At 45.1% G+C, this 71,673-nt stretch overlaps 4 protein-coding genes across 9 annotated transcripts; 3 read left to right on the plus strand and 1 right to left on the minus strand.

Annotated features, from left to right (window-relative positions):
* Positions 1-24,714: 24,714 nt before the first annotated feature.
* LOC109771086 (bisdemethoxycurcumin synthase) lies at positions 24,715-28,485 on the plus strand. The gene is made up of 3 exons (XM_020329798.2): positions 24,715-24,917; positions 25,661-25,884; positions 26,956-28,485. Exons 2-3 carry the CDS (start codon positions 25,692-25,694, stop codon positions 27,954-27,956), a joined length of 1,194 nt encoding a protein of 397 aa, XP_020185387.1. The 5' UTR covers positions 24,715-24,917; positions 25,661-25,691; the 3' UTR covers positions 27,957-28,485.
* A 6,417-nt stretch (positions 28,486-34,902) lies between these two features.
* LOC109771085 (very-long-chain 3-oxoacyl-CoA reductase 1) lies at positions 34,903-40,564 on the minus strand. The gene is made up of 4 exons (XM_020329797.4): positions 40,158-40,564; positions 39,788-40,076; positions 39,608-39,677; positions 34,903-35,329 (listed from the first exon to the last, which is right to left on the minus strand). Exons 1-4 carry the CDS (start codon positions 40,513-40,515, stop codon positions 35,069-35,071), a joined length of 978 nt encoding a protein of 325 aa, XP_020185386.1. The 5' UTR covers positions 40,516-40,564; the 3' UTR covers positions 34,903-35,068.
* An 8,028-nt stretch (positions 40,565-48,592) lies between these two features.
* LOC109771084 (RNA-binding protein involved in heterochromatin assembly dri1) lies at positions 48,593-54,662 on the plus strand. Of its 6 annotated transcripts, XM_073505682.1 has the most exons (7): positions 48,703-48,987; positions 51,288-51,346; positions 51,689-51,786; positions 52,518-52,707; positions 53,426-53,769; positions 53,988-54,058; positions 54,343-54,662. In XM_073505682.1, the coding sequence occupies exons 5-7, from the start codon at positions 53,438-53,440 to the stop codon at positions 54,354-54,356; spliced, it is 417 nt and encodes a 138-aa protein (XP_073361783.1). In that variant the 5' UTR covers positions 48,703-48,987; positions 51,288-51,346; positions 51,689-51,786; positions 52,518-52,707; positions 53,426-53,437; the 3' UTR covers positions 54,357-54,662. The 6 variants fall into 6 exon arrangements, with proteins under 6 accessions (XP_073361780.1, XP_073361781.1, XP_073361779.1 ...); XM_073505680.1 differs by having other exon boundaries at positions 48,600-48,987; positions 51,288-51,374; positions 51,689-52,707; XM_040395701.3 differs by lacking the exon at positions 51,288-51,346 and having other exon boundaries at positions 48,621-48,987.
* A 2,388-nt stretch (positions 54,663-57,050) lies between these two features.
* On the plus strand, positions 57,051-60,322 carry LOC109771083 (nudix hydrolase 19, chloroplastic). The gene is made up of 6 exons (XM_020329795.3): positions 57,051-57,686; positions 57,822-57,962; positions 58,073-58,177; positions 59,027-59,126; positions 59,369-59,461; positions 59,745-60,322. Exons 1-6 carry the CDS (start codon positions 57,066-57,068, stop codon positions 60,008-60,010), a joined length of 1,326 nt encoding a protein of 441 aa, XP_020185384.1. The 5' UTR covers positions 57,051-57,065; the 3' UTR covers positions 60,011-60,322.
* The last annotated feature ends 11,351 nt before the right edge of the window (positions 60,323-71,673 follow it).

The raw sequence follows: 71,673 nt of genomic DNA on the forward strand, positions 1-71,673 counted from the left end.
GCAATATAGGCAAGAACCCCTTCTTGGACTGATCCATACTGAACTTCTTCAATATCTTGTCAAGGTATGTACTCTGTGAAAGACCAATGAGGCGTCTTGATCTATCTCTATAGATCTTGATGCCTAATATATAAGCAGCTTCTCCAAGGTCCTTCATTGAAAAACACTTATTCAAATAGGCCTTTATACTTTCCAAGAATTCTATATCATTTCCCATCAATAGTATGTCATCCACATATAATATGAGAAATGCTACAGAGCTCCCACTCACTTTCTTGTAAACACAGGCTTCTCCATAAGTCTGTGTAAACCCAAACGCTTTGATCATCTCATCAAAGCGAATGTTCCAACTCCGAGATGCTTGCACCAGCCCATAGATTGAGCGCTGGAGCTTGCATACTTTGTTAGCATTCTTAGGATCGACAAAACCTTCCGGCTGCATCATATACAACTCTTCCTTAAGGTAGCCGTTAAGGAATGCCGTTTTGACGTCCATCTGCCAAATCTCATAATCATAGTATGCGGCAATTGCTAACATGATTCGGACGGACTTCAGCTTCGCTACGGGTGAGAAAGTCTCATCGTAGTCAACCCCTTGAACTTGTCGATAACCCTTAGGGACAAGTCGAGCTTTGTAGATGGTCACATTACCATCCGCGTCCGTCTTCTTCTTAAAGATCCATTTATTTTCTATGGCTCGCCGATCATCGGGCAAGTCAGTCAAAGTCCATACTTCGTTTTCATACATGGATCCTATCTCGGATTTCATGGCTTCTAGCCATTTGTCGGAATCCGGGCCCGCCATCGCTTCTTCATAGTTCGAAGGTTCACCGTTGTCTAACAACATGATTTCCAGGACAGGGTTGCAGTACCACTCTGGTGCGGAACGTGTCCTTGTGGACCTACGAAGTTCAGTAACTTGATCCGAAGCTTCATGATCATCATCATTAACTTCCTCCCCAGTCGGTGCAGGCACCACAGGAACATTTTCCCGCGCTGCGCTACTTTCCGGTTCGGAAGGGGTGACTATCACCTCATCAAGTTCCACTTTCCTCCCACTCAATTCTTTCGAGAGAAACTCCTTCTCCAGAAAGGACCCGTTCTTGGCAACGAAGATCTTGCCTTCGGATCTGAGGTAGAAGGTATACCCAATAGTTTCCTTAGGGTATCCTATGAAGACGCATTTCTCCGACTTGGGTTTGAGCTTTTCAGGTTGAAGTTTCTTGACATTAGAAACGACAGCTTAGGTTTCATCCCAAACCATAATTCATACGGTGTCGTCTCAACGGATTTCGACGGAGCCCTATTTAAAGTGAATGCGGCAGTCTCTAAAGCATAGCCCCAAAATGAGAGCGGTAAATCGGTAAGAGACATCATAGATCGCACCATATCCAATAGAGTGCGATTACGACATTCGGACACACCGTTTCTCTGAGGTGTTCCAGGCGGCGTGAGTTGTGAAACTATTCCACATTTCCTTAAGTGTGTACCAAATTCGTGACTTAAATATTCTCCACCACGATCTGATCGTAAGAATTTTATTTTCCTGTCACGTTGATTCTCGACTTCACTCTGAAATTCCTTGAATTTTCAAAGGTTTCAGACTTGTGTTTCATTAGGTAGACATACCCATATCTACTTAAATCATCAGTGAGAGTGAGAACATAACGATATCCTCCGCGAGCCTCAACACTCATTGGACCGCACACATCGGTATGTATGATTTCCAATAAGTTGGTTGCTCGCTCCATTGTTCCGGAGAACGGAGTCTTGGTCATCTTACCCATGAGGCATGGTTCGCACGTGTCAAATGATTCGTAATCAAGAGACTCCAAAAGTCCATCTGCATGGAGCTTCTTCATGCGCTTGACACCAATGTGACCAAGGCGGCAGTGCCACAAGTATGTGGGACTATCGTTATCAACTTTACATCTTTTGGTATTCACACTATGAACATGTGTAACATCACGTTCGAGATTCATCAAAAATAAACCATTGACCAGCGGGGCATGACCATAAAACATATCTCTCAAATAAACAGAACAACCATTATTCTCGGATTTAAATGAGTAGCCATCTCGAATTAAACGAGATCCAGATACAATGTTCATGCTCAAAGCTGGCACTAAATAACAATTATTGAGGTTTAAAACTAATCCCGTGGGTAGATGCAGAGGTAGCGTGCCGACGGCGATCACATCGACCTTGGAACCATTCTCGACGCGCATCGTCACCTCGTCCTTTGCCAGTCTCCGTTTATTCCGTAGTTCCTGTTTTGAGTTACAAATATGAGCAACCGCACCGGTATCAAATACCCAGGAGCTACTACGAGTACTGGTAAGGTACACATCAATTACATGTATATCACATATACCTTTGGTGTTGCCGGCCTTCTTCTTGTCCGCTAAGTATTTGGGGCAGTTCCGCTTCCAGTGACCACTTCCCTTGCAATAAAAGCACTCAGTCACGGGCTTGGGTCCATTCTTTGACTTCTTCCCAGTAACTGGTTTACCGGGCGCGGCAACTCCCTTGCCGTCCTTCTTGAAGTTCTTCTTACCCTTGCCCTTCTTGAACTGAGTGGTTTTATTCACCATCAACACTTGATGTTCTTTTCTGATCTCTACCTCAGCTGATTTCAGCATTGAATATACCTCAGGAATGGTCTTTTCCATCCCCTGCATATTGAAGTTCATCACAAAGCTCTTGTAGCTTGGTGGAAGCGACTGGAGGATTCTGTCAATGACCGCGTCATCCGGGAGATTGACTCCCAGCTGAGACAAGCGGTTATGCAACCTAGACATTCTGAGTATATGCTCACTAACAGAACTGTTCTCCTCCATTTTACAGCTGAAGAACTTGTCGGAGACATCATATCTCTCGACCCGGGCATGAGCTTGGAAAACCAACTTCAGCTCCTCGAACATCTCATATGCTCCATGTTTCTCAAAACGCTTTTGGAGACCCGGTTCTAAGCTGTAAAGCATGCCGCACTGAACGAGGGAGTAATCATCAGCACGCTGCTGCCAAGCGTTCATAACGTCTTGGTTCTGTGGGATTGGTGCATCACCTAGCGGTGCTTCTAAGACATAATCTTTCTTGGCTACTATGAAGAAGATCCTCAGGTTCCGGACCCAGTCTGTATAGTTGCTGCCATCATCTTTCAGCTTGGTTTTCTCTAGGAACGCGTTGAAATTGAGGACAACGTTGGCCATTTGATCTACAAGACATAGTGTAAAGATTTTAGACTAAGTTCATGATAATTAAGTTCATATAATCGAATTATTTAATGAACTCCCACTCAGATAGACATCCCTCTAGTCATCTAAGTGAAACATGATCCGAGTTTAACTAGGCCGTGTCCGATCATCACGTGAGACGGACTAGTCAAGATCGGTGAACATCTCCATGTTGATCGTATCTTCTATACGACTCATGTTCGACCTTTCGGTCCTCCGTGTTCCGAGGCCATGTCTGTACATGCTAGGCTCGTCAAGTCAACCTAAGTGTATTGCGTGTGTTTCGAGGCCATGTCTGTACATGCTAGGCTCGTCAACACCCGTTGTATTCGAACATTAGAATCTATCACACCCGATCATCACGTGGTGCTTTGAAACAACGAACCTTCGCAACGGTGCACAGTTAGGGTGAACACTTTCTTGAAATTATTATAAGGGATCATCTTACTTACTACCGTCGTTCTAAGCAAATAAGATGCAAAAACATGATAAACATCAGATGCAATCAAATAGTGACATGATATGGCCAATATCATCATGCTCCTTTGATCTCCATCTTCGGGGCACCATGATCATCTTCGTCACCGGCATGACACCATGATCTCCATCATTGTGTCTTCATGAAGTCGTCACGCCAACGATTACTTCTACTTCTATGGCTAACGCGTTTAGCAACAAAGTAAAGTAAATTACATGGCGTTATTCAATGACACGCAGGTCATACAAAATAATAAAGATAACTCCTATGGCTCCTGCCGGTTGTCATACTCATCGACATGCAAGTCGTGATTCCTATTACAAGAATATGATCAATCTCATACATCACATATATTATTCATCACATCTTCTGGCCATATCACATCACATAGCACTTGCTGCAAAAACAAGTTAGACGTCCTCTAATTGTTGTTGCAAGTTTTTACGTGGTTTGTAGGTTTCTAGCAAGAATGTTTTCTTACCTACGTATGACCACAACGTGATTTGCCAATTTCTATTTACCCTTCATAAGGACCCTTTTCATCGAATCCGTTCCGACTAAAGTAGGAGAGACAGACACCCGCTAGCCACCTTATGCAACTAGTGCATGTCAGTCGGTGGAACCTGTCTCACGTAAGCGTACGTGTAAGGTCGGTCCGGGCCGCTTCATCCTACAATGCCGCCGAAACAAGAAATGACTAGTAGCGGCAAGAAGAATTGGCAAACTCAACGCCCACAACTGCTTTGTGTTCTACTCGTGCATAGTAACTACGCATAGGCCTGGCTCATGATGCCACTGTTGGGAATCGTAGCATAATTTTAAAATTTTCCTACGCTCACCAAGATGCATCTATGGAGTCTACTAGCAACGAGGGGAAAGGAGTGCATCTACATACCCTTGTAGATCACGAGCGGAAGCGTTCCAATGAACGTGGATGACGGAGTCGTACTCGCCGTGATCCAAATCACCGATGACCGAGTGCCGAACGGACGGCACCTCCGCGTTCAACACACGTACGGTGCAGCGACGTCTCCTCCTTCTTGATCCAGCAAGGGGAAAGGAGAGGTTGATGGAGATCCAGCAGCACGACGGCGTGGTGGTGGATGTAGCGGGTCTCCGGCAGGGCTTCGCCGAGCTTCTGCGAGAGAGAGAGAGGTGTTGCAGGGGAGGAGGGAGGCGCCCAAGGCTGTGTGTTGCTGCCCTCCCTCCCCCCCCCTTTTATATAGGCCCCCTGGGGGGGCGCCGGCCCAGGGAGATGGGATCTCCAAGGGGGGGCGGCGGCCAAAGAGGGGGAAGGGTTGCCTTGCCCCCCAAGGCAAGGGGAAGCTCCCCCCCCCTAGGGTTCCCAACCCTAGGCGCATGGGGGGAGGCCCAAGGGGGGCGCCCCAGCCCACTAAGGGCTGGTTCCCTTCCACTTTCAGCCCACGGGGCCCTCCGGGATAGGTGGCCCCACCCGGTGGACCCCCGGGACCCTTCCGGTGGTCCCGGTACAATACCGGTAATCCCCGAAACTTTCCCGGTGGCCGAAACTTGACTTCCTATATATAATTCTTCACCTCCGGACCATTCTGAAACCTCTCGTGACATCCGGGATCTCATCCGGGACTCTGAACAACTTTCGGGTTTCCGCATACATATATCTCTACAACCCTAGCGTCACCGAACCTTAAGTGTGTAGACCCTACGGGTTCGGGAGACATGCAGACATGACCGAGACGCCTCTCCGGTCAATAACCAACAGCGGGATCTGGATACCCATGTTGGCTTCCACATGTTCCACGATGATCTCATCGGATGAACCACGATGTCGAGGATTCAATCAATCCGTATGCAATTCCCTTTGTCAATCGGTATGTTACTTGCCCGAGATTCGATCGTCGGTATCCCAATACCTTGTTCAATCTCGTTACCGGCAAGTCTCTTTACTCGTACCGCAATGCATGATCCCGTGACTAACGCCTTAGTCACATTGAGCTCATTATGATGATGCATTACCGAGTGGGCCCAGAGATACCTCTCCGTCACACGGAGTGACAAATCCCAGTCTCGATCCGTGCCAACCCAACAGACACTTTCGGAGATACCCGTAGTGCACCTTTATAGTCACCCAGTTACGTTGTGACGTTTGGCACACCCAAAGCACTCTTACGGTATCCGGGAGTTGCACGATCTCATGGTCTAAGGAAAAGATACTTGACATTGGAAAAGCTCTAGCAAACGAAACTACACGATCTTTTATGCTATGCTTAGGATTGGGTCTTGTCCATCACATCATTCTCCTAATGATGTGATCCCGTTATCAATGACATCCAATGTCCATAGTCAGGAAACCATGACTATCTGTTGATCAACGAGCTAGTCAACTAGAGGCTTACTAGGGACACGTTGTGGTCTATGTATTCACACACATGTATTACGATTTCCGGACAATACAATTATAGCATGAACAATAGACTATTATCATGAACAAAGAAATATAATAATAACCATTTATTATTGCCTCTAGGGTATATTTCCAACAATGGCACCCCGGCAAAGCCTCCAGGCCTCATCAGCCAGGGAGGCCGCCCGATTGGAGTGGTGCTGCTCTAGGGCCCCGAAGACACCCTCGAAGAATAGGGTCAGCTTGGCATTGGGACTCACGTTGCGCTCCGGGGTGTACCTAACATTTGGCATCCCCTTGGGAGCCAGCTTTGCGGTGATCCTGCCGGCAACGTCTTCAAGGTGGCTGATCCAGCGTTTCTCGCCCTCCACAAAATCCTTGTGGTTGGCGGCTTTGTTCTTCCGCAGCTGCTTCTCGGCCTCCAGATCCTTGGCCAGTGTCTCCTCCCGGGCCTTGGCCTCCGAGAGCGTCTCCTCAAGACCCTCCAGCTTCAGCTTCAGGTCTTTGATGGAGTCGTTAGCCTTGGAGAGCAGCTCAGCCTTGCCGAGGACTGCGCCCTGTGCCTCCACTAGGGCACCGTTGAGCGTGTCCTTCTCCTTGGCCACCTTCTGGGTGTTGGGGAACGTAGCAGAAATTCAAAATTTTCTACGCATCACCAAGATCAATCTATGGAGTAATCTAGCAATGAGGGGAAGCGGAGTGCATCTACATACCCTTGTAGATCGCGAGCGAAAGCGTTCAACAGAACGGGGTTGATGGAGTCGTACTCGTCGTGATCCAAATCACCGATGATCCTAGCGCCGAACGGACGGCACCTCCGCGTTCAACACACGTACGGAGCAGCGACGTCTCCTCCTTCTTGATCCAGCAAGGGGGAGGAGAGGTTGATGGAGATCCAGCAGCATGACGTTGTGGTGGTGGAAGTAGCGGGATTCCAACAGGGCTTCGCCAAGCGCAAGCGGGGAGGAAGAGGTGTCACGGGAGGGAGAGGGAGGCGCCAGGGCTTTCGTATTGCTGCCCTCCCTTCCCCCCACTATATATAGGGCCAAGGGAGAGGGGGGCGCAGCCTTGGCCCTTCCTCCAAGGAAGGGTGCGGCCAGGGAGGAGTCCTTCCTCCCCAAGGCACCTCGGAGGTGCCTTTCCCCTTTAGGACTCTCCGTTTATCTTATCTCTTGGCGCATGGGCCTCTTGGGGCTGGTTCCCTTGGCCCATATAGGCCAAGGCGCACCCCCCACAGCCCATGTGGCCCCCCCGGGGCTGGTGGACCCCTTGGTGGACCCCCGGATCCCTTTCGGCACTCCCGGTACAATACCGATAAAGTGCGAAACTTTTCCGGCGACCAAAATAAGACTTCCCATATATAAATCTTTACCTCCGGACCATTCCGGAACTCCTCGTGACGTCCGGGATCTCATCCGAGACTCCGAACAACTTTCGGGTTACCGCATACTAATATCTCTATAACCCTAGCGTCACCGAACCTTAAGTGTGTAGACCCTACGGGTTCGGGAGACAGGTAGACATGACCGAGACGACTCTCCGGTCAATAACCAACAGCGGGATCTGGATACCCATGTTGGCTCCCACATGCTCCTCGATGATCTCATCGGATGAACCACGATGTCGAGGATTCAATCAATCCCGTACGCAATTCCCTTTGTCTATCGATATGTTACTTGCCCGAGATTCGATCGTCGGTATCCCTATACCTTGTTCAATCTCGTTACCGGCAAGTCTCTTTACTCGTTCCGTAACTCACATCATCCCGTGATCAACTCCTTGGTCACACTGTGCACATTATGATGATGTCCTACCGAGTGGGCCCAGAGATACCTCTCCGTTTACACGGAGTGACAAATCCCAGTCTCGATTCGTGCCAACCCAACAGACACTTTCGGAGATACCTGTAGTGTACCTTTATAGCCACCCAGTTACGTTGTGACGTTTGGTACACCCAAAGCATTCCTACGGTATCTGGGAGTTGCACAATCTCATGGTCTAAGGAAATGATACTTTACATTAGAAAAAGCTCTGGGCAAACGAACTACACGATCTTGTGCTAGGCTTAGGATTGGGTCTTGTCCATCACATCATTCTCCTAATGATGTGATCCCGTTATCAACGACATCCAATGTCCATGGTCAGGAAACCGTAACCATCTATTGATCAACGAGCTAGTCTCCTAGAGGCTTACTAGGGACATGGTGTTGTCTATGTATCCACACATGTATCTGAGTTTCCTATCAATACAATTCTAGCATGGATAATAATCGATTATCATGAACAAGGAAATATAATAATAACCTATTTATTATTGCCTCTAGGGCATATTTCCAACAGTCTCCCACTTGCACTTGAGTCAATAATCTAGTTCACATCACCATGTGATTAACACTGACAGGTCACATCACCATGTGACCAACATCCAAAGAGTTTACTAGAGTCAACAATCTAGTTCACATCACTATGTAATTAACACTCAATGAGTTCTGGTTTGATCATGTTATGCTTGTGAGATAGGTTATTAGTCAACGGGTCTGAACCTTTCAGATCCGTGTGTGCTTTACGAATATCTATGTCATCTTGTGGATGCTACCACGCGCTATTTGGAGCCATTTCAAATAATTGCTCTACTATACGAATCCGGTTTACTACTCAGAGTCATCCGGATTAGTGTCAAAGTTCGCATCAACGTAACCCTTTACGACGCACCCCTTTTCACCTCCATAATCGAGAAAATTCCTTAGTCCATTAGATACTAAGGATAAGTTCGACCGCTGTCATGTGATCCATTCCCGGATCACTATTGTACCCCTTGACCAACTCATGGCAAGGCACACTTCATGTGCGGTACACAGCATAGCATACTATAGAGCCTACGTCTAAAGCATAAGGGACGACCTTCATCCTTTCTCTCTATTCTGCTGTGGTCAGGTCTTGAGTCTTACTCAATACTCACACCTTGTTACACAGCCAAGAACTCCTTCTTTGCTGATCTATTTTGAACTCTTTCAAAATCGTGTCAAGGTGTGCGTTCTTTGAAAGTATCATCAGGCGTCTTGATCTATCTCTATAGATCTTGATGCCCCATATGCAAGCAGCTTTTATCCAGGTCTTCCTTTGAAAAACTCCTTTCAAACAACCCTTTATGCTTTCCAGAAATTTTACATCATTTCGGATCAACAATATGTCATTCACATATACTTATCAGAAATGTTGTAGCGCTCCCACTCACTTTATTGTAAATACAAGTTTCTAACAAACTTTGTATAAACCCAAAATCTTTGATCACTCCATCAAAGCGTATATTCTGACTCCGAGATGCTTGCTCTAGTCCATGGAAGGATCGCTGGAGCTAGCATACCTTTTAGCATCCTTAGGATGGACAAAACCTTTCTGATTGTATCACATACAACCTTTCCTTACGAAAACTGGTAAGGAAACTTGTTTTGACATCCATCTGCCAGATTTCATAAATGCAGCTAATGCTAACACGATTCCGACGGACTTAAGCATCGCTACGGATGAGAAAATCTCATCGTAGTCAACTCCTTGAACTTGTGAAAATACTCTTTGCCACAAGTCGAGCTTCATAGATGGTAACATTACCGTCCATGTCCGTCTTCTTCTTAAAGATCCATTCATACATGAATCCTATCTCGGATTTCATGGCTTCTAACCATTTGTCGGAATATGGGCCCACCATCGCTTCTCCATAGCTCGTAGGTTCATTGTTGTCTAGCAACATAACTTCCAAGACAGGATCACGTACTACTCTGAAGTAGCACGCATCCTCGTCGTCCTACGAGGTTTGGTAGTGACTTGATCTGAAGTTTCATGATCACTATCATAAGCTTCCACTTCAATTGGTGTAGGTGCCACAGGAACAACTTCCTGTGCCCTGCTACACACTAGTTGAAGTGACGGTTCAATAACCTTATCAAGTCTCCACCATCCTCCCACTCAATTCTTTCGAGAAAGGACTCGTTTCTAGAAGCAATTACTTTTACTTCCAGATCTTATCAGCCTGAAACTTTTTCACATAAGCATCGCAGCCCCAAACTTTTAAGAAACGACAACTTAGGTTTCTCTAAACGGTGTCGTCTCAACGGAATTGCGTGGTGCCCCTTTTAAAGTGAATGCGGTTGTCTCTAATGCCTAACCCATAAACGATAGTGGTAATTTGATAAGAGACATCATGGTATGCACCATATCCAATAGGGTGCAGCTATGATGTCCGGACACACCATCACACTATGGTGTTCCAGGCGGTATTAATTGTGAAACACTTTCCACAATGTCTCAATTGTGTGCCAAACTCGTAACTCAGATATCTCTATGATTATATCATAGACATTTCATCCTCTTGTCACGACGATCTTCAGCTTCACTCTGAAATTACTTGAACCTTTCAATAATTCAGACTTGTGTTTCATCAAGTAAATACACTCAGCATCTACTCAAATCATCTGTGAAGTAAGAACATAACGATATCCACTGCATGCCTCAGCACTCATTGGACTGCACACATCAAAATGTATTACTTCCAACAAGTTGCTCTCTTGTTCCATCTTACTGAAAACGAGGACTTTCAGTCATCTTGCCCATGTGGTATGATTTGCATGTCTCAAGTGATTCAAAATCAAGTGAGTCCAAACGATCCATCTGCATGGAGTTTCTTCATGCATATATACCAATAGACATGGTTCGCATGTCTCAATCTTTTCAAAACCGACTGAGTCCAAAGATCCATCTACATGGAGCTTCTTCATGCGTTCTATACCAATATGACTCAAATGGCAGTGCCACAAGTATGTGGTACTATCATTACTATTTTATATCTTTTGGCATGAACATGTGTATCACTGCGATCGAGATTCATTTCAGGTGCAAGACCATTGAAGGTATTATTCAAATAAACGGAGTAACCATTATTCTCCTTAAATGAATAACCGTATTGCGATAAACATAATCCAATCATGTTTATGCTCAACGCAGACACCAAATAACAATTATTTAGGTTTAACACCAATCTCGATGGTAGAGGGAGCATGCGATGCTTGATCACATCAACCTTGGAAACACTTCCAACACATATCGTCATCTCACCTTTAGCTAGTCTCCATTTATTCCGCAGCTTTTATTTCGAGTTACTAACACTTAGCAACCGAACCGGTATCTAATACCCTAGTGCTGCTAGGAGTACTAGTAAAGTACACATTCATATAACGTATATCCAATATACTTCTGTCGACCTTGCCTGCCTTATCATCTACCAAGTATCTAGGGTAGTCCTGCTTCAGTGACCGTTCCCCTCATTACAGAAGCACTTAGTCTCGGTTTGGGTTCAACCTTGGGATTCTTCACTAGAGCAGCAAACGACTTGTTGTTTCATGAAGTATCCCTTTTGCCCTTGCCCTTCTTAAACTAGTGGTTTTACTAACCATCAACAATTGATGCTCCTTCTTGATTTCTACTCTCGCGGTGTCAAACATCGCGAATAGCTCAAGGATCATCATAACTATCCCTGATATGTTATAGTTCATCACGAAGCTCTACTAGCTTGGTGGCAGTGACTATGGAGAACTATCACTATCTCATCTGGGAGATTAACTCCCACTCGATTCAAGCGATTGTGGTACTCAGACAATCTGAGCACATGCTCTACGATTGAGATTTTCTCCCTTAGTTTGCAGGCTTAAGAAACTTGTCAGAGGTCTCATACCTCTTGACGTGGGCACTAGTCTGAAATCCCAATTTCAGTCTTCGGAACATCTCATATGTTCTGCGACGTTTCAAAAACATCTTTGGTGCCACAATTCTAAAGCGTTAGCAATAAGCACTGAACTATCGCGTAGTCATCAAAACGTGTATGTCAGATGTTTCGTAACATCTACAGACGACGCTGAGGTTCAACACACCGAGCGGTGCATTAAGGACATAAGCCTTCTGTGCAGCAATGAGGACAATCCTCAGTTTACGGACCTAGTCCGCATAATTGCTACTACCAACTTTCAACTAAATTTTCTCTAGGAACATATCTTAAACAGTAGAACTAAAGCGCAAGCTATGACATAATTTGCAAAGTCCTTTTGACTATGTTCATGATAATTGAGTTCATCTGATTAATGAACTCCCACTCAGATAGACATCCCTCTAGTTATCTAAGTGATACATGATCCGAGTCAAACTAGGCCGTGTCCGATCATCACGTGAGACGGACTAGTCATCATCGGTGAACATCTCCATGTTGATCGTATCTACTATACGACTCATGTTCGACCTTTCGGTCTCTTGTGTTCCGAGGCCATGTCTGTACATGCTAGGCTCGTCAAGTCAACCTAAGTGTTTCGCATGTGTTCCGAGGCCATGTCTGTACATGCTAGGCTCGTCAACACCCGTTGTATTCGAACGTTAGAATCTATCACACCCGATCATCACGTGGTGCTTCGAAACAACGAACCTTCGCAACGGTGCACAGTTAGGGGGAACACGTCTCTTGAAATTTTTAGTGAGGGATCATCTTATTTATGCTACCGTCGTTCTAAGCAAATAAGATGCATAACATGATAAACATCACATGCAATCAAATAGTGACATGATATGGCCAATATCATTTTGCTCCTTTGATCTCCATCTTCGGGGCACCATGATCATCTTTGTCACCGGCATGACACCATGATCTCCATCATCATGATCTCCATCATTGTGTCTTCATGAAGTTGTCACGCCAAAAATTACTTCTACTTCTATGGCTAACGCGCTTAGCAATAAAGTAAAGTAATTTACATGGCGTTATTCAATGACACGCAGGTCATACAAAAAATAAAGACAACTCCTATGGCTCCTGCCGGTTGTCATACTCATCGACATGCAAGTCGTGGTTCCTATTACAAGAATATGATCAATCTCATACATCACATATATCATTCATCACATCTTCTGGCCATATCACATCACATAGCACATGCTGCAAAAACAAGTTAGACGTCCTCTAATTGTTGTTGCAAGTTTTTACGTGGCTTGTATAGGTTTCTAGCAAGAACGTTTCTTACCTACGTAAAACCACAACGTGATATGCCAATTTCTATTTACCCTTCATAAGGACCCTTTTCATCGAATCCGTTCCGACTAAAGTGGGAGAGACAGACACCCGCTAGCCACCTTATGCAACTAGTGCATGTCAGTCGGCGGAACCTGTCTCACGTAAGCGTACGTGTAAGGTCGGTCCGGGCCGCTTCATCCCACAATGCCGCCGAAACAAGATAAGACTAGTAGCGGCAAGAAGAATTGGCAACATCGACGCCCACAACTACTTTGTGTTCTACTCGTGCATGGAAACTACGCATAGACCTAGCTCATGATGCCACTGTTGGGGAACGTAGCAGAAATTCAAAATTTTCTACGCATCACCAAGATCAATCTATGGAGTAATCTAGCAACGAGGGGAAGGGGAGTGCATCTACATACCCTTGTAGATCGCGAGCGGAAGCGTTCAAGAGAACGGGGTTGATGGAGTCGTACTCGTCGTGATCCAAATCACCGATGATCCTAGCGCCGAACAGACGGCACCTCCGCGTTCAACACACGTACGGAGCAGCGACGTCTCCTCCTTCTTGATCCAGCAAAGGGGGAGGAGAGGTTGATGGAGATCCAGCAGCATGACGGTGTGGTGGTGGAAGTAGCGGGATTCCAACAGGGCTTCGCCAAGCGCAAGCGGGGAGGAAGAGGTGTCACGGGAGGGAGAGGGAGGCGCCAGGGCTTTCATATTGCTGCCCTCCCTTCCCCCCACTATATATAGGGCCAAGGGAGAGGGGGGCAGCCTTGGCCCTTCCTCCAAGGAAGGGTGCGGCCAGGGAGGAGTCCTTGCTCCCCAAGGCACCTCGGAGGTGCCTTCCCCCTTTAGGACTCTCCATTTATCTTATCTCTTGGCGCATGGGCCTCTTGGGGCTGGTTCCCTTGGCCCATATAGGCCAAGGCGCACCCCCCACAGCCCATGTGGCCCCCCCCCCCGGGGCTGGTGGACCCCTTGGTGGACCCCCGGACCCCTTTCGGCACTCCCGGTACAATACCGATAAAGTGCGAAACTTTTCCGGCGACCAAAATAAGACTTCCCATATATAAATCTTTACCTCCGGACCATTCCGGAACTCCTCGTGACGTCCGGGATCTCATCCGGGACTCCGAAAAAATTTCGGGTTACCGCATACTAATATCTCTATAACCCTAGCGTCACCGAACCTTAAGTGTGTAGACCCTACGGGTTCGGGAGACAGGTAGACATGACCGAGACGACTCTCCGGTCAATAACCAACAGCAGGATCTGGATACCCATGTTGGCTCCCACATGCTCCTCGATGATCTCATCGGATGAACCACGATGTCGAGGATTCAATCAATCCCGTACGCAATTCCCTTTGTCTATCGATATGTTACTTGCCCGAGATTCGATCGTCGGTATCCCTATACCTTGTTCAATCTCGTTACCGGCAAGTCTCTTTACTCGTTCCGTAACTCACATCATCCCGTGATCAACTCCTTGGTCACACTGTGCACATTATGATGATGTCCTACCAAGTGGGCCCAGAGATACCTCTCCGTTTACACGGAGTGACAAATCCCAGTCTCGATTCGTGCCAACCCAACAGACACTTTCAGAGATACCTGTAGTGTACCTTTATAGCCACCCAGTTACGTTGTGACGTTTGGTACACCCAAAGCATTCCTACGGTATCCGGGAGTTGCACAATCTCATGGTCTAAGGAAATGATACTTTACATTAGAAAAAGCTCTGAGCAAACGAACTACACGATCTTGTGCTAGGCTTAGGATTGGGTCTTGTCCATCACATCATTCTCCTAATGATGTGATCCCGTTATCAACGACATCCAATGTCCATGGTCAGGAAACCGTAACCATCTATTGATCAACGAGCTAGTCTCCTAGAGGCTTACTAGGGACATGGTGTTGTCTATGTATCCACACATGTATCTGAGTTTCCTATCAATACAATTCTAGCATGGATAATAATCAATTATCATGAACAAGGAAATATAATAATAACCTATTTATTATTGCCTCTAGGGCATATTTCCAACAGCGTTTTCGAGGTGGCTGATCCAGCGTTTCTCGCCCTCCACAAAATCCTTGTGGTTGGCGGCTTCGTTCTTCCGCAGCTGCTTCTCGGCCTCCAGATCCTTGGCCAGGGTCTCCTCCCAGGCCTTGGCCTCCGAGAGCGTCTCCTCAAGACCCTCCAGCTTCAGCTTCAGGTCTTTGATGGAGTCGTTAGCCTTGGAGAGCAGCTCAGCCTTGCCGAGGACTGCGCCCTGTGCCTCCACTAGGGCACCGTTGAGCGTGTCCTTCCCCTTGGCCACCTTCAGGGCCTGATCCTTCAGCCTGTCCCGCTCCACCTCCAGCTCTTTCACCTTGCCGGCGTGAACCAGAGCCTGGGCATTGAGTGCCTCCTTGTGCCTCTGCTCCAGCTCCTGGGTCCGCTGCACGACGAGCTTCTCCACCTCCTTGTCCTTGCCGCGGAGTGTTGCGGTGAGCTTCTCCTCACACGCGGCAAGGTCCTCCTCCTGGGAGTTCAGCGCGGCCTGGTGCTGGGACCGAGCGGCCTCGTCCTTGGCGGCCTGGTTGTTCGCCGTCTCCTGGGCCTTCTCGATGTCGGCCCGCTTCATGACGAGCTCCACCTTGCGCTTGGCCAGCTCATCCTGGATGGTCTTCAGCTCCTCGCAGGCCTGGCGGAACCAAGCATGCGTCTCGACGACTCGCCCCTCGAGGTCGCCTCCGCCTTGTCCACCGCTGCCATCCTGGACTTGGCCTTGTCCAGGCGCCCCTTGCCGGCCTCCTCGGCAGCAGCCTTGCCGGGCTCCCCGGCAGACCCCTTGGCGGCGTCCTCAGCAGCGTCCTTGGCGGCCTCCTCAGCGGTGATCTTCTCGGCCTCCGCCGCGGCGTCCTTGGCGACATCCTCGATGACGGTGTCTATGTCCTCCCGGTCCGCTGAGAGAGGATCTGGATATCGAGAAGGGGATGAGGCGAAGCCAAGACCAAGATTCAAAAAGAAAAAGAACAGGGACAGAAGGTGAGTGACCTACCCGTGCCAGGTTGGGAAGAAGAGGCCCCCTCCCCGCCAACATCTGGCGCCGAGGCGGAGCCACCAGCGCCCAAGTTTGCCTCCTCCTCCTCCGTGTGCATGGGCTCGGTGCTTGGCGCCCTTGCCGGGGACGCCCCTCGGGGCGGCGTGTTGGGGGTAGCCCTCGGTGGCTCCTCCTGCTGTTGTCCTAATCCTGCAACCACGGCATGGTCAGCGCCAAGGGATCATACCCCCAACACACGTTGACGAGGGGCCAGTGATGAGCTTACGCTGGGGCCTGTGCCGGGGGCTGCTGTCCGGGCTGCTCACCACCACCAGCGGCGTGCTCGAAGTGCCTGCCGGGGGCTGGCCGCCCGCCGAAGCCCTGGCCCTCTTCACCCTCTGGGCCATAGTCTCCGCGTCTCTGCGAAGATGGAAATAAATCAAGATAAGCGGCACAGTCTGAGGAGACGGAGATGACAAAAAAGAGCAAGATACTTACTCATCCTCCACCTCCTCTTCTGTTGCCTTCTTCTTCCTCCTTGGGCTGAGGGACCCAAAATCGAAGACGACCTCCGCGTCGGCATCTGCCGGAGGAGGGGAGGAGGGTGGAGTCTGGCCATGCTTGGACGAAGAAGAGGCAGTTGCTTTCTTTTTCGCCACCGCGGCCTTTACCAACTTCCTCGCCGCTGCGGCCCTCGTTTGGCGCACAGACGCCTCCTGGGCTTGCTGCGGTTGCACGGCCCTGCCGGAGTGAACCGGCTCGCCAGAGCTGGCACGCCGCAGGACTCACCCTCTCCCCATGACCGGAGGGTCGACAGTCTCGACCTCCTCCTCCGACGAATCGTCGACCACATCTTCGATGAGAAGGTCCCCGGTGCCGGCGCTGCTGGCCTCCTCAGCCGACTCCGCCCACTTGGCGAGCTCCTTTTCCTCTGCGGCCGCCGCAGCCTTGTCCTCCACACCGCCGGCGCTGCCGGCCTCCCTGGCGAGCTCCGCCTCCGCCGCCCTGGCGGCGATGTAGTCCAGCTCCGCCTGGGTGGTGTCCTGGACGAGCAGCGGCTCGTCGCGGACGTACTTCTCCTCCAAGGTATCGAAGAACTCATGCACCTGATCCGCCGGCGGCTCGGCCCAATTTGGGACGAGGCCGTGCGCGTTGAACTCCGGCATCATGGCGATGATGTCGTTTCGGCGCGAGTTATTGCTCAGCGGGACCACCCCCGCCGGCAACCCAAACAAGGGCCCCTTGGCAACCTTGCCGGCCTTTGCGGCCTTGTCGCACTGCTCGACCTTGCCGTCGCGGTTCACGTCGAGCTGGAAGATCCGCTAGCAGAAGTGGGTGTGCCCCATCACCGTGAGGTTGTGGTCCAAGCCGGGGCGAAGCCTCATGATGTCGGCCGCATTCGTGAAGAGCCAGGCCGGCCTCCCCTTGTTGTGCAGCGGAGCGATTCGGCGGCGGATGAAATCCACCCCGATCATCTCAAGGGTGAGCCCGGCCTCGGTGAGACGAAGAATCCTGGTGGTGGCGACCGTGAGCTTTGCATCGTTGGCATCAACAGCACCCCGGTCGTTTCTGCGAATCGGCGGCGCCTGGCGAACCTGACAGAATTCCTGCGGGTCCTCCTCCTCAATGCAGCACTAGCGGCCCCGTCACTCGTCCCACCTCTCCTTCTGAGCGCCCTCTGGGTATGTCCCTTTGGTCCTTGGGATCCAGGTGACACAACCAGAGATGGCGCCTCCCTTTTGGATTCGAGGATAAAAATAGTGGCGGAAGAGCGCCGTGTTGGGGAACACTCCGGCGAAGCCCTCACAGAGATGGGCAAAAAGAGCAATGCACGCCACGGCGTTTGGAGTGAAATATACAAGGTGAAAGCCGTAGGTGTCCATGATATCATTGAAGAAATCAGAGAAGGGGGGTAGAGGCCGCAGGAAAAGTAGTCGACGAAGAATGGGTACCGATTCGGGCCGGCTTCGGCGAAAGCAGCAGGGATGACGCGCGTGGCCGGATGCCCCGTCGTCCCCCCCCCCCCCGTCTTGCACCCCCACAGGTGCTTGAGTAGTCCCGGAGATGGACCGCGTCGACCGTCGTGGGGAAGTAGGCGGACTGCGTCCGCCGCACCGCCAACTCGCTCTCCGGCGGCTCCTTCGCCCCGCGTCCTTGGCCACTCCCTTGCCTTTACTGGTTTTGGGTGCCATGGCGGCTGCGATAGGCAAAGGGGAAGGATGACGAAGACGCGGCGGCGGCGAGCAAAGGCAAGAGCTTCAGAGGGAGGAAGAAGGGGATGGCGGTTCCGAGAATGGAGAAAGGATGGAGGGTAAATGAGCAGCGCGCCTGCGGTTATTCCTTTTTATGGAGAAGGCGCGGGCCGCCTCTTTACCATTTACTATGATGTGACGCATGCGTGCGGGAACCGCCCCACGCATGCCCCCACGTCACGCACGACCCTCCACGACGCGCATTCAACGCGGGTCGTGGGGAAACGCAAGCGAGCGAAAACGTTACCGCGGTAAAAATCCGCCCCACCTGCCCACGCACCGTTCTGGGCCTGACCCAACAACGTGTGGCGCTTATGTGTGGCCCAGGCCCAGGGGCTCCTGTCGGTGTACAAAAGTAGGGGCACTCCTTTTTTACCCCTTTACTTGTGCACGGCCAGTCAGAGCCACGCCGACGGCCACACTGAGCAGGGCAGAAAAGGAAGCCGGGGCACAAGGCGATCAGAGCAACGCCAAGACCAAAAGACCACAAAGAGCAAAGGGGCGAGGTGGACTCCCCCGGCAAAATCCTTGTTGGGCGGCCTCCGCAGCCCTGGCAAGAGCCTTGCCGGGGCAACTTGCCCGACGCCAACGGGGCGCGCCACCCTTGAGCCCAAGGGTTTCGAACAACCACACTGGGACCGGGGCTCGGGAGGCTCCTCCGTGGTGGTATGCAGATCTTCGTCAATATCATAAACACACGAGATCAGATGAGGACCAGAAGACGACGATCGTCGGCGGGATCCTAGCCGAGGAAATCCACGAGACCCCCGGCAAGACGCTTGCCGGGGAAGACCACGATGCCATGGCAAGACCCTTGCCGGGGCCCCGACAAGGCCCTTGCCAAAGACACCTACGGGGCCGCAGCAGGGCCCGCATCTGCCAAGGCTCCACCGCCGTCCCCATGTAGCTGCCAGCTCAACCAGCTGAGCAGGCACCTGCGTGGCGATGAGCGGCCTCCACGACCGACCCAGCAAGCACCTGCATGGTGGCATGCAGATCTTCGTGAAGGCTCAACCACCGCGCCAGCCCAGCAGCCAGCAAACGTGGCACCACAACGCCTCGTCAGCTCAGACGCGTGTCGAAGCCAGGCGAGGCGGCGACAGCTGGGACGTGCTTCCTTGCCGTCCCCGATAAAGAGAGAGGGGCACGTCGGCAGCGCATTAAATGCGTTTGTCCGACGGTGCCAGAGGATAGACTCATCTACTGTACACCTTTCCACCTCCTATGTTCCACTGTGGCGACCCCTTTTACCTATAAAAGGAGGCCCGAGGCGACCAGGGGAAGGATTCGGATCTTTTGGACAAGTTACACCCCGTAGCTAGCTCGAGAACACAAGAACACTCAAATACATACACCAAAGCATGACTAGGGTTTTACGCATCCTCACGGCCCGAACCTGGGTAAACAATCTGTGTGCTTCCTGTCAGACCCGCTCTTTGCAGAACCCCGCGCTCGCCAACCGTAGAAGGAATCCCAGTGATTCCATAGGTGTCGATTTCCCCCGACAGATCATCACGTGGTGTCTCAGCACGACGAACTATCGCAACGGTGCATACTCAGGGAGAACACTTATAACTTGAAATTTTAGTAAGGGATCATCTTATAATGCTACCGCCGTACTAAGCAAAATAAGATGCATAAAAGATAAAGATCGCATGCAATCAAAATATGTGATATGATATGGCCATCATCATCTTGTGCCTTTGATATCCATCTCCAAAGCACCGTCATGATCTCCATCATCACCGGCGCTTGACACCTTGATCTCCATTGTAGCGTCGTGGTCGTCTCGTCAACTATTGCTTCTACAACTATCGCTAACACATAGTGATAAAGTAAAGCAATTACATGGCGTTTGCATTTCATACAATAAAGCGACAACCATAAGGCTTCTGCCAGTTGCCGACAACTTTTACAAAACATGATCATCTCATACAGCAACGTATATCACATCATGTCTTGACCATATCACATCACAACATGCCCTGCAAAAACAAGTTAGACGTCTTCTACTTTGTTGTTGCAAGTTTTACATGGCTGCTACGGGCTTCTAGTAAGAACCGTTCTTACCTACGCATTAAAATCACAACGGTGATTTATCAAGTTTGTTGTTTTAAATTTCAACAAGGACTGGCCGCAGTCAAATTTGATTCAACTAAAGTAGGAGAAACTGACACCCACCAGCCACCTTTATGCAAAACTAGTTGCATGTCTGTCGGTGGAATCGGTCTCATGAATGTGGTCATGTAAGGTTGGTCCGGGCCGCTTCATCCAACAATACCGCCGAATCAAAATAAGACATTGGTGGTCAGCAGTATGAGGATCACCGCCCACAACTCTTTGTGTTCTACTCGTGCATATCATCTACGCATAGACCTGGCTCGGATGCCACTGTTGGGAAACGTAGCATGCAATTTCAAAAAAAATCCTACGCTCACGCAAGATCTATCTATGGAGATGCATAGCAACGATAGGGGGAGAGTGTGTCTACGTACCCTCGTAGACCGAAAGCGGAAGAGTTTGACAACACGATTGATGTAGTCGAACTTCTTCTCGTTCCGACCGATCAAGTACCGAACGTATGGCACCTCCGAGTTCTGCACATGTTCAGCTCGATGAAGTCCCTCGAACTCTTGATCTAGCAAAGGTGTCGAGGAAGATGAGTTGGTGTGGTGACAGTGATGGTGAGGTGATCCGCGCAGGGCTTCGCCTAAGCACTACGAAGATATGACCGAGGGTGTAATCTGTGGAGGGAGGCGCCACACACGGCTAACAGATGTTGTTGTTGTGTGTTCTATGAGCCCCCTCCCCACATATATATAGGTGGGAGGGGGAGGGGAGCAGCAAGGGGCACCCCAAGTAGGAGGAATCCTACTTGGGGGCCTCCTCCAATTCGGCCTCCCCCCTTTCCTTGTATACGGAAGGGGGAAGGAAAGAGGGAAGAGGGGGAAGGAAGGGGGAATCCTATTCCCTCTCTTTCCTTTTCTCCTCCCCTTTTCCTTCTCCACTTAGGCCTGCCCATATGGGGGCGCACTAGCCCCTTGTGGCTGATGTGTTTCCCCTCTTGGCCCATACGGCCAATATCTTTTGCCGGGGGTGCCCGCAACCCCTTCCGGTGACCCGATATGTACCCGGTACCCTCCGGAACACTTCCGGTGTCCAAATACCATCGTCCTATATATCAATCTTTACCTCTCGACCATTTCGAGACTCCTCGTCATGTCCGCGATCTCATCCGGGACTCCAAACAACATTCGTTCACCAAATCACATAACTCATATAATACAAAATCGTCATCGAACGTTAAGCGTGCGGACCCTACGGGTTCGAGAACTATGTAGACATGACTGAGACACTTCTCTGGTCAATAACCAATAGCGGAACTTGGATGCTCATATTGGCTCCTGCATATCTTACGAAGATATTTATCGGTCGAACCGTTATGACAACATACGTTATTCCCTTGTCCATCGGTATGTTACTTGCCCGAGATTCGATCGTCGGTATCTTCATACCTAGTTCAATCTCGTTACCGGCAAATCCCTTTACTCGTTCCGTAATACATCATCCTGCAACCAACTCATTAGTCACTTTGCTTGCAAGGCTTCTTATGATGTGTATTACCGAGAGGGCCCAGAGATACCTCTCCGATACTCGGAGTGACAAATCCGAATCTCGATCTATGCCAACCCAACAAACACCTTCAGAGATACCTGTAGAGCATCTTTATAATCACCCAGTTACGTTCTGACGTTTGATAGCACACAAGGTATTCCTCCGGTATCCAGGAGTTGCATAATCTCATAGTCAAAGGAATATGTATATGACATGAAGAAAGCAATAGCAATAAAACTAAACGATCAATATGCTATACTAACGGATGGGTCTTGTCCATCACGTCATTCTCCTAATGATGTGATCACGTTCATCAAATGACAACACATGTCTATGGTTAGGAAACTTAACCATTTTTTATTAACAAGCTAGTTTAGTAGAGGCTTACTAGGGACACGGTGTTTTGTCTATGTATCCACACATGTATCAAGTTTTCGGTTAATACAACTCTAGCATGAATAATGAACATTTATCATGATATAAGGAAATATAAAATAACAACTTTATTATTGTCTCTAGGGCATATTTCCTTCAATTTTTTCCCGATGTTTCTAATATTAATTTTCCTGACAAGCGGGTCTTATGTATTAGGATGATGATGCTTTATTAATACACGTAATTAAATTCTACCCCCCCCCCCCCCCCCCTCCCCCCTAATAATTTGTAACAGAAGGTACCAACATACAATTATGGGTTACTAGAATCATATCGTAACACGTCTGCAGCAACGTAAACCTATATGTTACCGTGTTAATATATTGTAACACATTTTCGGATCTTACCGAGTATGTGTTATCAGCAAACCCTGCAACTCAAATGATATGTTACTGTTGTTTTACTTGTTACACGTTTTGTGATTTGTTACATCGCTGTGTTACTTAAAAACTGTTTTGTTGTAGTGTATCAAAGTTCATACCTCATCTGAAATAAATAAATAAAGTTTACTGGATGCTTGGAAAAAACACTCGGCAAAGATGAACAATGCTAATGGCTGACTTATTTTAACATAGTGCCTGCAGAAAAACAATCGTTAATGATGGTCGCGCTATCACCCTGCTGTCAATCGCGGTGAGTAGGGACACTTGGTGTTTTGTTTGCTGAATGTCTTAGGGGCTCTTTGGATGGGAGCCATCGCCCGCCCTGCCAATATACAGGTGTTGACCAAGGCGTCACTACTTGTTTGGATGTAGACCACAATTTTGGCACGCCAGCAGGCTTCAGCTGTTCCTCTCTACCTTTTGCGCCAAATCACGGGCGGAACGGGGGCGGCCGAATAGGCCGCCAATTATTTGGCGTGCCCATGACGCCAACGATTTGGCGGGGCGGGGCGGGGCAGAAACCAAACAACCCCTTAGACTTTATACAGTGTCACTGGTTGGAGACTCTGTAAAGCATCGGCCTTACTACCAAGTGTTTTGCATTTAACTTCGTGTGTTGTTTGCCCAATGCCTTAGACTTTATAGAGTGTCATTGGTTCAAGACTCGGTAAAGCATCGGCTATACCAAGTGTTTTGCATTTACCGGATGTTTTGGCTATCACTTGATTTAGGGTACAGAATTTATTGTGTCTTCGACAAAGTACACTCGGTAAATATTCTGACACTTGGTAAAGAGGGCGATTCAGATAGTGTACTGAATGTAAGTGTACCCCTAAACGTATGGCGACTGCCATCATTCAAACCCTTCATAAGTAGATGAGTGAGCCAGCTTACCAAAAATGGACCTAGTTGGGAAGGTGGTCCACTATAATAACTGCGACAAAGGGGTAGTTGTTTCTGTCACGATAGGCATTATTTCATGCTATTAATAGCATGCAAATGCGGATAGGCAGATGGACGCGCGATAATAGAACTAAGCGAGTTTCCTTCTATTACCCTACTGAAGATGCATCCAAGGTTTGGAAGCCCATTTGCTCGCTTTCATATCCTCCATGCACTTAGAGAAAACATTACACGAAAAATGCTGTTGCGAAATGCATGACTTGTTTATTGAATCATTGCATCAACCAGTCGAGATAAAAAGAATTACAATGGAGGTCTAATTTATGCACACGCGTGTGTAGCTGGATGCTGAGCACTGCCATATGCCAAACTATTAATTTCCGCTAAAAAATAAAACTATTAATTAATCTGCAATTATAATGAGAAATAGATAGGGTTAACGAGTGCTAATGCTAACCCAAATCAAACCCTGTTGGCAGCAGGTGGTCACCCAACACGGACGGGTATTAAACGAGACGGATGGACAAGCATTGCTATGAATAGTCGATATATACGGATAGCTGCAACGGATGAAGGAACAAAAGTTAATGAAAACTGACCATGCACCCGTCAATAATTGGGAGGCAGACTACATCCACTTGGTCTCTTTCAAATGATATATACTCATATTTCTTTCATGGAGAAATATTTCTTGCTAATCGGTTTGGATCGGCACTGGAGGGGAAGATAAGATAGTTACCTGACTGAGATATTATCCAAAGATCCAATGTCACATGTGACGCCAAGATTTCCCTATTTATAATCTATTAATTAGAGCCGCATGATTGCGAGGATCCAACGGTCTATATGTCGTGCTATTGCTACACTGGCATAACGTAAAATTCTTATTAATAATGGCTGACAATGGTGTTGTTGGACGTGGAGAGCATTGAGCTACATCTACAAGTCCCATCCCTCGCATCCGCTGTTCAGGGGCCAGCCTTCTCTGCCCCGGTCCTTAAATACTGGTCACCTCCTCCTCCCATCCCTCGCATCTCTCTCGACCCACACAACCATTGTTCAGTCTTCTTCCTCATTTCCTCTCCTCTCCATTCCAGTGAATACTCAACAGATATTCTCAGCTTCGGAAGCGTGCACACAGGCAGGGAAGCAAGTAAGGTCCTACTTGTATATTAATTTGTCTCTTCAACAATGACTAGCAAGAAATGCCTTTTGTAATGTAACATTTTGTGATGAACTTTGAAGATATGATCATTTGGGATACTTACTACAGAAACAATTTAACAAGTTTTTTTTAATCCTTCATGGAGTAGATCGAACTGTATAAAATAGTTTGCATTATACAGTATAACTGAAATGGAGCTTTAACAAGTTTTTTTAATACTTCATGGAGTATATTCGTATAAAATAGTTTCCATACTAATAATATACTAAAATACTTCGTTGAGTATATTAGTATGGAAAAATGGAGCTTTAGTTTAGCTATATGATGAAGCGCATCCATGCAGCAGGCCACTGTCAGCAATAAACATTTTTAAGCCCAACGATCTGACTCTATAACTGAAACGAAAGCGACCAACAAAGAACATTCTTGCAGTTTTTCTTTTTCTTTTGAGCGGCATTCTAGCAGTTAAAACTAGAACAGAAATGCGACAGATTAAAAAACATAACATGGAAACTCTTTTTTTTTGTTAACTATTACCATTATAGACACTACATAGGGCGTAACAAATACGACGACTCTAGCTATTTGTAAGTGTAGTGACATGTAAAGTGCAATTGGGACTCTTGGGATCAAAATTTGGCTAGTTGACGGCTGCAGTAAAAGATGTGGGCCTTTCTTCCCACTTACTTATATCCGTCACCCGCTATAATAAATTTGTCGGTCCTGGTCAGGTACAGGTGGGTGACTGCTCGCATCGACACCATGGCAAACACCACGGCCAACGCTCGCGAGATCCGGCGCTTGCAACGTGCGGATGGACCCGCGGCCATGCTGGCCATCGGCACGGCAAACCCACCAAACTGCGTGTCCCAGGACGAGTACCCCGAGTACTACTTCCGTGTCACCAAGAGCGAGCACCTCGCGGAGAAGCTGACTGACACACTCAAGATAATATGTAAGCTTACGTGCCAACTTCTCCCTCCGTAAGGAAACATACCACCTTTTAGGTCACTGGTCTACTGATCTCAGGCTGCCGGTACTGAATGTATCATAGGTAGTAATATTATGCATGTCAATTAGACAATTTTAACGAGGTGATATAGAATTAATTGAAGAAAAAAAGGGTTAAGTATCATATTATGATACCGTATCATATTAAATGATGTGTGCTACTATGTGTAATGCATGACAAATAAATGAACTATCCTATGATACTGTAATAGCATATGATAGTATGCACTACGGATGTACTATCATATACTAATATCATATGCATGATACTACTATATGATACTTTTCATTACAACGAGCCTAAAAGATTTATATTGAAATACAGTATATTAATTTGCATATTACAAATCACACCTCCATATATCATTTGACTCTCAAGGCCTGCTACTCCCTCCTTTCCGGTTTATAGGGCTTATCTCAAAATTTTCATTTTTCCAATTTAAAGGGCTCATCTCCATCTCCTTTTGAGATTTCGAGGCGCATTAAATCTTCGCATGCAAGAATTAGAAAGAAACTCACCAATGCATGTAATGCTACTACTCATCTAGTGGCCAAGCATGCATGCACTGCAGTTAATCCTAATTAATGCATCAATTTAGTTTGATTAGTTTTGTAAAGCACGAGATACATTTCACCACTCACCATGTGCCTTAGGCTGGTCATAGTGGGGAGTAACTTAGAGTAGTAACATGCATATATTACTAGTCTATGTTACTACCCCTATAGTGCATAGTATTATAGATTAGTATCATAGATGGTCTCATTTATTGTCATGCATGACATATAGTAGCATCACATTTATTATGTTACGGTATTTACCTATGTTACTATAATCATCTCTCTCTCTTCTTTAATTGTCTGCCACATAACCATGTTTGCGAGTCCCAAGTGCATGATACTACTTATGTTACCCCACTATGACCATCCGTTGATGAGATTTCAGATTTGAGCCCTACCGAAAAGGAGGGAGTATATATGTTTCCCTGTCCTAATTTTAATTAATTAATTAAATCAGGCGCGCTAACGGGGAACGAGAGGCGTTTCATTTACAACACGGAGAAAATGTTGAGCGCCCACCCCGAGTTCCTCGACCGCGCATTGCCGTCCCTCGAACAACGCCTCGCCATCGTTGCGGCCGCCGCTCCAGAGCTCCTTGCAGCAGCCGCGACCAAGGCCATCGCCATTTGGGGGCGTCCAGCCACCGACATCACCCACCTCATCGTGGTCACCAACTCCGGAGCCGGAGCCCCAAGCGCTGACGTCCACTTGGCTACTCTTCTGGGCCTCCACCACAATGTCCGCCGCACGGTTCTCCACCTCAACGGCTGCTTCGCCGGCTGTTCTGCTCTGCGCTTGGCAAAGGACCTTGCCGAGAACAACCGCGGCGCGCGCGTCCTCGTGGCCTGCGTCGAGCTCATGAGTGTCGCCGGCTTCCGTGGCCCCGACCTAAGTGAAGACAGCGTCAACAACCTCATCAGAAACACAGTGTTCGGTGATGGCGCCGGCGCGGTGATCGTCGGTGCCGACCCCGTGGAGCCCGTCGAGCGCCCGCTCTTTGAGATGGTGTCCGCATCACAGACCGTGGTACCCAACACCTTGCAACTGCTGTCGACGGAGCTCAAGACCTACGGCCTCGATGGAAATGTTTCCACCAAACTGCCAAAACTGGTGGCAGACAGCATCAAGCAGTGTCTACTTGATTCGTTCGGTCCGCTTGGCATCGAGGTCAAATGGAATGACCTCTTCTGGGCGGTGCACCCTGGTGCCATTGCCATCTTGGACAAGATTGACAGGGTTCTCCTGTTGGAGCCCGGGAAGCTGATGGCCAGCCGGACCGTTGCGCGAGAGTATGGGAACATGCTTAGCGCGACCATCATCTTCGTGCTCGATGAGCAACGTCGTCGAATGGAGGAGGAAGGAGAGTGGGCTGAGTGGGGGGCCATGGTGGGGTTTGGACCGGGTTTTACCATGGAGACAATGGTGCTTCAGGCCACCAGCAACCTCAAGAAAAAATAATTAGCACTTCATTCTGCTACAATAAGGCTATACCAGCATTCATGTTATTATCCGTATCGATCCTTCAAATTTGGTGAGGCGTTTCAGAAATGACTACTATCTGTCGAAACAAAGTGAAGCAGGTGGAGACAAAAATATCCTGGCAAAAAGTGAAGAAGAAGATGGAGCGCCTGTGACCGAAGAAGAAGTTCCTTCCTTTTGGCTTATCGCTGTTCTTGCTCTTGCAGCTCCTGTTTACCTATCTTCAGTGGTTGGTCTGTAGTAATAGCTATGTTTATGTGCTCATGCTGTCGCTGGACTCGCTGGCTGTCTGTAGTAGTATAAGAAACATCTTAAATGTTGCTTCTCCTTTCCTGGGTACTACCAGCTGATGGTGGTCTGGAGCTCTTGTTGAGCTTCGCTTAGACCATGATCAGCTTGTCTGTCTAGGTGCCCCAGGGATATCCTAGTTTCTGTTTGTTTCCTGTGTAGTCGTTGTAACAAGACAATGGTGTTTTCTGATAATGGAGATCTTTTATCGAAAAATAAATCTAACGAAAGAAAGTACTCCCTCCGATCCAAAATTTGGGGAGGGAGTAATCATGTTCATAAGGTACGGTGTTGTGAGAATGCTAGCGACGTGTAAGATACAAGCAATCAAGGTTTACGATTTTGAAGTGCAAAAAAATTCGCTCACCCTCGAAATGATCAAATTTCTGAAATTTTCAAAATTATTTTAGACAAATCAACGAATTTTTTGTTTGAATTTGAATAATTGTAAATAACAATGTAGCACATAATTAATGTAGCTTTATATCGAACCTGATGGTTAGTCCGTTTTTAGTAAGCACTTGGCCACAGTTCGAATCTTGGCTTTTTTTTTGCAGAAAATGTGCATTAGGTGCAAAAATAATTAAAATGTTTGTGCAACATGATACAAACTCTAGACCTAAAAGTTGGAAAAATTATTCTACCACGCGCTACTGAAACCCATGTAAATTATAACTGATCTATATCTTCTTTTTTACGTAGAAATTCGAACCAGCCGAAATTTCATGAACGAAAGACGAAAATTTTGCCCACCCTCGAAATTGTCGAAATTTCGGACGTAATTTTAAACCTTGCAAGCAACAATTATAAGGATGCAAATTCACAGGGGCATGCAGCTTTCAAGCCCTACCCGACCGCGCGATTGCCTCATGATTCGTGAAGTAGTTGGATCCCGCATGAGGGCACAGTAAGTTTTAAGTTTCAACCGTTAAAACTTAAAAGGAAGTTAAACTCGTGACCTCTATTATTGTGATGTACACATCCATTTTATTTAAATGAAACCAGTATGCAGTACAAAAGTAATAAACATCAAGAAAGTAGCCACAACGAACACACAGAAATGTACGAATACACGCATATTCTATTATTAGACCACCATCTAAATACATAAACGTAGCATGTGACACCATCATCCGGCATTTGCATGTAGCGGTAAGGACCATGTACACATTCATCCCGTAGCTCTGTAAATGACCTATAAAAAGTTTGAAATCTTGTTTTTGTTAAAAACACAACCAACTCAATAATTCCATATTGCCCAACATAGAATGAACATCCCGTCCTAGATACGCGCTTTCAATTTAGGATGGACCTTGACAAACTTGTTTCCTAGCAAATCCGTTATGCTAGTTGCTACTTCTTGAGCTTGCGTTGGTTTTTCTCTTGAAGAGTAAAGGGTGATGCAGCAAAATAGAGATAAGTATTTCCCTCAGTTTGAGAACCAAGGTATCAATCCAGCAGGAGACAACGCACAAATCACCGAATGCCTGCACAAACAATCAAACAATTTGCACCCAATGCGATAAAGCGGTTGTCAATTCCTTCACGGTTTACTTGCAAAAGTGAGATCTGATATAGATAGATAAGCGATAAAGTAAATATTTTAGGTATTTTTGGTTTATAGATCGAAAAGTAAAAGATTGCAAAATAGTAGATCGGAAACTTATATGATGGAAAATAGACCCGGGGGTCATAGGTTTCACTAAAGGCTTCTCTCGAGATAGAAAATAATACGGTGGGTGAACAAATTACTGCCGAGCAATTGATAGAAAAGTGCAAAGTTATGACGATATCTAAGGCAATGATCATGAATATAGGCATCACGTCCATGTCAAGTAGACCGAAACGATTCTGCATCTACTACTATTACTCCACACATCGACCGCTATCCAGCATGTATCTAGAGCATTAAGTTCATAAAGAACGGAGTAACGCATTAAGTAAGATGGCATGATGTAGAGGAATTAACTCAAGCAATATGACGAAAACCCCATATTTTTATCCTCGATGGCAACAATACAATACGTGCCTTGTTGCCCCTACTGTCATTGGGAAAGGACACCGCAAGATTGAACCCAAAGCTAAGCACTTCTCCCATGGCAAGAAAAACCAATCTAGTTGGCCAAACCAAACCGATAGTTCGAAGAGAATTACAAAGATATCAAATCATGCATAAAAGAATTCATAGAAGATTCAAATAATGTTCATAGATAAGCTGATCATAAATCCACAATTCATCGGAAGAAGATCGAGGAGAACATGGTATTGAGAATCAAAGAGAGAGAGGAAGCCATCTAGCTACTAGCTATGGGCCCGTAGGTCTGTGGTAAACTACTCACGCTTCATCGGAAGGGCAATAGAGTTGATGTAGAAGGCCTACGTGATCGAATCCCCCTCCGGTAGGGTGCCGAAAAAGGTCCCTAGATGGGATCTCACGGGTACAGAAGGTTGCGGCCGTGGAAAAGTGTTTTCGTGGATGCCTCTGGTGGTTTGGGGATATTTGGGAATATATATAGGCAAAAGAATTAGGTCAGGAGGTGCATGAGGAGCCCACAAGGGTGGGGGCGCGCCCTACCCCCTGGGCGCGCCCTCCGTCCTTGTGGCCGCCTCGTGGCTCCTCCGACTTCATCTCCAAGTCTCCTGGTTGTCTTCTGGTCCAAAAAAAATCATCGCGAAGGTTTAATGCCGTTTAGACTCCGTTTGGTATTCCTTTTCTGCGAAACTCAAAAACAAGGGAAAAATAAAAACTGGCACTGGGCTCTAGGTTAATAGGTTAGTCCCAAAAATAATATAAAATAGCATATTAATGCATATAAAACATCCAAAACAAATAATATAATAGCATGAAATAATCAAAAATTATAGATACGTTGCAGACGTATCAAGCATCCCCAAGCTTAATTCCTACTCGTCCTCGAGTAGGTAAATGATAAAAACAGAATTTTTGATGTGGAATGCTACCTAACATATTTATTCTTGTAATTTTCTTTATTGTGGCATGAATTTTCAGATCCATAAGATTCAAAACAAAAGTTTAATATTGACATAAAAATAATAATACTTCAAGCATACTAACAAGGCAATTATGTCTTCTCAAAATAACATGGCCAAAGAAAGCTTATCCCTACAAAATCATATAGTCTGGCTATGCTCCATCTTCATCACATAAAATGTTAAAATCATGCACAACCCCGATGACAAGCCAAGCAATTGTTTCATACTTTTGATGTTCTCAAACTTTTTCAACTTTCACGCAGTACATGAGCGTGAGACATAGACATAGCACTATAGGTGGAATAGAATATGGTGGTTGTGGAGAAGACAAAAAGAAGGAGATAGTCTCACATCAACTAGGCGTATCAACGGGCTATGGAGATGCCCATAAATAGATATCAATGTGATTGAGTAGGGATTGCCATACAACGGATGCACTAGAGCTATAAGTTTATAAAAGCTCGAAATAAAACTAAGTGGGTGTGCATCCAACTTGCTTCCTCATGAAGACCTAGGGCAATTTGAGGAAGCCCATAGTTGGAATACACAATCCAAGTTCTATATTGAAAAATTCCCACTAGTATATGGAAGTGACAACATAGGAGATTCTCTATCATGAAAATCATGGTGCTACTTTGAAGCACAAGTGTGGTAAAAAGATAGTAACATTGCCCCTTCTCTCTTTTTCTCTCATTTTTTTTCTTTTTTTGGGCCTTCTTTTTTTTTGGCCTTTTCTCTTTTTTTTCCTCACATGGGACAATCCTCTAATAATGGAGATCATCACACTTTTATTTACTTACAACTCAAAAATTACAACTCAATACTAGAACAAAATATGACTATATATGAATGCCTCCGGCGGTGTACCGGGATGTGCAATGAATCAAGGGCGACATGTATAAAAAATGATGAAAGGTGGCTTTGCCACAAATACGATGTCAACTACATGATCATGCAAAGCAATATGACAATGGTGATGCATGTCATAATAAACGGAACGGTGGAAAGTTGCATGGCAATATATCTCGGAATGGCTATGGAAATGCCATAATAGGTAGGTATGGTGGCTGCTTTGAGGAAGCTATATGGTGGGTGTATGGTACCGGCGAAAGTTGCGCGGCACTAGAGAGGCTAGCAATGGTGGAAGGGTGAGAGTGCGTATAATCCATGGACTCAACATTAGTCATAAAAAACTCACATACTTATTGCAAAAATCTATTAGTCATCGAAACAAAGTACTACACGCATGCTCCTAGGGGGATAGATTGGTAGAAAAAGACCATCGCTCGTCCCCGACCGCCACTCATAAGGAAGACAATCAAAAAATATCTCATGCTCCAACTTCGTTATATAACGGTTCACCATACGTGCATGCTACGGGACTCACAAACCTTAACACAAGTATTTATCAAATTCACAAGTACTCACTAGCATGGCTCTAATATCACCATCCTCATATCTCAAAACAATCATAAGGAATCAAACTTCTCATAGTATTCAATGCACTTTATATAAAAGTTTTTATTATATCCCTCTTGGATGCCTATCATATTGGGACTAAATTTATAACCAAAGAAAATTACCATGCTGTTTAAAGACTCTCAAAATAATATAAGTGAAGCAAGAGAGTTCATCAATTTCTATAAAATAAAATCACCATCGTGCTCTAAAAAGATATAAGTGAAGCACTAGAGCAAAATTGCCTAGCTCAAAAGATATAAGTGAACACTACTGCAGGATGGTCCAAACGCGACACTACGATTAGAGACCCTTCGACGAAACTGTGTGCGATGCCATAATCGCAGACGATGATGTAAAAAAACGTCAAAAAAGGTGCAAAACGTTTGCGATGACGGATGCATCAAACACGGTTCAGATTTTAGTTGCGTGTGCGATGAAGGGCATACGGTTCAGTTCACTTAATTGTTTGGGATGAGGAGGAATAAAAGAAACGGGGAGCCAGATGAAGGCGTGTGCGATATATAGCATACGGTTCTAAGTGGCTCATTGAAGCAGAGATGTTGTCCTGCAGAACATCTTTTGAAGAACGCACCTATATATGAGTCAGATTGTTAAACGTCGCAATCTATGAGAGTAGGGTTTTCTCTAGTAAACTCATGAAAGGTCTCAGAGTATGACGCATAAGCTTCACCCGCGGGGAAGACCCACGGTAGCCACGTATCGGTCAAGGCTTTATGTGAAACTAGATTCGCAGAAAACTTGCAGTTCAAGGCCCAGTCCACTATTCAAGTTGCTTACTAGTGTAGCATAGAGTTCTAGGTGGAAGTTCAACTTAACAGTCTCCACTGCAGTACCGGTATATAAAACAGTGTTTTGGAACCAAAGGCAAATTTTGTGTGCCTCTGAGATCTGGTGGGGGATTGTTGGAATTTTGACTATTTTGGGCCAGCCCAATAGCAGTTTCAGAAATTCCTAATAAATCCTAGAGGCCCACGCAGCCCATTCGTGCAAGGCAAGAGGTGGAACTAAAGTTTAGTCCCACATTGCTAGTTTAGAAGGAGTTGGACCTCCTTATAGGGGAGGATGTTTCCCCACATGTATGAGCATGAGAACAAGAGGGACATTCACGCGCGCTCCTCCTCCGCCGCCCGCCTCGCCTCGCCTCGCCTCGGCTCGGCTCGGCTCGGCTCGGGTTGTGGGAATGAGCCGAGGCGATGTCTAAATTTTTGCCACGCACGACGGGTATACGAACGGTCACACGGGAGCTGAAACATTTTGCTGTAGTGGAGATTGATTACGAACGGCGCACCTCTTCGCCTGCAGGTCGTGACAGTAGGCCTCCGAAACTTCACCTCTTTGAGTCATGTACGGGAGAAGGGTGATAAGGTTTTTGGGGAGCGCTCTGCGCGACTACTGACTCCTTCATCACAGACACCCCAGACTCCGACGACTACTTCCCCGACGTCGACAACCTCCTCGAGGACACCGACCCCAAGTCCAGTGCTACTGCTGCTGCGGTCACGTATGTGTTCCTCTCCTTTCTGTTCGAGGTCTTGCCACAGTCCCTTGTTCTGGTGTTTGTCCTAGATATGTTAGGTTCTACTTTATATATGGAACCTGCCCTACTGTCTTCTCTAGATAAGCTTGATTACAGTTCATATATGCAGACATTGTTTAGCTTCTCTCTGTCAGAACGCATGACTTATTTTATCTCTACTATATTAGTCATGCTTTATCTAGTATTTCTGTTAATATAATCATTTGGTAAATTGCTCATATTTCCAACACTGTCATACCATAACAGCTCTTGTAATTATAGGACAGTACTAGATTATTTAAGGTGCACACAAACAAATGATGCAAGCCAATTAGCTGACATTGTGTCACCATGCGATGGAGCCCTTGCTTAGAGCATGGTTAATAGTATAACCAACAGCTAGCTATACGATGTTGCCATGTTATATAGAGGCATCACTTATAGCCACTCATACAATAAGGTCAGCTATAAGACTGGCTATAAGAGTCCTATTTTTTTCATCTTTTATCTATCTCTTTCTTGCTGCAGACGATGTATACATGCACGACGGCTGCACCATGGCCAATCCAACCGTATGCATGCACCTTATGATGTGCATATATGGACTGATTGGGCGTTCGTGCACAAATCGTACCCAAAGCATCGTGTGCATAGCAGCGTTATTATTCATATTTATTGTATTGGCCTAGAAATACGCATATAGTTAGGCTCTTGCATGAGAGCTTATGCCCCTCACTTTTTCATGTCTCTTTTCTCCGCATAGGCAAAATTATCATGTAAGCGGGCTATAAGCCTACTATTGTACTTGCTCTTATGACCTTGGCAGATGCATGGCCCTCTGTTGAAGGGTCTCGCGGAAGCAAAGCACAACGAGGATGCGGCCGGGCACAAATTGGTTGAAGCACATCTGCAGCCGATGGCCCAAGTTGGGCAGGCAAAACGGGTAACGGTGCCCAATACAGCGTGCAGCTGCACCGGCATACGCGTCTGGCGTTGGCATGACCACCTGCGACACGTAGCCTCCCCACGTTACCATGCTAACCACCATCTTTGTGTCCACATATAGCGGGGCCTGCACCACACACATGCCATATTAGTAGTGTGATTTCTGTCAATTAATTAATCTCATTATATACTAAGTACGAGTAGAAGCTAAAGGAATCCTAACCATGCCGACTATAGCGTTAGTATCACGGCCTATATGCACGATGGGTATGAGTTGAGGAAGTAGTTTTTATTATACTTGCTAAAACATCGTGGGAATGAAGCTAAAGGCAACTTTCTTGATATTGTGAAAGAATTTCTTAAGTGCATCATCTAAATATTGATAATTTTATAATAGATGTTTAGTTGGAACATCGCTTAGTTTGTTACATGGACATGTCGTTAATTTATCTTTTTTGTTATCAATTTACATTGCAAAAATGGACTTTAATTATTCAATAATTATTTTTGTGTTATATTGTTTGTACATATGAAATTTAACATGTAACTTTTGCAAACTATTTCAAGAGCCCGTGGCAACGCACAGGCACTCTACTAGTTAGTAGTGTGATTTCTGTCAATTAATTAATCTCATTATATACTAAGTACGAGTAGAAGCTAAAGGAATCCTAACCATGCCGACTATAGCGTTAGTATCACGGCCTATATGCATGCCAAGAGGTATATACATAAACTAGGGACCACGATATCCACCTAATGTTCGGTCTGGAGACCTTCCTCAAGCCGAACCAAAGGTTCGGCACGGGAGAAGCGATCAATCGAACAAAATCATTCGATGCGATCTGCCTGTAGCCCGAACCCCCGAGGCCCTGACATCACAACTAGATGCCCAAGCCGAACCAAAGGTTCTTCAAGGGAGAAGCAATCAATCACACAAAATCATTTGATGCGATCTGCTTGTAGCCCGAACCCCCGTGGCCGTGACATCGCAACTAGATGCCCCCCCCCCCCCCCAAAAAAAAGAAAGCCTAGTTTTCTACTAATCCAAAAGCCATAGCTAGTACTTAGACATGACTTTAAGTTCGTAAAACAAAATACAAATGAAAACCAATGATTTGTATATAAAAAACCGTCAAGTTCAACATGAATTTGATAAAAAAAAGGCTTAAAACAATATATTTTTTAAAGGCACTTAGAGTAGAAAAAATGTCATGCATGAAAATTTACAAAAAATTGTCATCAAACTTAGTTTCCATTGTGCTTCATGATATGATGCAAAAAAGGAGGAACGAAAATTGTAAAAAAAGAGTGCCATGATAACAAAATTGCCATAGTGTGTTCAAATTTACTATGTCGTTCAAAAAAATTTGAAATGTGCCATGGTGCAAAAAATAAAAATTCTGACGCTATGAAAATAAATTGCCAGTAAAATAAAATAGAATTGCCATGATAGATAACAGAAAACAAGATACCATGGGTTGTTTTTAGTAACATTTGCCATGGTTCAAAGAAAAAATTGACATGGTCGATGAAAAAATAAATATGCCACCATATTTAAAAGCAAAAGATGACATACTCAAGATTTTCTTTTCAATGGCTGAAAAAATAGTCATGGCAATTTGCTTTTGTACAAGGTGGCAATTTTTTTAATTAAAGAGTACCATTTTTTAGTAATAATTGCCATGTTTCACAAAGTAAATTTACCATGGTCCATGGAAAAGATTCTTCATGAACGATGGAAAAGTACATTTGCCATGGATGTAAAGTACATTTGTCACGGAAAAAAAGGATGAGTTTATTTTGCGGGGAAATAAAAGGATGAAGTTGCCATGGGAAAGTTAAAAAGTAAATTTATAATGAGTGATAAAAAGTAAGTTTGCCATGGAGAATATAGTAAAATATGCCATGGCAAAACAAAGTAAAAATTTCCATTTAGTTAAAAGTGAAGTTTTCATGGCAAAGAAAGAGTAAAAAAATTGCCATGGCAAAAGTAGAGTAAAAATTTGCCGTGAAAAATGAAGTAAATTTCCAGGTCAAAATAAAGTAAAATTTTGACATGTAAATTGCCTTGGCAAAAATAGAGTAGAAGTTTCCATGGGAAAGAGAGTAAAAATTTTCTATTTAAAATGAAGTAAATTTGCCATGGCAATAAAAGTAAATTTACCATGCTACAAAAGTAATTTTTACATGTTCTTAAAAGGTAAAATGTTATCAAGATCAAAATTTCCTACATTTGTCATGGGACTATTCTAAGAAAATGTTTCAAATTTTGCTATAATGTATGAGACACACTTCACCATGGTATGCTTAGTGAACTAGAACTTGTAGGGGTATATTAAAAATAAGAAGAAAAAATTACCATAACATATGCATATATTAAGAACTGTAATTGTATTCTTATTATAATTTTCATGATTTATTTAAGAAAAAAAATGCCATGAATAAAAAATAAATTTTTCCATGATACGATTTATTTTCCATGGAACATGAATTTAACTTGCCAGGGTCCATAAATTAAGTTTGTCATGGTCGACAAAGTAATTTTGCCATGTTAGAGTAATTAAAAAATATACTACAAATGATTCTTTAGTAATATTGCGGTGGCACATGAAGTAATATTGCCAGGTGTGGGAAAAGGAATTTTCCATGGTCAATGAATTAAATTTGCCATGATATTAAAAATGAAATTTTCATGGCGCATGAAGTAAATTTGCCATCATAATAAAAATGAAATTGCCATGGTGCATGAAGTAAATTTGCCTACATTTCGCATATGACCATTACAAACAATTATCTAAAATCTGCCATGGTTTTTAACACACAGTGATCTCAAAATTGCCTTGTGAATGAACAAAAATAATCCAAATTTACCATGGCACCACTATACGACATGTTAATTGACATGGAAAAAGTGCCAAGGTGTGGGAATTCTCAAAGAAGTACAATAGCAAAACAATTCTCTTAAAGTTACCATGATTAATCTGGTCATCGTCAACCTACAAGTTGAATGGAAAAAAAATCCATGGTATGAAATAAATTTGCCATGCTACAAAGTAAGTTTCCCTTGTTCTTAAAAAGGCAAAGTGTTAGGAAGAGCAAAATTTCAGAATAACAATTAGCCATGGTATTGGCAAAGGGCTAATTTGACACGATCTACATTACTACATACTAAGAATCACCATACTGTTGTAAAAACTGGCTACATGGCTAAATTTGCCATGATCATTGATTCATGTGTGTGTAGATCTTTTTCTCTCCTACAAAATTTCGGACAATGTGCAGCCATATGAAAGCCAATGTGTAAAAAAGCCATTTTCCGCACCATTTCTGTGAATGTACAGACATACGAAAGCCGACGTGTAAAATTAGCCATTTCCGCTACAAAATTCCAGCGTAAACCCATTTCTGCACCAGGCTAGGAAACTAAAAAGGTGGTGTAGGAAACGGTACCTAAATCGCCAAACATCAACCATTGCAGCGTCCCATGCCCATGCTAGCACTAAACCGCAACAAACATACTTCGTTAATGGATCCTACCATTTTATTTGATTTTTAAGTTCAATGCTTCATGATGGCCATAGTTGCATCAGTTTAGAACATGTAGGGAGAAAAACAGTAAGTGCATCTCCAACAGCCACGCTATATAAGTGTCGCGCTGAAAATTTTTGGTTTTTTGCGCGCGCGCAACCGCTCCGGGAGCTCCAGCTCCAGTAGGTTATTATTGTACAAGTAGGTTACAGTTGGACTTATAGTTGTATTGTGTTTAGATAGGATATGGAGTCGTGTCCAAGTAGGGCGGTAACTCCGTGCTAACTCCTGCGGCAGCAACTGCATAGGCACGCAGGGGGGAGCCGGCGTCGTGTGCCGGAGCCCAGGCGGCCAGGGTGTGTTATTGTAGCGGTGTCATGGGGAGGAGCGCCCGTAGTCAGGCCCCGGGGATGTAGCCATGATGAATCTCGTTAACAAATCTCAGTGTCGTGCCCGTGTGATTGCTTGGTCTCGATATATCGACTGTTGCCTTGGATTTATTTTAACACTCTCGAGGTCGCCGCGAGACCTGCTATCGGTGCACACGGCTGAGGCGCTGGTCGTCGGGCGGAGCAGGGAGCGGGCACGGCATGCGGCGGAGGCATGGAGAGGGTGCGACGAGCCATGGAGGCAGAGAGCGGCACGTGAGATAAGGAAAACGCTCGTCGGAAAATGATGACGAGCACTTGTATTGTTCCGAGATTCATGCTAACTGATCCACTCGTGAAAACAAGCGTTCAGGGTGAGACGCCAGAAACCTGACGTTGGCGCGGTGTCATACTACACCTATGAAAATTTATTTACTGATTTAACGTAATCAGCCAGGAGAAGGATTTGGATTAGAGACTGGGGGAGGGAGGGAGAGTTTGTTAGAAACCTGACACTGCACATCGATTCCTTTGCCCGTGTATTCAACGTAGAGGCTCCTGGAGAACTGAGCAACGTACCTGCTCCAGATATATACACATGCAGAAAAAGCAAGCTTGTCACTCTCAGTGGCTATTGTGCTCTATATGGACCAGCAAAACGGACATAGTAAAATAGGAGTATTACGTACTGTTTGCTGGCGCCATAGACGGAGTAGAGCGGGTAGGAGGGCAGCGCCTCCGCGGCGCCGGAGCCGATGTTGACGATGGCGCCCCTCCCCCGCTCCACCATGCCGGGCAGCACGGCCGCTGTCACCTCCGTCATCGCCCACAGGTTCACCCGTACCATCCTCACCCACGCCTCCGCATCGGCCTCGTGCAGGTAAACCGCGCCTGGCTTCGCCACCCCGGCGTTGTTCACCAGCACCCCCACCTCCAACCCCGCCACCGCCTCCCGGAGCCGCCCCATCGCCTCGTCCCCTGCCAGAAAACGCGACCGATCAGCACGGCCTTGGTCGAACTGCACGATCTTGGTGTGTGAGTCATGCACTGGTGCTGCACCTTGAGGAGTGGAGACGAGGGAGAAGTCAAACTGCACGGTCTTGGTCAGCACGCCGTGTGCACTGGAGACGGTATCGGAGACGTCCTGGAGCGCGGCGGGATCGCGGCCGACGAGCACGAGGTTGAGGCCGCGCCGCGCGAGCTCCACGGCCATGGAGCGGCCGATGCCGGACGTCGGTCCGGTGACGACGGCCCACGCCCCGTAGCTGCGGCGGAGGTCCTTGGGCTGGCACAGGCAGAGCGCGAGGCCAGAGATGTGGAAGAGGCGGCACGCGAAGGCGGCGACGTAGAGGGCGCCGAGGATGGCCAGCGAGAAGAACCATGGCTCCGGCTGCCGGAGGCACGCGTCGGTGTCCATCTCCACTCTCTCTCTCTCTCTCTCTCTCTCTCTCTCTCTCTCTCTCTCTCTTTCTTCCTTCGCTGCGTGTGCTAGTTAAGTGCGTGTCGCGGATTTAAATTCTAGGCCCATTCCCCGGCAGCCAATCAGGTGCCAGGGCCACGTCGGTGGTGCTCGTGGTGCGCGCGGCCCACGGGCTCGTGGTCGTGGTCGAGGGGCATGGGACCAATCCCCTTGGGTTAGATCAACAGTCATCAACTTGTGCGGTTTGCATTCATAATTTTCATTAATTTGCAATGGGGTCCGTCTACGTCCACAAGCCCTATTTTGTTGACCCATTCTTTTACGTTGTACTCCCTCCGTCCAGAAATACTTGTCATAGAAATAGATGTATCTAGACGTATTTTAGTTATAGATACATCTATTTCCATCCATTTCTGCGACAAGTAATTCCGGACGAAGGGAGTAGCTTAGAACATCTCTAGCAGACCCCGCAAAATACCAACCCGCATAAGTCATTTGCAGTTCGCGGAAAAGTGCATAGGCAGTCCAGCGCGGGCGAGGTCAGATTCAGACCCCGCAAAATAGACCCGTAAAAAAGGATATTCGGTGAATATGCTTTTTTACGGGTCGGCTACGCGGGGTCTGCTCGGGCACCGCGTCGACCCGCAAACTGAAGACGCCCAATTATCGAAATTGTCATCGGTTCCGACAAATAAGTTCATATTCAAACAATAGAACAAAGTTCACGCGCAAATAAAAGCTTAAGTTTTATAGGACAAACGCAAAAGAGGGTCTTGCAAAAGTGACGACCACATCCGGCATCATCTTGGTCGATCTTCACTCCGCGCCATCGAGTCCATGGAGTTCATCAGAACCACCGAATCCACCTCCGGCGCTTGTTCCAACTCCCGCACCGAAATCATCGACATTGGTACCAAACCCCGCTGAGAAAACATCTCCGACACTGTAGCACGCACTGGCCGACGCAACCATTCTCCTCTTCAAGATTTCTCTTCATGCCATTTTTTGGTGAGGTCATCCATGTCATTGCGGTTCATTGTCATGATCTTGTTCTCTTCGGCGAGCAACTTGGGCATGGCTTTGTTTTCAGCGGCACGTGCTCTCCTCTCCTTAATGGCCGCTTTGCGCAGCTCCTCTTCCTTGAGCAATTGCCATTTTTCTTGCTTCTCCTTTGCTTTCTTCTCGGCCAACTCTTTCTTGATCTCCAACGACTTAAGTAACATCAACTCATTTGATTGCACCATGGCATCAATCTTCTCCCTCAAGCTCGACACTTCGTGCTCTCTCTTCATCTTCTCCTTAGTCTTCTTGTCGCCATCGGGCTTGGTCAAGTTTTTTGGGCCATCATCATCCTCATCTTCATCCATGTTTGTAAGTGAACCTCTCTTCGGTGGGGATTTTTTCTCAATCAACTTCCACTTCTCGCACCCTTTGAGCAAGTCCCAACAATGCTCTAGTTTGAAGAATTTGCATTCCGAAGCTTCCATGTCTTTGTATCTTTGTTGGGAAATTTTGTCCTACATAATTTGAACAAGTCAAATGATGCAATCATTTCATATGATGCAATATGATGTGCAAAACAATGCTCTAGTTTGAACAAAGTAAAAACGAACTCACATAGTCAGATTTCACGGTTCCACTTGCTCCAAACAAGCTGCCCAACGGCTGCAAATAGGCTTGATCACATCCCAACGCCCTTGAAGCGGCTGAAAGGTGCGTGGAGTCCTATTGGGATACTTTGCCATCATGCGGAAGTATTGATCTTTGATCCTTTGCCAATACCTCTTCGCGGTTTGAGAAGTACCCGTGCATGCATCAAGAGACACCGCACTCCGTGCCTTGATCAAGATTTGATCTTCCAAGATCGTGTAGTTCTTCGATCTCTAGCTTTTTCCACTTTTTGTTTGCGATTGCTCATACGCCCCCTCATCGATCTCCTCCACTTCTTCCTCACCACCATGATGCGGCGAACGAGGCTTGACCGATGTCAACGACGTTTGTGTCCAACAAGTTCACGAACTCGGCAGTTGCACTGTTCGAACCACCGCTATATTGAACAACAACAAGTCACGAGCTATCGCAAATGGCGAAAAGCAAAGAATATTGCCATGACCGAAGACGCATACCTTCCGGCCATTTCGTCAAACACCTCGCCTGCGGTGGGAGCAGCACCGTTGAGTGGCATCGCCGGGGAACCTCTTTCCGGTGCAGAGGGAGTGGATGAAGGAGGGGGCTTCTTTGTAGCCGGAATCCTCTTCTGCTTTCCGTCGGAGACCTTGCCGACCTTCTCCGCCGCCGGCCGGGTCCGCGCAGCTGCATTGGCGCCCGGAGCGCGGGGCTTCGCGGCAGGGGCAGCCGGATTCCCGCCATGCACGACCAGGTTGCCCTGCCGCTTGCGGGCAGGCGCAGTGGTGCCTTGGGCGACGGCGGGGCCAACATGGCCGACGACAAGATTCGCCCGAGGGGATTGAGCGTGCGCGACCTCGACGGTGACGGGGAACAGCAGGGAGTCCTCCATGGCGGCGACGGACTGCCGGGGAAGACGCACCGGAGCGGGAGGTGGCGGGGCAATGGTGGCGGAGGGTGGGGGGGGGGGGGGGGTGGGACGGCCGCGCGGAAATGTCCCTCCCGCCAAATCTTACTGCGGATAGGGGCCGAGCTCGGGTCGTCCTCCCACGCCGTGAATCTAGAGGTCGGGGGAGATCTTTTGACGCGCCCCGCAAAATTTTTTACGGATCGGACGCATATGCGTTGTCTGATCGGGCAGGTTTTCCCACGCCGACCCGTATTTTGACGGTTATTTTACGGGTCGGGGCGGGATGCAGGGTCTGCTAGAGATGCTCTTAGCTGTAGTTCTCTGTGTTCAAAGAAACAAGTAGTACGCCTTTGTAGGATTACCTTGGGCTTTGGTTGCCCTCGTAAGCACACCAAAAATGCTAGACTTACGTAATCTGATACGTTTGTCATGAGCACCCTCGGCAACACACCACGGCGGATCCTATTTTGCGTAATCTGTTGTTACTTTTGTTTAAAATTTTCGTTTTTCTTTTCTTTTTTCATTTTCCTTTTCCTTCTTTTTGTTTTCTATTTCCGTTTTCTCTTTTTTGTTTTTTCCTTTCCAAACTCACAAACACTTTCTGAAATCTGGAAATAGATTTTTCACATCAGCGAACATTTTCTTAAATTCAAAATTTGTTTATTGAATACACAAAATGATCTGATCTCAAAAATTGTTCATCAAATTTTAAGCAATATTCATTGAATCTAAATTTTCTTAAATACAAAAATTGTTCATCGAAATTAAAAAATATTCATGCAGAAACCAATTTTTTTCATCTAAATTCAAAAAATGTTCATTTGTAGAATTGTGAACATATTTTTGAATTCGTGAACATTATCTAAATTCTTGCAAAATTTTATGTATTAGTGAACATTTTTTGAAATTCTAAACTTCTGTAAAAATTCCAAACTTTTTGAAGAAGCAAAAAATGTTCTTGGATTCAAAAAATATTATCAAATTCAAAATAATGTTCATTAATTTTAAATTTTCGCCATCCAATACAAACATTGTTCATAAAAAAATTAAATTTTGTTCATCAAAACAAAAAAAGTTCATTTTTTTATTTTCTGACCATTTACGAAATCATGAACATTTTGTAATTTTGCGCACTTTTTTTGCAATTGTGAACATTTTTAAAAAATTTGAACTTTATTTGGAATGTCGACTTTTTTGAAGAAGCAAAAAACTAAACCGAAAAGGAAAACAAAAAACAAAAGAAACAGTAAAAAAATAGGGGAGCCCTGTCGAAGTCCCGCCTGGGCGTGAGGGGGTGCATGTTGTGCCCTTTTCCCAATGCCCAGCGCATGAAATAGGAACTCCCACATATCACCTCGTGTGGTTTGTGATGTTTTTTTCTCAGGTTTTGCCTTTTCTATGGTTTTTGTTTTTCTTTCAATTTTATTTTTGTTTGCTTTATTTTATTTTATAGAGTTACAGTCATGTTGAAGACATGCACCTGCAGTTGGGATGACACTTGTAGTTGAGTGTCTCATGGCAGACATGTGACTGTCTCTTCTTTCAAAAAAAATATCACTGAGTTGTAGTCGTGTTGAAGACATGCAGTTGCGATCTGAGGCAAAACTTGTAGTCGCATGCCATGTGTGAGACATGCAACTACCCCCTCCCTCCACGACAAAACAACACAGAGTTGCAGTCGTTACAGTTCCATTGACGACATGCGGTTGCAGTTGGGCAGACAGTTATAGTTGCACAATTAGTGAAAGACATGCAACTCACCTCACCATACAAAATACTAAGACATGCAGTTGCAGTTGTGGCGACACTTGCAGTTGCATGCCAAGTGGAAAACATGCAACGGCCCCTCCTTCCCAACAAAACACCACGAAGTTATAGTTGTGTTGAAGACATGTACTTGCGGACGGGGCGACACTTGCAGTTACATGCCTAGTGTAGACATGCAACTCACCCAACCCCCTCCCCCCTCCCGCCGCGCGCCAAAAACACTATAGGGTTACATTTATGTTGAAGACATGTAGTTGTAGTCGGGGCGACACTTGCATTGTGCGACTAGTGGCACACATGCAAATCCCCCCTCACCACTACCTGGACACCACTGAGTTGCAGTCGCACTAAAGACATGTAGTTGTAGCCGGGGCGACACTTGCATTTACATGCCTATTGTAGACATGCAACCCCCCCCCCCCCCCCCCACAAAACACCACTGAGTTACATATGCGTTGTAAGACATGCTGTTGCAGTCGGGCGATACTTGCAGTTGCAAAACTAGTGAAATACATGCTTTTATCCCTAACTACAGGCTGTGCCCGGTAAAAAAGGAAAAAAATGCTCGATACGCCCCAAAACAGGCCGCAACACAACGAGACAAAAGCACATTGTGCAATCCACATACGCTTACACAAATCCTAAAGCCTTCCAGATCCAATGGCCAAAATACATGACTGAGACTTGACTAATACTCAGTCGATAGAGCTTTAGCAATCCCGTTTGATAAAACACCACAGAAAGTAAAAGAACAATAATAATAGAGAAACCAGTAAAAAATACCAAAAAGTAAACAACAAAGAAAAATGGAAAACTGAAAGGAAAAAAAGGCTCACCTCCTTCTAGCTTCTCTCTCCTGAACACCTCCCTCACTCGTTCTTCTTAAATCCCTTCCCAAGATGCAAGACTTGCAGACAAACTAAAAAAGTAAAAGGGAAACATTGTAGCCGGTCGACCGGCCAGGATTTTGGCCGGTCGGCTTGCTCACAGGCGTTTTCCCAGGCTCCACCATCTCTCTTCCCTACCAACCACTCATTCCCCTTCCTTATCTTTTTATCTCTAACCCACCCAACTTTGTCGTTCCTTCATCAATCGTGACGCGGCCGCCGACCAAACCAGCTGCCTCCTCCGCAGATCCCCATTGCCTATGAGCGACCCATCCTCTCGCTGTCGTCTAGTTCCTCTCGAGACGCACAAAAGCATGGCACTGGAGCACCCAAAATATCAACCGTTGATGCAAGGTGTCCTCATAGGGAGGAGTTGTGTGAGGGGCTCGCCGGCGTGGCAGCGATGGTACCGGCAGTCACCGTGTGCATTTGCTGCGAGCGGTGCTGTCATGCCCCATACTGCAACCAACGAAGGTCATGCGCCACAACCGACGTGATGCGAATGGGAGGCCCCACAAATTTTAGGATGGCAGTCATCATTTGTTCGAATAGGCATTGGTGATTGCTACCACTCAAGCTGGGCGTTTGGGAAAGCGATCATTTTTTTGAAACTCCTAAGAAAATGGAAACATCAACATTTTTAAAAATTTGTAAACAGTTTTTGAAAACGGGAACATTTTTCCAAGTTCTGTATAGTTTTTAAATAACCTTCTGAACAATTTTTGAAAAAACAAAAACAAACTTTGAAAACATGAACTTTATTGAAATTTGTGAACAATTTTTGAAACTCCTGCAAAAATGGAAACATACATTTAAAAAAAATTGTTAACTATTTTTGAAAGCAGGAACATTTTTTGGTATTCTGAAAATGTTTTGAAAAAGTTGTAAAACTTTTGAAGAAAAACATACCAAACAAAATTTTAAAAACGATCATTTTTTGGAAAATTGCGAACAATTTTGAAAGATGAACATTTTTTGAACTCTGGAAAAAATGGACATTTTGAGAACAATTTGCAACAAGAACAATTTTTTAAATTTGGGAAAATTTGTCTATAATGGGAACATTTTTGAAACTCTAAACATTTTTCCAAAAGTACAAACATTCATTGAAAAGTATGGACATTTTTCAGATTGATGAACACAAAAAATGAAACACAAGGGTTGTAAAAATATAAAAAAATTGAAGAAATAAAAATAATATGACAGGAAAGAAAAGAAAAAAAATAGAAACAAAACAAAAATAAAATGAAAAGGGAAAAAGGAGAGAAAATAAAAAAACAGAACAAGGAAAAAATGGTTCAGGAACCTTCTAGAAGTTTCCCCAAAACCAGAATAAACCGACTGGAAACCTCTAGAAGGTTCCCAAAACAGGGGACGTTGGAACTCTTAAACGGGCCGGCCCACTCGAGCGATCGTTCGATCTCCCCTGTGCGAAACCTGGACAGCTTGACACAACGTGCGTCTAATAGGAAATTCCGCGAAGCCCCTCGGGCACTAAAAAAGGAAAAAAAACATGACGCAAGCCGACGGGGTTCTCACAAGGGCCGATAACAACATGGACAAATGTTAAAGCATCAATCAAAATATCTGATGGTTAGGAGGGTTTATTGAGACTTGATTAAATCTCAGTCGACTGAGATTTAGCAAACCCATTTGTAATTTGTAAACGGGTTTGCTATTTCTCAATCGGTTGAGAAAATAGCTATAGCTCAATTGATGCTATAGCCATGAGATTATATTAGAGATTCGTGTCGTTTTTCTGCTTTTAGTATTTGATTGTTGTTTCACCTTTTTATTGTTTTTCACAGGAGACGTTGGATTGAACTCTAGGCGTTTTTCCGTACTTTTTATATAGAAACAGAGAGACTATTCCTCACTCAACTTCCGAATAGTTATATTTCTTTGTCAAAATTTCTAGCCGTATGATCCATTTGTATTTAGAGAATCTTATTGTCTAGTTCGGAATCAAATTGATTTATAAATACTCATTTATCAAAGGCCTAAAAACTGGAGAAACAATAATTTCTCGCGCCGTTTTAACGCAAATCCTCACAAGCTAGTACAAGTTTTATAGTTGATCGATCCTGCCTGATTTTTAATGCTTGTCTCTTTTAAGGCCGTGATCCAAGATAATTGTGGATAATTTATATTGTATGCTAATACTCCCTTTGTCGGGATTTATAAGGCCTAATAAGTAGTTCAAATTTATCTTCGAGATTAATTATATGTGGTAAGTATGCTAAAAAAAATTATTCCATCAATTCATATTAAAAAACAATCGGATGATATTATTCTATGACATATATTTTATATATTACTCTCCATCAACGACGGTTGCTGTTCTAGTGCGCTGGTCCTATGGGGTCTTAGCACGACAACTTCTCGACTGTCTAGTATAACAAGTATTGCCTGGCTCCGACGAGGGAGGGGCGATGACGGCGACGCGCCTTCGACTCGCTTCAGTTCTTGTAGTCGTTGCTAGGTGGTCTATGAATCTGGATGTAATTTTTATTATTTCTGGTATTCATTGTACTGTCATGACTGGAGATGAATAGATCGAAAGTTTTCTAGTAAATAAAATATTATTGATCTAATTAATTGTGAGAGTAAGCGTTATAAACAAGATGGAGGGAGTAGTATCCAGGAAGGGCTAGGTATGAAGTTTTTTCCACAGCTCAATAAGATAAAAAATATATTTTTTATTAGGGAAATAAAAAAACAGGTTTTTTCAGCTAAAATAAAAAATAGGTATGTGCTATTTTTTTTTGAGAGAGCTAATTTTTGTTTCTTAGACGAGGTACGGAGAGTTCTGGCCCAAAGTATATTGGGCTTGGCCCTAATAGATTGACTCCGATGTTTAAAACAGGACCAAAAGAGTGCTACTGTACTGTACTGTCCAGCCCAACAAAGCTGTCTCAGTTCTCTCTCAAAAAAAGAAAACCTAAGCCATCTTGTACGACAACGACGCGTGGCGGTCGACGGCAGCTCAGTGACGCGGTGGCTCCGGCCGTCGGCTGCGGTGTGCGGAGGCGCCGAGGAGGATCGAGGAGAAGCAGCGTCGATGCGGTCGCGACGGAGCGCGCGGGCGGGGTCGGCGCTGGAGCCGCTCGGATGCCGGCTCCGTCGGCCCAATCGACGGCGACCGGATCTAAGCGGCGCCCGCACGCCACCGAGGGGGAACAAGAAGTCGAAGCGAGGAGCCGAGCCTCCCTGAGCCCAAGCCTCCCTCGTGTCTACTCTGGCGCCAAAAGAGAAAAGCTTCAGGCAGATCTGCTCTAGGTACCGCCCGCCCAACCAAAGCCTCTTTTTACCGCAGCCATCGTCAGTGTAAAAATGTGAGATGCCGTTATCCTTTTTAGACTTCAACGGGAAGATCAAGATGGGGATCAAAGGTGAATAAATAATTTTTTTTTAGAGCAAGTGATAAGGGGCGATGGAATATTTGGGGGGAATAAATCGACGAATTCAGATTGAGAAAAGGGAATAAAGTGGCACCAATAGTGCTCTGCATGTCTAGAACCTGGAGCTTGATAATACGTCGTTGTCATCTCAAATAAAACCATTTTTTCCTAAGCAAACCCCCAATAGTCCCAGGTATATTGTCTCGTGCAGCACCGGATTTTTCTTTTATCACCGGATAGTATCCGTAGCTGTCAAAGCACTGCTTGCTACGCGGAGTTTCCGCTGCATGGGATGAAAATCTGTATATGCCGTAGCGCGTGCTTTGCACATGAGCTTCCTCTGAGGGAACAAAGGGAGGAATAGTATTCTTTGGGGACACGGGGAACAATCTTTTCAAATCATAATTGAATTGGAATTGTAAGCTTAGAATCCTTTGCCTTTTTGAGAAAGCAGAGTACCGTTTAGTTGCAGTATGGACTGAACTTCACCTTCACCAGATCAGTACCCATTCACAGGAAAGATTTATTAGATTAGATTTTCACCAGTTGGTCTTTGATTTGCTTTGCCCGTCGACATCCCATGGTTGAATCGACAACGAACATGGTTTAGTGCAAACAGTATTTGCAACCGGTAACGTCTTTACCTTTGCACTTCAGTGTGGAATTGATTCCTCTGCAAACCAGCAGCGGGAGAAGCATCGACTCAACCTTGCTCTTGCCCTGCCGTTTATAGACACTAAAGCATCCAGGTCAGAAAACCAAAGCTGTATGGTAGATGGTAACTGACCATTCTCTTGGTTGAAAAGGGAACACCTTGCTGATGTGTCTACACTTGATTAATGTTTTGATATTTTTTGATGGTGGTCAATCTGGCTAGTGTGAATGCTTGTTCCAATGATCTGCAACAGATCGGTTTCCACAAAATGCCACACAGAGGAGCAATTGCCGCATAAATAAATATGTTAAATTGCATGAAAGTATGTTTATTCTAGATTAGATTGTGAAAAAACCAAATGAACTTGTAAGTTAGTAGTAGAGCTGCCCAGTTGTTGCAAAATCTGTAAATACAGTGTGCCTTGGTGAAAAACATACTTCTTTTTTAGATACGGAAATCCTTATCACCAAACTTCTATCATTTATATTCATATATTACGCTGCAGGTCTTACTTGGTCTCTGAGAAACAGGGTTATTCGTGTTTCTTCTACTCACGTTTGAGTTCCTGATGACAACAGAGGGAAAGGAACAGACATACTTAGGGTAGTCCCGACAGATCCTTTTCATGCAAATAAAACAGTACGGACAGCTGACTAGAAGTGAACATGGAACCTCTTGAATTATTGCGTAAAGGTGTGATTTGGGAGAATATATGTTGATCAGAATAGGTTTTGTGAACGTCTGTAGGTCATGCACGTATGCAGAGAATCGATTCTGAAGTGGTTATATATATTTAACCCCAATAATACAATCTGCCCCTGGCATATAATGCCACTTCCAACTTTAGTACTATCTTTGGGAGGTTGCACAACATCTAGAATGGACAAGACATGCAAACTCTTTATTAAATTAAATTAGTAAAAGGTAAAATGTTAACTGAAGAGAATTAGCTTTACCTATTTTCTTTTCCAGTCTGGAGTTTCAGCTCCATGCAGCCATGGCTCCACCCTCTAGCGCTGTTTGATGCAGATAGGTCCAGATAGGAATGTCTGCTACTTTCTTAATTTTTAGTTGTGTGATAAGGTTTTCAATCATGCTCTGCCTTGTTTATCGTGCCTTTCCAACAATATTTTTGTGTGTTGATGCTGTAGAGAAATATTAGAGGGAGTTTGTAGGAAGAGTGTTATGATACTCCATCTTCACCAAGCAATTTTGTAATGGACAGTGATACAAACCCTGATGAAGCATCCAAGGGTTATTGAGTTTTGAGTTATGGCTCCATGGAGCCAAGAAACTTTTTCCTTTTCTTGTTCACTGTTTTCGCTTGAAATAATAAGCCTACTAAGTCCTGAGCTACTAGTATCTTCATTGAACTGTTAATTTTGTCACCATGAATCTTGTAGATCATTTTTCTTAAAAGTTACATGCATCTATTTTGGCCTTTCCAGTTATTTTTCTGCCTACCATTGTGCACTGCAGAACAGAGGATGACAAATATCCAGCATATTGTACTTTTCTCGCAGGCAAATATATTATTATACACAGCTGCATGCTTAATCAGGGATGCCCATACAGGAAGCCGGTAACGAAGCTAGAAGCACATTTACTCTGTAATTGATCTAGAGCACATTTACTCTGTAATGGATTTACACATATGTAACAGTATGATTCCATGGATACAAGCAACACTTACAAGATTTGCATTGAGCCTGTATGTATAATAAGGGGAATACATATGAGAAAGGCTAGTTTAAACAATTCATTTAAGCTGAAATTTTAGCCAGCATTTTTACTACAGAACTATATTTACATTTTCTGTACAGTTGAATTTATTCAAATTCGTTTATGAACTTTTATTTTCCTCACTTTAATTGTAATAGCTGGCCTCGTTTTTTTTATCTGCCTTTCTTTTTCGTTCTTACAGTTACTGAAGTAATGTGGCATTTTGGTCTAAGGTGGGGGCACTAGGATTTCTATTAGCCACACGAAGTGTGCATAACTGCTAGATCTGCACCTCCCCAGGTACATATTGTGGAAGAATCAAAATCTAAAGAATATATCCTTTGATCCTAATTCCTCACACCATTGTCCATGGATAAATTAAAAGACCTTAAACTAACAATTTCTCTGAAAAAAGAGAGAAAAGGTGGCCAGTAATATATAGCAGAAAACAAGTTACTGATCAGGCTATCTTATTGTGCTGAATTTGTTGCTCTTGAATCTTGTAATATTCATGGTGTCGATTCAGTCTCGAGCTATTTTTATGGTCCAACTAATCAACTGTGTTTGTAGTATTTAAGTAACTCTTTAAGCAACATGCATGAAAGACTGGTTTATACTTGCATGCCCGGTAGACACCATTCTTACTTGACATTTGCCTGCCTGCACATTTACAACTGAACTGCTGTAGCCCTAGCTTGAAATTTAGATCATAATTATAAAACCAATGAGGTATCCATGCCAATGAAAAGTTGATTTGCGCGTATATACACAAAATATTTGCCTGAGTTACCTTAATCAAATTATGTTACTGAGACAACTATTTGATTTTTGGAGTAGTTAATTATAGCGCAATTACATTTATGGTTGGAAGAATCAGTTAGACACATTCAGAAGTAATATACCGCGGTGTAGACTCAGGATGTAACACTAAAATTCTCCTATCTTTGGCACCACTTTTCTGTTGCATTGTGGTCTTTCTTGGTTCTCCCCGTCCTTTTTTCTCCATTCACCCTTCAATCTGGATAGCTCAGTTAGAAAGGCTAGGTCAGAGCATCTCTGTGCCTCCAAAGCCGCCCTGGATTCGCAATTATTGAGGCGCCTCCACTATAAAAAGGCAACCATCCACAAGAAGTAAGAACACAGCGAGCAAGCAAGCAAAGCACACAACAAGGACAAGACAGCAGCTGAGAACCCTAGTACTGAACCAAAAGCCTTCACAGGGTATGTGACCCTTCCCGTTTTTCTCCTGTTCTTTTGGACGATTTGTTTAAGACCAAGTTCCTTGATTGTTCTTCCGGCTCATCTGTCAGACTGGGACCATTTGCCTATGTAATCTTCTTGAAAAAGGCCATATACTCTTATTCTTGTTCTTAATCTACTAATAGTTGCTCAAAAAGTATTTGTGCAAGCGTAAGTGTGATGCATGTGATGTGCATAAGATTTTAAATCCTAGCTAAACAGATTCAATCGGTTCTTTCATAGATTAAACTGACTAGTTTTGTTTTCGTTATTTTTATTGGCTAATTAGCATGTTCTCTCTTTGCATAGCGTTTTGCTTGCCTTGTATTTTCCACCTTTTTGGGGCACCATCTAAAAATATTATCTTATGTATCTACATGTGCAAATGATAGAGATGGAGCGCCGACTTAGCCTAATTTAGTTAAGGCGACCTTGATTTTGTTTCTCTGCTGCCTTGTCTAGCCTGTACAATATTCCTCCTTTTAGTTTGTGTTTACATGGGCTCACATTGGCCCAGGACATATTCCCATACATACAATTACCACAGTACTATGGTTCTGTAATATCTCTATGCTCATACTAAACATATATGGAGCAATGAGCTAATAATTAGTAGTACTTCAGGTATAACTTATGTCTAGTTCTTTTCTTCCCTTTATGTCACTAACTTCTTGACACATCCATGCATGCATGTATACAGGGCTTACTGCGAATGAACACCCAGAGGAAGCCTGGAGACTGGAACTGCAACTCGTGCCAGCACCTCAACTTCAGCCGCCGTGACTTCTGTCAGCGCTGCCGTGCCACGCGCTCGGATCTGCAGCTCGGAGACGGCCGCTGTATAGGTGGTGTGCTGACCTCCCTGGACGTTCGCCCAGGTGACTGGTACTGCAATTGCGGCTACCACAACTTCGCCAGCCGCTCCAGCTGCCTCAAGTGTGGCACCATCGTGAGGGACTTCCCAGCAGGCCAGGGTGGCACTGGCGCTGCTGAGAGCGGTGGAGTTCGTGCTGGGTGGAAAGCAGGTGATTGGATATGCGCAAGGTGAGCTATAGCTTTACTTCAAACATAGATGCCAGCCTTATAACCTATATGCATCCTTTATCCTGATAACTTATGCATGGCAAGAAACAGTAACTTGCAGGCATACATATTTTGGAATGACAGTTAACTAAACAACAAAACTTGTAGAACATACTCTTGTAGAATAGTTTGAATCATGTTTTGACACAAAACTATTTGGGTCTGTCTATTTTTTCCAGGCCTGGCTGTAATGTGCACAACTTTGCAAGTAGAATTGAGTGCTATCATTGCAATGCACCTAGGGAAGCAGGTATATTGTCTTCTTCAATTTGCAACCTATGTTATTTTGGTGCCTTAATGTACAACTACTCTTTGGTCAAATACATGCATGTTTGATTCAAATCTGCATCCAACGCCCTGTGAAGAAGAGCTAAAAAACTGTTTGACAACAGTTAATTGTAGTAAAAATTACTTGTAGGTGTCTCATCAAGCAACCCCGAAATCATTTGTTTGCACTGCAATTTGCAAATGTGCGTCCAAGATCTATTCTCTGTGCCCTAAAATGGAATGGTTCTGTTGTACCAAAATAAACAGGCACCGGGAAGTGAGGAGCAACCATGCCGGCCGAGATCGAGAGGCGTGACAAGACGGCTTAGGACGAGAGCAACCATTGTCACACTCGCAAGCTCCGATCCAGGAAGAATAAAACTACACAGTAGTATATATGCTGATGTATTGCCACCTGTTATACTACTACAACCGTTGCATGGTTGCGAGGGCAGGAGAAGTTCCCTTAGATGGTATCGCCGCGCCTCGTTTACGTTGGTCGAGGCATCGCTCATATTGTACGGTTTGGATTACTTGAATAAATATTCTTAACCATCCTTATATGTATTGTGTAACGGTTGATACGCTTGTGTTTCTGTTTCCTTTCCTCTCTGTTACTTGCCTGGATTTTTCGATGACATCATGTTGTTTCTGAAACCTAGACGTAGAGAAAAAATTCCGAAGCCGGTCATGGATGATCCCTTCTCGAAATTTTAGCTAAATCACATCTTTTATGTTTCGGGAAACTTGTGAAAAATAATCCATGCATGCAGAGAATGGACTTGACCATTGTAAATATTGGCAACTGGCGCAAAATTCACATATTGTCTAGCTTGCTAGAGTTTGAAAGCAACATCATATGGGTTTAGAGTTTGAAACCTGGACGTGAAAACTTCTATGTATGATCATTTATATGGGTGTGACCAGGCTTGTTAAAACGCCTGTTTCATCCATGATTCTAGTTGAATTCTCAGGATTGACATGCAAATTTGCATACTAAGTTTCCTTTCCTCTAAGCCTCATGTTTTCTAGAACTCAAGAGGAACATATATTTTTTTTTCAATTCTTTGTTCCTCAATCTACTTCGAGATTAGAACTCATTTCATCCTGTGTAAAACTAATGACTATCCGAATCCTTCCATCAAAAGCCAGTGGTCTAGGTGCTTTGTCCAAGATTTGCAAGTTCGTCTAGGTACATTAATATCTTCTGTTTTTATACATGAAGCTTAGAGCAAGGTTAACAATATAGCCTGCGTAGCTGGCTATATAAAACTGCCATGTCATTAAAAACTAACAATATCATTCACTCAGGGCACCTTTAGCCGATGCCCTAAATAATAGAGGAGTAAACCAACGAGTAAACCTTACCGGAGTATATTTACTTCTCTAAAGAAAAGTTGTTTCTAGCCGAACTCCCAAATTTAGTGGAGTAACACAAAATCAATGCAAATCCGGCTACATAAACTTAAATTCGGTGCAGATTTAATATATTACATATAACTTAAACTAGATTCGACACATTAGATAGAAATTTAACCTAATCCAATTCATTAGATTCTTTCTCGAGCTACTTCCATTCCCTTCTAGACATGTCGCCGATCATTGGGTCTGGCCCGTCGTTGGAGCCGTCGTCGTCATGGTCGTTGTCGTCGCCTTCGCCTTCGTCGTCTTCATTGCTGCATAGGTCGATGACTTTGGTCCTCCCTGTCACGTACTGCGTGTAGAGCCGTCGTTCAGCCTCTACGCGCTTCGGGAAGCGCATGTGGAGCTCAGCCATGTATGCCTCGCCGGCGGCTTACCAGATTGTCCATTCGTGCGCAGGCGATAGATATCCATTGGGGAAATTGCGGCGGCCGGCGGCGCTGTAGAGGTGGACCGACTTGATTCCATATGCACGCGGCGCCGAGTGGAGGGAGACCAGCCAGTGGGTCTTCCCGGTGTCGTGGTCATAGATTTCCGCGGCCCATGTCCCCCATTGGCGCTGCCGCAAGCCGCGGTACCTCGGCACGGGTGGTACCGTGGGAGGAGGAGGCGCCGGCGGCACAAGAGGACGAGGAGTGGGAGGAGGAGGTGGAACCGCGGCGTCGATCCACCGGCCACACGCTGTGAATCGACGGCGGCCTTCGATCTGGCCATGTCGCTTGCGAGGACTGCGCGGTGTGGCAGTGGCGTGCATTGGGCGGCGGCGAAGGAGATTTGAGCAGCGTGTGGGAGGGGAAGAAAGGGGAAGATTTTTACTGCTCGATCGAGCGGACGAGTATTTTTACTCTTCGACCGCCGCTCGGAGTAAAATTTATACTCCACTCTATGTTTTAGAGGAATATACCGGGATTTTTACTCCTCTAACAGGATTTAGGGGATCAACGAGAGATGCACTCATACAATAGGGTTGACTATAAGGTTGGCTCTTAGGTTAGTTTTTTGTTTCACTTTCTCTCTTTCTCATTTACTTATCTTACTTAGGAGGACGTGTAGAAGCCGGCTCTTGCATCAGAGCGTACTCCCTTTCATTTTGGTTGTCTATCTTTTTAACATAGACAAAAATGACATGTAAGTAGTCTTATGACCCACCATTATACTTGCTTGTAGGACTAACATGATGAGTTAGCCCTAGGGAGTATCCGCTCTACCCTCCTATAATCCTATTGTCCCTCCTCCTAATTCCCGCGGCTCTTTCACACACCTTTTCTTCCGCGATTCGTCATTGTCGCCTTGCTGTCGTCGTTGTTATGCTGATTGGTCGGCTACCCTCTTCTTTTCCACTGTCTCGCCATTTCTCCTCCTCATAGAACATCGGCCGGTCGATCATGTCTTTGACTAAGAAACCATCATTTTAAAATTAAGTTTTTATTCATGACTATTTTCTCCGTCTGGAAATACTTGTCCAGATAAGAGAGTACATGGAACAAAGAATTGAAGTGCAGGGGCACGTGTAGGTGTGAAAATGCTTTTGGGTGGAGGTATGTGTGCGGTAGGTGGCCCCACATGGCATGGACACATGTATCGCCTCCTTCCCAGCTACCTCCAATCCAACCCAACAACCTCCGCCGGCGAGGCAGAGCGCCACCAACCAACCCGGGCTGCCGCCGGCCCACCGTGCCCCCCTCGCCATGTCCATCCACCTCCGCGCCCACGCCTTCGCGGCCAACCCGCTGCGCGGCCTCGCCGGCACGCGCTCCTCCGCCGCCGTCTCCCCCTCCGCGGCCGCCGAGGCCCTCCGCGCCCTCCTCGACGGCGCCGACGCCGCCGCCCACAGCCACCTGTCCAGGGTCCTCCCGTTCCGACGCGGCCGCCCCCTCGCGCGCTCCCCGGACCCTCCCGCTCCTTCGTCGTCATCCTCGCCCCCCTCCCCCGCGCCGCCGCCGGCCTGGCGCCTCGCGTGGCTCCCGCCCTCGCGCGTCCCGGGCGTCCCCTCGGACGTCTTCGTGTTCCTGGGATCCCACGGCGGCGAGGAGGCCGCCGCCTACTGGGCCGTCGACGTCAGCGAGGTGGAGGGCGCCAGGTTCGGCGGCGCTGGGGAGGGGTCGGCGTTCGTCGACCTGAGGACGCTCATGGTGGCCGCCGACTGGAGGGACAAGGACGCCATGGGGGAGCTCGCCATCGCCGGCCACGTGCGTGCCATTTTCCACTTTTGGTTATTCCCAACTAGTAGCATTTTCTCAAGTAAATCCCCCACTGACACTGAAACATTTCTGTGATTCGGGAATGCCAAATGATTTGCTTGATCTGATTCCTCATGCGGGCAGGCTCGAGCACTGCTGGAATGGCACAACACGGCGAAATTCTGCGGAGCGTGCGGGGCAAAGGCAGTTCCCACCGAAGCTGGGACGCGGAAGCAGTGCAGCAACGAGTCCTGCAAGAAGAGGATATACCCACGAGTTGACCCCGTATGATCTGTGCTCTGTTACTGACTTGCCTCTCCTGGTGTTTCCAGCTGCCAGTGGCTTGTGCTGGTTTGTATCCACTGTCTCCTTAAGCCATTTTGGTGTATTTGCAGGTTGTGATTATGTTGGTCATTGATAAAGAAAATGACCGCGCTCTCTTAAGCCGGCAATCAAGATTTGTGCCCCGGATGTGGAGTTGTCTTGCTGGTTTTATAGAGGTGCGACTTACTTCTTCCCTTATGCATATCGTTATGTGCTTAGTTGCACTTGCATCCTTTGTTCTCTTAAATTTTCATGAGCTGCTTTTGGGTTGAATGAGGAGGGGCAAGCTAAGAATATCTTGGTGTACTAATAGGGATGGTAAAAGTTGCTGTCAGCCTGTCACCCCCTGTTCGTACTAATAGGAGTACATAAGAAGTTCAGTGAACTAATAGCTTTCTTATACAACATGTTCCTGTATCCTGCTTAGATCTTGTAACAAGTTAGCATTGTCACGTTAGTCATGCTTACAGAGGGGTTAATTGAAGTACTCACTAAGCAGAAGAACTTGAATTTGATTTAAAATACCCGACGTAAATCTCAGTTACAGGTATAAGAGTAATACCCCATCAACACACTATATTCTGACTTTGTGACTTGGAAATTGACACTCGGTATTGTGCCAAGCATGATTATTTTGAAAATTTGCTCCAGCCTGTTTGGCATCCAGTAGTCATTATTAGTAGACAGTGAAGAACTTAGAGATCCAGTTTCTTTTAATACACAGTAATGCTTTCAGTTGATCATCTGAACATGGGCTACATAAGCTATCTTTGAATTCAATAAGGTTGTAATAGCCTCATTGTTGTAAGCCTGTAACCACTAAAGTTCAGTGTAGCTTTCATAAGTAGAATGGATGAATGAATAAATTGGGAAAGTTCGAAAGAAATTCTTGTTCTTGGTTTATTTTGTCCTAAGGTTATTAAGTGCAGTGTAATTTGCAGTGTGTAGGGTTAGATAACAAGTTCACCATCCTGTTGCCATACGTTGGAAGAAGCTTATGCTCACTGCAGCTGTTCTGTTTGTAGCCAGGGGAAAGCTTGGAAGAGGCGGTGAGACGGGAAACATGGGAAGAAACTGGGATTGAAGTTGGGCAAGTCATTTACCACAGTTCTCAACCATGGCCTGGTAAGCTAGTCTTCTCATTGCCTGTTTATTTTCCAATAGAAACCTGTGACAATACATTAATACTGGGATATTTCAGGTGTGTTTTCACGTGTGTAGACGTGTAGTTAATGTGTCAAAAATTACAGAAGTACTTGTATATTTGAAGAACTATTTTAAAGCATCAGTTAAAACTAGTATGTTTTCACTCAATGATTTCGCGTACCAAGTCTGACAGTCCTCATGTTGCATATGTTTTTTTTCAGTTGGGCCAAATACCATGCCATGCCAGCTGATGGTGGGTTTCTTTGCTTATGCAAAATCATTGGACATACATGTTGATAAAAAAGAGCTTGAAGGTAATTTTTAACATGAATGGCATGCTGATTCTATTAGCTTTTCCTGCCGCAATTGATTTGTCTCATCATTTCCCATGTCAAAGTTTCTCTTCCGTTATTTTCCTCTTGTGTAGTATATCATACAAGAATATATATATAGATCGAATGCTGCAAAACCCAAACTTATATGTCAGTTTCAGGAGAAGTGTTTTAGAAATCAACTGCATGATACTCCTGGTCGCGTAGCTCTCATCTCAAGTGCCAGATTGGTGCTCATCCTTTTCTTCTTTTGCCCTACACGCAGATGCCCAGTGGCACAGCCGTGAAGATGTCAAGAAAGCGCTAACGTTTGCCGAGTATGAGAAAGCCCAGAGATCAAGTGCGCTCAAGGTCAACCAGATATGCAAGGGCGCCGAGAGAGGGCAGAGCACCTCCTCCGACCTTAGCGTGGAGAGCGAGGAACCCGCTCCGATGTTCGTCCCGGGGCCCTACGCCATCGCTCATCACCTCATATCGTCGTGGGCCTTCGAAGGGGCGCCAAAGGTGCCCAGCTCCTTCTCCAACCTATGATGAGCCAGGACCGTACCACTTCATCTTCGGATTTATGGCAGGGGATGTTTGTATAGCACACTGAAACATTGTAGGCGCACGCCATGTATTTCTTACGGTGTCGATAGCTACAGTAGATATGTGGTTACTCATTGCTGGTGGTTGTAACAGAAGGGCAGAAGAGGACGGGGAGGATTTGCAAGATCGGCGTCGTGGATATATTGACGGCTGCTGGTGATTTGATTTCAGAGTGTATGATGTATAAGAACTTGCACGGATGTACTTGCATTGATACATGTACAAACTGAAGATGAAGTTGCTATGTTTTTTTTCCTTGAGAACTATACTAGATGAAGTAGCTATGCTTTTTGGACGCGTCTAGCGAGCAGCCGTGCGCTCGCTAGTGCTCCTCGGCAGCCGGCTGTATTAGGAAAATTTATGTCCCATCTCCTGATTAGGAATGTCCGCTTGATTTCTGGGAGACCAAAATCGATAAGCATCTCCCAACGCACTTCCTTTATGCTGGCCCAAGTTCTTTTTCATGTGCTCTGCCATGCCAGTAATAAAGTAAAAAAGACAATTAATTGCATTCCAAAAAATTCAAAAAGCTATAACTTTCGAATTACATGTCAAAATTAAAATCCGTTTTCACCGTTGAAACCCTCGCGACGAGATCTTTAAAACTAGACCCCATTTATATATGTTTCGATGAACTTTTTTCATTCCCAACTGGTTGTACTAGATGGTGCAACTTTTATACTATGAGATGCAACTATTTTTTAAACCAACGTTTGTGCTACCGCAATCAACTATAACACTGTGTGGTGCAATTTTAGTCCTACATGAACCAACTTCACGTAATGAGCAACTTCATCTGTTGTCTCGTCCACCTGCCTAGTAGACGATGTGCAACTCCATGTGCCGCTCGGCCAACTGCTAATAGTTGATGTGCATCTCCCCCCTACCTCGTGGATGTGCATTTTTCACCTCCCGCGTCTGGCTGGTGGCCGTTGGCTCGCTTACGCTCGCAAGCGGCCGGCCAGATAAGGAAAACTTCATCCCCCAGTTTCCAAAAAGGAAAGCGTACTTCCGACACGCGAAAACCACGAAACAGAAACAGCATGCCCGGTCGCTATCGAGTGACCCCACTACCCTCCAGAAGCTTCCTACATCTCCCTCGCCCACACTTCCTCCTCCACGACGTCTCCTTCTTCTCCATAAAAAAGGGGATCCCATCCTGGATCCAAAAACCTACAGAGCCGCTATGGCAAACCAAACAAGGTGATTTTTTTTGGCAAGAACTGAAGTGGTAACAAGAGGGAGGAGAGAGGCGTACCAGGCAGCATCAATCAAGGTAAGTTCCCTTCTGGCTCCAGATCCTCCCTTTTTCACTTTTCCTTCCCCTTTGCCTCTGGATCTACCACCGATCTTCTCCATAATTGGAGGGAGTAGCAACAGTAATCTGATGTCTGTGTAATTAAACACCACTCTGTGCAAGTAGACCCAGTAGCAAAACCAACTTCTGCCTGGATGTGTGCAAATAGACACAAGGGAGTAGTTTTGCAAAAAAAATGTGCAACAAACAGCCCAGACTAGAAATATGAAGTGGATGTAGTGTCTGTGCAAATAGAAGCCCATATTTGTGCAACTAAATCATGTATCCTAGCCAACTTTTCCTGCAATGTGTGCAACCAACAACCAAAACTATAAAGGAGTAAATATATGTGCACACTAAGCATTAATCCAAGGACAACTTTCCTGTAAAATATATGCAACAAACAGCCCAGACTAGAAAGATGGACTGGGTGTACTGTTTGTGCAAAAAGAAGCACATATTTGTGCAACTAAGCCATTGGTCCATAACCAACTTTCCTGCAACATGTGTGCCAAAAAAACATCCCAAACTAGAAAGATGGACTGGTTGTACTGTTTCTAAACATATTTGTGCAACTAAGCATGGGTCCAAGCCAACCTTTTTATGTAAATGTGCAACAAAACAGCCCAGACTGGAGACCATCTGTTCTAATCTTTTGGTTGTTGGTTGCACACATTGAAGGAAAAGATGGTTTTGGATTCATGTTTAGTTGGCACAAATATGGGCTTCTATTTGCACAGACACTACATTCAGTCCATCTTTTCCTGCAAAAAATGTGTACAACCAACACACAGACTATATGAAACTAAAAAGACTGGGTTTGCTGTCTGCAAATATAAACATATAACTGTGCAACTAAACTTGTATCCAAAGCCCAACTTTTGCTGTAAATGTGTGCAGCAAAGAAACCAGACTAGAAAACGCACAAGAACAGTATTAAAAACGAGCGTACAAATAGGCTTGTCTCACACAAATTGCAATAGGGGGAATATGTTCTATAGGATGTTACTAAAAGTGAAACAGAAAAGAAGACGAAATTCTTTTTCTTGTCATCAGAAAAAGGTGCCAAAGGTGATCACATTCCAACGTGATAACCCGCGGTTTTGCAAAACAAAAGGAGCCAAAGGTGATTAGTTAACACTACACACAAAATATTTGTTCTTCTTCAGAAAAATCGGATAAAAAAGGTTGACGATGCCAACTCGATATTATGTTAGTTGTGCAACTACAAAATGTGGATGCCAACCGAAATAGTTACTCTTGTGCAACTAGAAAGGTTGAGGATGTCAACTAGTTAGATGCTATTGTGTAACTAGAAAATGTTCAGGATGCCAACTAATTAAATACTCGTGTGAAACTAGTAAGGCTGAGGGTGCCAAGTCATTAGATACTCTTGGGCAACCCTCAAAAATTTGAAGATGGGACTAAAAAATAGTTATTCCTGTGTAACTAGAAAGGCTGAAGATGTCAATTAGTTGGATACTGTTTGTGCAAGTAGAAATGTTGTGGATGCCAACTAATTGAATACTCTTGTGCAACTATAAATCTTAAGGATGCCAATTAATTAGATAGTCTTGGTAAAAGAAATATTCAACACTTGCATGACCAATCAAAAAATTGCACATTCAGGTTTCAGGCTTCTAGAAGAAAATGTTGAGGGTGTCAACGTAGCTACAAAAAGACTGAGGATGTCAACTAGTTGGATGGTATTGTGCACCTCTCCTTCACCAATCATTCAAAACAACTTGGATAAGGGGACCTGCCTAGTTGCAAAAAAGGTGGGCGATGAGGCCTACTTGTAGGACGAGATGCTTCCAGTTTATAGTAGTGTTGTACAAGTTTTCATAGTCATATCCAACTGAGAACTACTATATGCGCAACTACAATACTGCAGATGCCAATAAAAAATGTGACTAGCAAAAATAGATCGACTTAAGCAAATCCCTACCAGTAGGATGTGCAACTTTGACAACAGCCCTGACCAACTGCATGGTAGTCAATGTGCAACTCTAAAAATATGGTTGTGCAACTCTTTCTATGCTCTTCAGAAAATTCAAGATTGATAATTTACAGAACATACAAGCGTTATAGTGTTAGCTGACTAAAGAAAACACTTATTTCAAGCGGTCGCACGTGTGCGACTATACCAACGAGAGTGAGCAACTTCATGGTCGTGCGTGTGCAACATTCTTCCAGTTTACAGTAGTAGTTGGTCGCGTGTCTAACTATACTTAAGTAATACAAGCGTGAGATATCATGTGTGTAACTACAACTATTGTGGATGCCAACCAAAAATGTGACTAGCAAAAATAAATTAACTTAAGCGAAAACATCATCTAGCCAATTTAATATCACCGTATTGTGCAACTTCCCGATAATTATATTCAACCGAGACTACTATAGTGCAACTAGACTAGTAGTATTTGACAGTTTACTCAAAAAAAGGCACTACAACATGTAAGATCGTAGATCAGAGAAATAAAGGTGAGAGAGGATTAGATCCAGTCGCAAAATTGATCGCTCCAATGAGGAGCCTAGTGACGGCCAGGTACATGATCCTGTTCTTGTAAAGGAACGATACCAAATCTGGCAGCGGCCGCTCAAACGCTGTTCCCCTCAGGAATGAGATAACCTACCAAGCAAGAATACGACAATCAAATTACTCAGTTGGACGGTCGAGCATAGCAACTTAAAATAGAAATTGATGTACGAAATGCAAACTATTCCCATGTCAGGTATAAATGCATCAGATCAAATACCAGAAACAAAAAAGCAAATGATGTTTCTGAATTGAGATACACAGTAAGGATTGGTCAGTACTGCATCAGGATTCTGTTGATCGCTTAGCTTGCTTGTACTTGTTCTTAATTCTTTTGCAGGCATCCATTGCAACTATGGAGAGAGAGAGGAGAGGCCGCAGGGAGCACCCACACGACCTCCATGTAGCCGAGTGTCGAGGGGAGAGGTGGTGGTGTTGGTGGTGCACGGCCGTCCGTGTGGATGTCGTCAATGGCGGAGGAGGCAGCCGGTTTCACGTGGTGGTGGCGCGACACCGTGGCCCGATCCAGATGAGGCGGGTCTTGGACCTCATACCTGGAGCTCGTGGGGGAGGCGAGTGCTAGGGCCTCGTCTTCACCGTTGTAGAGGGGATGGAGGGACGAGCAGGGAGGGCCATGGCCTGGATCCATGGCTCCACGGCGGCCTGGACCGCATCGTCGCTGGGGGAGGGTCCGGGTGGGGGATCTCGGGGTCGAGCCAGAGGAGGAGGCCAGCATGTGGATGCGGTCATGTGAATCCGGTGAGGGCCGCGCTCGGAGGAGGCGCTCGGAGGAGCCGGCGGCGATTGGATCCAGATGAATTTGGGAAGATGCGAGAGACAACGGGGTGGATGGTGGGCTCGGCCGGCTGGCCGGAGTGGGATGACGGGTGGGTGGGCTCCCGACCAGATGACACCTAAAGTGGGGATGAACGTGTGTGATTGAAATCGTGCGGTTCACAGCGGGCCGCTCGGTCTAGCAAAAAAGTGCGCGTGCACTTTTGAGATTTCGGGATGCTTTTTTTTAGTGGATGTTTTCTATTTATTTTTTGAGTACAAGATGAGGTTGAACTCTGATCGATCCACGATTTTGTTTTTTTAGGGGTTGATCGATCCACGAATGACACGCCATTGTGATCATCGTGGATGGGAATAGAGCGATAGGATGTCTGGCCCAACTCGAAACACGGCCCAACGGGCTGATCAAAACCTAATAACCCAATCTCACTGGCCCTCCGAATCCCGGTAGAAAACGGACCCGGACCCGTCCGTGTGGCCCCAGAATTAACAGCGTCCGTCCTTGTGCCCCTACTACCCTCCTCGATCGCCTCTCTGCAATCGACCAAATCAGATCAGATCGATCGATCGAACGAACCTCCTCGCCGTCTGCCGACTGCCGCCGCCGCTCGCCGTCGGGAGGAGACCAGACCAGAACTCTGGGAGCGGCGCCAGCCCCTCCCCGCCCTGTCGATCCTGCTTCCCAGCCGGCCGCGCCGCGCGGACGACGCCGGCATCGATCACGTACGTGTTAATTTCTACTTGGAGTGTATGATATTACCTGAAGCTGTCGTACTTTTGCGCCCTTGTATGGATTAGAACGACCTAGCTAGTAGCATACAGTCGATTTGCGCTCTTGCATGTTGATTTGATATGTCGTGTTTTTTTTTTCATGTCTCTATTAGTGTGCTGTTCGTTGTCTTTGACGAACCACACACCCACATTCTCTCTTGCAGTTCCTTGATGGCGCGGGTTGTCGTGGAGATCAGTGACGATGACGACGGTGACTACGTGCAGTTGCCGCACATGCTAGCTCGCGGCGAAGTGGGAGGGGTAGGAGGAGGAGGAGGAGGAGGAGGAGGAGGTGGTGGTGGTGGTGGAGGAGGAGGAGGTGCGGGAGGTGCTGGTGGAGATGGAGGATGGGGTGCTGTAGGAGGAGCAGGAGGTGCGGGCGGGGCCGGGGGATGTGTAATTGTAGGAGGAACAAGGGGTGTCGGCAGGGCCGGAGGATGTGTGATTGTAGGAGCAGCGGGAGGCGTTGGCGGGGCGGGAGGATGGGGAGGTGCTGGGGGTGCAGGTGGGGCAGGAGGATGTGTAATTGTAGGAGGAGCAGGATGTACGGGCAGAACCGGAGGATGTTTGATTGTAGGAGCAGAAGGAGGCGCTGGCGGGGCGGGAGGATGGGGAGGTGCAGGAGGTGCGGGCGGGGCCGGAGGATGTGTAATCATAGGAGGAGCAGGAGGTATGAGTGGGCCCAATGGATGTTTGATTGTAGGAGCGGCAGGAGGCGCTGGTGGGGCGGGAGGATGGGGAGGTGCAGGAGGTGCGGGCGGAGCCGGAGGGTGTGTAATCGTAGGAGAAGTGGGTTGGGCGGGAAAATGGGGAGGTGTAGGCGGATCCGGAGGAGGAGGAGGCGATGCGGGCGGACAAGATGCTTGCATTGGTGGTCGAGGAGGAAGGGGGTGGAGCATCTGGTGGTGGTGGTAAAACAAGACGCCCTCGCCGCACTGCGCGAAGTTCTCCGCTACGTCTCTGCAGTGCCCGCGGTGCTCGCAACGGCAGAGCTTCCACCCGACACCTATAACTGTACGATGCGGCAACATGCGCGTGGAGGCAGAAATTGTGTGGAACGTGAGATAGGTTCCACGGTCGGTGCACCGACAAGTAGTTGTGGGCAGAGTGGTGTTTCTCCATGTGTCGCACCATTTCATACTCAGATTTCGTGTTCTTGATTAGGGGGCATCTAAGGGCTGGATGTCAATGGGTGCCTTTTATCTGTTGCCGCAGCTCGAATTCAGTGTGAAAGTGTCGAAATGAGGAAACAAATCTTATAAAGACCTCCTCCCCTCCAGTTTTCCATGCAGGATTGTTAGATGCACATGAGTTGGCGGCCGAGATATTCTCTATCTATCTTTTAAATGAGCGTTCGGGGAGATGATATCATAAATTTTTTGTCTTAAATTTGTCAAGATATGGATGTCTAGATACATCTATATCTAGATAAATGTAAAGTAATTTGGGGCATAGAGAGTAGCTAAGAATGATCAAGAGTGCCTGACCTCCTCCATGCTTTCTATTCCCTTCGTTCTTAAATATAAGTCTTTCTAGAGATTTTAATATGAACTACATATAGATGTATATAAATGTATTAGTTTAATAGAGTGTAAACATTTATTTTGCTACGTATGCAGTTTATATTAGAAACTCTAGAAAGACTTGTATTTAAAAATGAAGAGAGTATACACGTATTATGCATGCATGTTTCCATGGCCAACTCTGTTTTATCTCAACCGCCCTTTTATCTGTTGATTAGCTGGCAATACAGCCTTTATTTTGAGAATCATCGTAACGAACGAATAAGTTTTACTATATACTAATAAAGCGGGAAGGTTTTAGTTTTTCTGGTTCTTTTATTTTTTAAGCTTCTACTGTTCATTTACATCCATGTCAATGAATAGTAATAGTGAAGAGTATCATGCGTGAACAATATCCCACGCGTGAACAGTACCACCAGTGAATAGTACTTCCGAATAATTTGATTTTCTCTTATTTTTTTACTTTCACCAGAGAAAAAATACGCACGTTGTTAACTAAAACTGGGATTCTTTTACACATCATTTCTCTCCTCCTTCACCATCACGTCCATATATAGGGTTAAAATTTAGAATTTTTCTACACAGCATTTCTCTCCACCGGCATACCGACGCAGAGCCGTCTCAATCGTCTCCTGATCCTTTTCCGGTGATGGTGTTGCCGAAGCACAAAATAGTAGGTCGGAACAGTATATATTTGCATAAATAGTAATTCGTGGGGAAACTAAGTTCTCAAACGATTATTGCCCATTTTTACACCACGACATTAGCGAACAGCTTACTAACAATTACCTGAACAAAGACTGAAACAGTATCCAAATAAACCCAGAACTGCTAACCGAAACAATAACCGAAATAAACCAAAACACCAACCCCGAATAACCCGGAAGGAAAAAACCAGTGAAACGGAACAACAACTGAATAAAACCAAAAATATTAACCCACTCAAACAATAAATCGAAACAGTAACCGAATTGTAACCCAGAACAATACACCTGACGATGACATGTACCTAGGGTAGGGTCCTAGACCTGATCTGGATACCATACCCAAGGACACTACTTGAAGAATCCAAGGCCTACAAAGTTAGAAAGGGGATACCGACTGGAATGACACAGTGAGCAAGTCACTTGACAGTGGATCCACTCGGTTAACTCCAGCCCCCACTCGACCGTCGTTATTCACTCGGAATACAAGGTTTCACTCGAAGAACGGAAGACCTAGAGCCACCCTAGGATGGCAACGGTCACGCAATCACACCGTCGCTATAAAGATCATTAAATACGGGCGTTTCCAGTAACATACTCATCTTTTACTCTCTCATTGAGCCCTTGGGTAACGGAGGGTAACGAGGGGCCAGGGGACTCTATACAAGCCGCCCCTCTCCTCCTGCACAAGGGTTCGCACCCCCTGTAACTCAACACTCCAAGAAAACCAAGCTCCCGCAGCATCGAGACGTAGGGCTATTACCTCCTCGGAGAGGTGCCAGAACTCGTAAATCCGAGTGTACAATCTCGCCGTAGCTAGGCTCTGCCCTCTCCTACATACCCCTATCAGATCCGTTCCCACAACAACACCCGAATAAACCGGAACAACAACTGCTAACCGAAACAATACCCCAAATAAACAGAAACAACAAACCCCAATAACACGGAACCGTATAACCAGTGAAAACATAACAACAGCTGAATAAACAAAAAAAAATTAACCCACCCGAACCATAAACCGAAACAATAACCGAATTGTAATCTAGAATAGTACACCCGAATAAACCGGAACACCATATGAACAAATATTAATAGGCCAGCCGGATTTCTTAATTTGTTAAATAATTTAATGTTGGTTATATGCCTACACTGATCATGGGGTAAATATAGAATTCGTGTTCTCCTCTTCATTTTATTTTATCGCTTAATACATGTTGTTTTCTTGCTTATTTCGGTAAAATACAGACAAAAATGATCATGGCCGTGGCATGCGCCGCGCTTCTTCGGCGGTAGTCGTTCCCCAGGAGTGGGGCGAACGACGTGCGCCCAGGGCGAACCCTACAGAAAATAAAATGGGCTACAAAAAGGCCCAGCTTCGAGCGCCCAAAAAGTACCAGCCCTTTCAAAAAAAAAACGAGAACTATATCTTGCTAACGGTGAGTATAGCTCCTATCTCGTCTAAACATTTTTCCTCCTCTATCATTTTTTGGCCAGCCCATTCAGTTTCTTTTTCCGTTCAGTAGTTATCCTTCGCGCGCTCGCTTCGATTTGATCATGGTATGTGCCGTTCGTGCTTGTCCGGCTAACTTTTGTTCTTCTTGCCTATTTCCTTTTATCTTTTTCTTTCGGTTTTCTTTGTTGCTTCATGGTTTTTTTGGCATTTTGTTTTCTTTGCTTTTTCACTGATTTTCATCATTCCTTTCTTGTATTTTTTAGTTTTTCTGTCTTTTTTCTGTGACTTCTTCGGTTTCTTTCTTGGGTTTCATTTTTTCTTTTTACTTGGTTTCCTGTTTTTTCTTGGTTTTTTTTTTTGTTTCCACAACAGGTTCTTGTGGTTTTCTTTTGTTTTCTTTGCTCAGCGGTATCTTTCGGTTTTCTTTGGTTCTTTCTTCATTTTCTCATGGGTTTTCACCTGTTTCTTTGGATTTTCCTTTTTCTTCGTTTCTGAGGTGTTTTTTTTTTCTTTCGTTCGTTACTTTAGTTTTCCCGGCTTTCTTCATTTTATTTTCTTCAACACATGTATACATTTTTCATACACATTTATACATTTTCCATATACATCAAGAATATTTTTTTTATACATGTCTAACATTTCTTAAATACATGATTAACATTTAACAAAATTGATGTTTGATGACTACTTTTTCATACACATAGTACCTTTTTGGTATATATCAGGAACATTTTTATATACATCTTTAACATTTTTGAAATATATGATTAACAGTTTTTCTACAGGATCAACATTTTAAAATCTATATTTTCCGTTCATTTTGTTTTGATATACACATTGTACATTTTCATATAGTACATCAAAACATTTTATATACATGTTTAATATTTTTAGATAAAAATGATATGTCTTTATGGCTACTTTTATTTAGTGTATGTTCTTCATTTTTCTTATACACCAAGAACATTTTTTTATACACGTTTAAAATTTTCTCAATACATGACAAAACATTTTTTCCATACATATTGTATTTCTCATATATATTTTTGTATACTTGGCAAACATTTTTTCTATACAAATTTAACATTTTTTAAATGCTTGATTAACAATTTTAAAATACTTGATTAATATTTTTCAAATGCACGATTTATTTTTAAATACATGATTAACTTTTTTCATACACATGGGATATTTCTCGTATACATGAGAAACATTTCCTCCATACACACTTACTGTTTTTCAAATGCTTGATTAAAAATTTCCATAATATATTTCTGTAATATATATATTCAGAATATTTGGAAGTTAATATTTAATGTTTGTATGTAAATATTTTTCTGTAATATATGTATTTAGAATATTTGGATGTATAAAGAAAGATAAAAATAAAGGAAAAAAGTGAAAACAAAAAAGTGAAAAAGCAGAAAAAACATGGCAGTTGCCTGTGGCCTCCCGTGCACTGGGCTGGCCCATTTAGGGTGGCGCCTGACGCGAGCGCACCCTACTTCGCGCTGTAAGCGAGACATAGGAGCCACCAAGAAAAACTGGGAGAGAAAAAAGGGCACTAAATTGCCATGTAACACTAGTGTTAGGAAAAACACAAAACATATTAAAGGATAGAAAATTAGCACACAAATCTGACATTATATATACCATGAATTTGCCATATTCTGTAAAAAAACAACATACAATCTATCTATCTATCTATCTATCTATCTATACCTCTATATATATACCTATACTAATTCTCGACTCCCTAGAAATTCCCACGTAAATTAGATTTTACGAGCCGTTAATCTGGTGGGACCAAATTCTTACGGTGTAGATCGATTCTTGAATTCCATTGTAAAAAATAACCTCAACCACAAAAGAAAAACAAAAATACCAATCTCACGTATCCATCTCTCTCACGTCTCTCTCTAGCAATATCTCACGCCTCCTAAAAAAATAAAAACAATCTGTATCCATCTCTCTCACGTCCCTCTCTAGCAATATCTCACGACTCCTCCTTCAATCGCTCCTCTCCCAACCCCTCGCGACTCCTACTCTAAAAAGCCCTGCCGTGACTCCTCTCCTTCATCTAGGTTTCAGAAAATTCTCCCCTAAAATCACTGCCGATTCCTTTCCTTCCTCTATATCCGAAAATAGCTGCCCCTCGATTCCAACGACAGCTGTTTTCCCCTACTGTTCTTGCATGACCCCAAGAGCAGATTTGGTCATGCTCTCCTCTGCTTATCATAGGCGACGCTGCTCGAGTGCTTTTGTGGGTGCCTTGCCAATGATGTGAGGGCAGGATCCTGTTTTTTCAACAATCTATAGTCAGAAAATAGTCACCCTAAGAATATGTCATCCAAACAAATAAACAAAAAGGAAATCTCAAGACATCGTCTCTTATGCAGGTCCATCAGATCGTTCTTCTTAATACATCAAGGTTGTCGGAACGAGCGAGTAGCTCATGCTACACTGCTACATCGCACGATGCACAGGTGCTCAAGAGCAGATTTTTTATGTTCAGTGTGAATCA

The sequence above is a fragment of the Aegilops tauschii genome, chromosome 7 (genome assembly GCF_002575655.3).
Source record: "Aegilops tauschii subsp. strangulata cultivar AL8/78 chromosome 7, Aet v6.0, whole genome shotgun sequence".
NCBI lineage: Eukaryota > Viridiplantae > Streptophyta > Magnoliopsida > Poales > Poaceae > Aegilops > Aegilops tauschii.

Bases quoted from the DNA above. Each gene is read 5' to 3' on its own strand.
- LOC109771085 (XM_020329797.4), bottom strand. From the start codon at position 40,515: ATGGACACCGACGCGTGCCTCCGGCAGCCGGAGCCATGGTTCTTCTCG. The intron at 40,077-40,157 runs GTGCAGCACCAG...GTTTTCTGGCAG, and splicing joins CCTCGTCTCCACTCCTCAAG to GGGACGAGGCGATGGGGCGG. The intron at 39,678-39,787 runs GTACGTAATACT...TATCTGGAGCAG, and splicing joins GTCTATGGCGCCAGCAAACA to GTACGTTGCTCAGTTCTCCA.
- LOC109771086 (XM_020329798.2), top strand. From the start codon at position 25,692: ATGGCAAACACCACGGCCAACGCTCGCGAGATCCGGCGCTTGCAACGT. The intron at 25,885-26,955 runs GTAAGCTTACGT...TAATTAAATCAG, and splicing joins TGACACACTCAAGATAATAT to GCGCGCTAACGGGGAACGAG.
- LOC109771083 (XM_020329795.3), top strand. From the start codon at position 57,066: ATGGACACATGTATCGCCTCCTTCCCAGCTACCTCCAATCCAACCCAA. The intron at 57,963-58,072 runs GTATGATCTGTG...GTGTATTTGCAG, and splicing joins TATACCCACGAGTTGACCCC to GTTGTGATTATGTTGGTCAT. The intron at 58,178-59,026 runs GTGCGACTTACT...TTCTGTTTGTAG, and splicing joins GTCTTGCTGGTTTTATAGAG to CCAGGGGAAAGCTTGGAAGA.
- LOC109771084 (XM_073505679.1), top strand. From the start codon at position 53,438: ATGAACACCCAGAGGAAGCCTGGAGACTGGAACTGCAACTCGTGCCAG. The intron at 53,770-53,987 runs GTGAGCTATAGC...TATTTTTTCCAG, and splicing joins GGTGATTGGATATGCGCAAG to GCCTGGCTGTAATGTGCACA.